Source organism: Cebidichthys violaceus, unplaced genomic scaffold (genome assembly GCF_023349555.1).
Source record: "Cebidichthys violaceus isolate CVI_PGR_0920_01 unplaced genomic scaffold, fCebVio1.0.p SCAF_20, whole genome shotgun sequence".
In the NCBI taxonomy this organism is placed as follows: domain Eukaryota; kingdom Metazoa; phylum Chordata; class Actinopteri; order Perciformes; family Stichaeidae; genus Cebidichthys; species Cebidichthys violaceus.
Window position 1 is genome coordinate 11,734,731 of NW_027176373.1, and position 72,089 is coordinate 11,806,819.

At 39.5% G+C, this 72,089-nt stretch overlaps 4 protein-coding genes across 5 annotated transcripts; 1 reads left to right on the forward strand and 3 right to left on the reverse strand.

The window, feature by feature from the left end:
• Positions 1-10,199: 10,199 nt before the first annotated feature.
• Positions 10,200-14,163, forward strand: LOC137876641 (claudin-7-A-like). The gene is made up of 4 exons (XM_068716395.1): positions 10,200-10,524; positions 12,680-12,844; positions 12,944-13,028; positions 13,371-14,163. Exons 1-4 carry the CDS (start codon positions 10,302-10,304, stop codon positions 13,519-13,521), a joined length of 624 nt encoding a protein of 207 aa, XP_068572496.1. The 5' UTR covers positions 10,200-10,301; the 3' UTR covers positions 13,522-14,163.
• Positions 14,164-16,151: 1,988 nt separating this feature from the next.
• Positions 16,152-21,425, reverse strand: npm1a (nucleophosmin 1a). Its single transcript, XM_068716396.1, has 11 exons — positions 21,288-21,425; positions 19,768-19,847; positions 18,978-19,097; positions 18,719-18,812; positions 18,431-18,543; positions 18,293-18,348; positions 18,052-18,115; positions 17,885-17,965; positions 17,639-17,749; positions 17,444-17,518; positions 16,152-17,254 (listed from the first exon to the last, which is right to left on the reverse strand). The coding sequence occupies exons 1-11, from the start codon at positions 21,334-21,336 to the stop codon at positions 17,204-17,206; spliced, it is 894 nt and encodes a 297-aa protein (XP_068572497.1). The 5' UTR covers positions 21,337-21,425; the 3' UTR covers positions 16,152-17,203.
• Positions 21,426-22,790: 1,365 nt separating this feature from the next.
• Positions 22,791-41,754, reverse strand: kcnip1b (Kv channel interacting protein 1 b). 2 transcript variants are annotated; one of them, XM_068716397.1, is made up of 8 exons: positions 40,893-41,754; positions 27,165-27,289; positions 25,906-25,975; positions 25,751-25,821; positions 25,540-25,647; positions 25,345-25,449; positions 24,855-24,917; positions 22,791-24,411 (listed from the first exon to the last, which is right to left on the reverse strand). In XM_068716397.1, the coding sequence occupies exons 1-8, from the start codon at positions 40,978-40,980 to the stop codon at positions 24,364-24,366; spliced, it is 678 nt and encodes a 225-aa protein (XP_068572498.1). In that variant the 5' UTR covers positions 40,981-41,754; the 3' UTR covers positions 22,791-24,363. The 2 variants fall into 2 exon arrangements, with proteins under 2 accessions (XP_068572498.1, XP_068572499.1); XM_068716398.1 differs by lacking the exon at positions 40,893-41,754 and adding an exon at positions 31,148-31,562.
• Positions 41,755-54,384: 12,630 nt separating this feature from the next.
• LOC137876783 (histamine H2 receptor-like) lies at positions 54,385-55,789 on the reverse strand. The gene is made up of 2 exons (XM_068716586.1): positions 55,169-55,789; positions 54,385-54,905 (listed from the first exon to the last, which is right to left on the reverse strand). Exons 1-2 carry the CDS (start codon positions 55,787-55,789, stop codon positions 54,426-54,428), a joined length of 1,101 nt encoding a protein of 366 aa, XP_068572687.1. The 3' UTR covers positions 54,385-54,425.
• Positions 55,790-72,089: the final 16,300 nt, after the last annotated feature.

A 72,089-nucleotide genomic window follows, 5' to 3' on the forward strand; every position in this document is an offset into this window, starting at 1 on the left:
GAAAGTATGAGGAAGTAGAATGATCTGAAAGTTGAACAAGTTTAAGAGGATTTGAAAAGTTTCTCCATAGACATCCCATTCAAAAAAAAATTGCAAAAAGCTTAATAATTAAAAAAGTTGAAAGATTAGAAACATAAAAAGACATAGCACCCCTCTCCTGAAAAAGCTGAACATTTTCATGTTTGAACGGTTTCTGTAACTGAAAAGATGCTGAAGTTATTAAGTGCCAAAATACGTACGGAAGAAATAGTTGAAGAATAAAGACTAGAAAATGCATTTCCTGCTGAAAATGCGTTGGAATGCTGAAAGCTGAAAGCTGAAATGAATTGCAAAAACATTGCTGAAAATACAGAAATGAGAGAGTACCTGTCTGAAAAATGTTGAAGCCCAAAAGCATTTAAACTGCACTGCTGAAAACCCTTCTAGTTGACACGTCTAACTATGGTGTCAGTAGCTGAAAATATGAGAAAGAAGAAGGCTTTGAAAGTTGAAGAAGTTTAACAGGATTTGAAGATTTTCTCCATAGATATCTTATTCAAAACAAATTGCAAAAAGCTTAATAATTCAAAAATGTAAAGATTATAAATATGAAAAGTCATATCACCCTCTCCTGAAAGAGCTGAAAATTTTGATATTTGAATGGTTTCTGTGGCTTAAACAATGTGTAGTAGTAGTGATATTTGTAGTAGTAGTAGAAGTTGTATTTGTAGTAGAAGTATTGTTTGAAGTAGAAGTATTAGTAGCAATAGAGCTATTTAAAGTAGTAGTAGAAGTTGTAGTTGTAGTAGAAGTATTATTAGTAGTAGAAGTATTAGTAATTCGAAGAAGTAGTAGAAGTAGTCGTAGTAATAGCTGTAGTATTGGTTGTTGTATTTAATATAACAGTAGTAGTAGTAGAAGAAGTAGTAGTATGAGTAACAGTAATGGCAGTATTTGAAGTAGTAGTAATAGCAGTAGTATTAGTACTAGTAGCAATCGTACTAATAGCTGAAGTAGTATTGGTACTGGTAGTAGCATGAATAGCAGCAGTAGTGGTAGCAGAGAGAGAGCCAGAGGGAGAGAGGGAGAGACAGAAAGAAAGACAGAGAGAGAAACACAGAATGACAGGAAGACAGAGATAGAGAGACTGAATGAATGAGTGTGAGAGAGTGAGAAAGACAGACAGTTATTTGTACTGAGTGAGTGAGACAGGCAGACAGACAGTTATTTGTACTGAGTGAGTGTGTGAGACAGGCAGACAGACAGTTATATGTACTGAGTGAGTGAGGGAGACAGGAGGACAGACAGTCATCTGGATTGAGTGAGAAGAGCAGACAGACAGTTATATGTACTGAGTGAGTGGGAGAGAGAGACAGGCAGACATACAGTTAGATGGACTGAGTGTGTGGGAGAGAGAGACAGACAGACAGACAGACAGTCAGATGGACTGAGTGTGTGGGAGAGAGAGAGACAAGCAGACAGACAGTTATATGAACTGAGTGAGTGAGTGAGACAGGCAAACAGACAGTTATATGAACTGAGTGAGTGAGTGAGTGAGTGAGTGAGTGAGTGAGTGAGTGAGTGAGACAGGCAGACAGACAGTTATATGTATTGAGTGAGTGAGTGAGACAGGTGGACAGACAGTCATCTGGATTGAGTGAAAAGAGCAGACAGTTATTTGTACTGAGTGAGTGGGAGAGAGAGAAAGGCAGACAGACAGTCAGATGGACTGTGTGTGTGGGAGAGAGAGACAGGCAGACAGACAGTTATATTAACTGAGTGAGTGAGTGAGAAAGGGAAACAGACAGTTATATGAACTGAGTGAGTGAGTGAGACAGGCAGACAGACAGTTATATGTACTGAGTGAGTGAGTGAAACAGGTGGACAGTCATCTGGATTGAGTGAGAAGAGCAGACAGACAGTTATATGTACAGAGTGAGTGGGAGAGAGAGACAGGCAGACAGACAGACAGATGGATTGAGTGTGTGGGAGAGAGAGACAGGCAGACAGACAGTTATATGAACTGAGTGAGTGAGTGAGACAGGCAAACAGACAGTTATATGAACTGAGTGAGTGAGACAGGCAGACAGTTATATGTACTGAGTGAGTGAGACAGGTGGACAGACAGTCATCTGGATTGAGTGAGAAGAGCAGACAGACAGTTATATGTACTGAGTGAGTGGGAGAGAGAGACAGGCAGACAGACAGTTACATTGACTGAGTGATTTGGAGAGAGAGACAGGCAGACAGACAGTCAGATGGACTGAGTGTTTGGGAGAAAGAGACAGGCAGGCAGACAGACAGTTATATAAACTGAGTGAGTGAGTGAGTGAGTGAGTGAGAAAGGTAAACAGACAGTTATATGAACTGAGTGAGTGAGTGAGTGAGTGAGACAGGCAGACAGACAGTTATATGTACTGAGTGAGTGAGACAGGTTGACAGACAGTCATCTGGATTGAGTGAGAAGAGCAGACAGACAGTTATATGTACTGAGTGAGTGGGAGAGAGAGACAGGCAGACAGACAGACAGATGGACTGACTGTGTAGGAGAGAGAAACAGGCAGACAGACAGTTACATTGACTGAGTGATTTGGAGAGAGAGACAGGCAGACAGACAGTTATATGGAGTGAGTGAGTGAGACAGGCAGACACAGTTATATGTACTGAGTGAGTGAGTGAGGCAGACAGACAGTTATATGTACTGAGTGTGTAGAGAGAGACAGACACACAGAGAAAGAGAGAGAGAGTGTGTGTGTGTGTGTGTGTGTGTGTGTGTGTGTGTGTGTGTGTGTGTGTGTGTGTGTGTGTGTCATTGGTTCCCATGGTGATGACGCAGCAGTTGGAGAGTCTGTGAGTCTGTGTGTTTATAAACATTAGTAATTAGCTCAAGCACGAACACCTGTGAGCCTGCCGCCTTTTCATGAGAAAAAAACTGGAAAACACCTGTCAAACAAAACCACAAAACCCCCATAACCATAGCCCCTATTGCTCCGATATTAAAACTGAAGTGCAAGGATGACTTGAAGAACAGATCATGCGAATATTGGATCTGTAGTGTAAAAAAAAGTGGCTTCAATGGCGATTTAGAAATGGGGTACGTTTGTCTGTGCAAGACTTTTTTGAAGTATGTTTTAACATTGGGGTCTATGGAGGAGAAAGTTGGTTTTCCTCTCAAGTAAAGGCTCTTGTGCCAAATGTGTAAACCTGTGGGATTCCAAAGTCAAGATTAGCTACGTTTCCATCCAAAAATTATGCATGTAGAGTGAAAATTGAGGAGTCAGTCGCAAAAGACAAATATTTTTTTCACAGGAATCTCAGGCTTCTCTTCACTCTAGCGATGACATCACGCACTCTAAGCTGCGCAATACACACCCATTATAAAAGCAGAAAAGGACTGAAAAACACATGAAAGCAAAAATGCTACTATTCAAAAAGTGTAAAAGATATCAAAATGATTATAACATACAGTCATTGGTCAGGGTTTTCTCAACATTTGAAAGTTTAAATGGTGTCTGTAGCTGAAAGTATGAGGAAGTAGAAGGATCTGAAAGTTGAACAAATTTAAGAGGATTTAAAAATATTCTCCATAGACATCCCATTCAAAAAATAAGTTGCAAAAAGCTTAATAATTCAAAAAGTTGAAAGATTAGAAAAATTATGAGAAATAGCACCCCTCTCCTGAAAAAGCTGAACATTTATATAGTTGAATGGTTTCTGTAGCTTAAGAAATGTGGAAGTTATTAAGTGCCAAAATACGTACGGAAGAAATAGTTGAATAAAGATTCGAAGAACAATACTTGGAATGCTGAATCAGCATTCCAACAATAAAGATTCGAAGAACAATACTTGGAATGCTGAATCAGCATTCCAACAATTAGGATAACAATACTTGGAATGCTGAATCAGCATTCCAACAATAAAGATTCAAAGAACAATACTTGGAATGCTGAATCAGCATTCCAACAATAAAGATTAGGATAACAATACTTGGAATGCTGAATCAGCATTCCAACAATAAAGATTCGAAGAACAATACTTGGAATGCTGAATCAGCATTCCAACAATTAGGATAACAATACTTGGAATGCTGAATCAGCATTCCAACAATAAAGATTCAAAGAACAATACTTGGAATGCTGAATCAGCATTCCAACAATAAAGATTAGGATAACAATACTTGGAATGCTGAATCAGCATTCCAACAATAAAGATTCGAAGAACAATACTTGGAATGCTGAATCAGCATTCCAACAATTAGGATAACAATACTTGGAATGCTGAATCAGCATTCCAACAATAAGCCCGCAGGATTACAGTCAGTGTGCTTTGGCACAGGCAGTATTACTGCCTTGTGCCACAAAGCCACACTGAATAAAGATTTGAAGAACAATACTTGGAATGCTGAATCAGCATTCCAACAATAAAGATTTGAAGAACAACACTTGGAATGCTGAATCAGCATTCCAACAAAAAGCAATCAAAGGCCTTATGTCACAGCAGCCATACTAGAAATTACAGTACTGTATGTAATGTATGTATTGCCTGATCGCCTAAAAAACATTAATTTGCATAGTTGAAATATTTTAGCCTGTTTTGAATGTCAACTTGTTTGAAAAATGTAAAAATCTGTATCATGAAACGGAGAACGAAACAGGTTTCGACGATGGAATTCTGAAAGTTGATTTTAGGAAATACTTTAAAATACATACAAATGTGTTGAAATATTCTTCCCACACTGGCAGATTTAGTTTTCACCTTTTTTATAGTAAAATACAATCTTGAACTCAATTCCAGACTCAAGAGGTAGATTTCTCTGAGCAATACATCATGTTTTATGTTTAGTATAAAGAATAATCTGCAGAATAACGAGTGTCTGTAGTCGTCAGGTAAATGTAGTGGAGATAAAAGCATAATATTCCTCTCTGAAATGCAGCAGATGTCCAATTCCACCGATTTAAAAAGCTTATGGCTTATTTGTTTCAGCAAATACAGGAAAGAGAGCAATGGCATTTGTGAGGACTACACTCTGCGCTGCCTTCATGGTGACTGTGGTGATGTCTAAACCGGTGAGTAGCTCTCATGTTGTGCAACAACCACGGTCAAGCAATCTAAGAGAACTTGTGACGAATGTAAAGAACGTTTATTGTTGGAATGCTGATTCAGCATGACTGTCTGTCTGCCTGTCTCTCTCTCCCAATCACTCAGTCCATCTGTCTGTCTGCCTGTCTCTCTCTCCCACACACTCAGTGCTCTTCTCACTCAATCCAGATGACTGTCTGTCTGCCTGTCTCACTCACTCACTCACTCACTCAGTACATATAACTGTCTGTCTGCCTGTCTCACTCACTCACTCAGTTCATATAACTGTCTGTCTGCCTGTCTCACTCACTCACTCAGTTCATATAACTGTCTGTCTGCCTGTCTCACTCACTCAGTCCATCTAACTGTCTGTCTCTCTCACTCACTCAGTCCATCTGTCTGTCTGCCTGTCTCTCTCACTCACTCAGTCCATCTAACTGTCTGTCTGTCTGTCTCTCTCACTCACTCAGTCCATCTAACTGTCTGTCTGTCTGTCTCTCTCACTCACTCAGTCCATCTAACCGTCTGTCTGCCTTTCTCACTCTCTCACACTCATTCACTCAGTCTCTCTGTCTTTCTGTCATTCTGTGTTTCTCTCTCTCTCTATCTCTGTCTTCCTGTCTATCTGTGTCTCTCCCTCTGTCTTTCTTTCTGTCTCTCCGTCTCTCCCTCTGGCTACTACTACTACTACTGCTATTCATGCTACTACCAGTACTAATACAGCTATTAGTACGATTGCTACTAGTACTACTACTACTGCTATTACTTCAAATACTGCCATTACTATTACTACTACTACTACTACTTCTTCTTCTACTACTACTACTGTTATATTAAGTATTACCACCACTACTACAGCTATTACTACGACCACTGATACTACTACTTATATTATTTCGTCTAATTACTAACTTCTAATTACTAACTAATAATACTTCTACTACAACTACAACTTCTACTACTACTACTACTACTACAACAAATATCACTACTGATACTACTAGTACTTATTCTAATGCTACTAATACTTCTACTACTAAAAATACTTCTACTACAACTACAACTTCTACTACTACTACTATTACTACAAATATCACTACTGCTGACATTTTTTAAGCCACAGAAACCATTCAAATATCAAAATGTTCCGCTCTTTCAGGAGAGGGGTGATATGACTTTTCATATTTGTAATCTTTAAACTTTTTGAATTATTAAGCTAATTATTAAGCAAGTTTTTTTCAAAGGGATATCTATGGAGAAAATCTTCAAATCCTGCTAAACTTCTTCGACTTTCAAAGCCTTCTTCTTTCTCATACTTTCAGCTACAGACACCATAGTTAGACGTTTCAACTAGAAGGGTTTTCAGCAGTGCAGTTTAAATGCTTTCAGGCTTCAACATTTTTCAGACAGGTAGTCTCTCATTTCTGTATTTTCAGCAATGTTTTTGCAATTCATTTCAGCTTTCAGCTTTCAGCATTCCAACGCATTTTTAGCAGGAAATGCATTTTCTAGTTCTAGTTAAGGGACACTGTTAAATACATGCACATCTGGATGTAATTCAAATGCCTCTGTCTGATCATTGTTGATTATGTTACATAGCTTACAGTTTACATTTGTAGTTTGGTTTTTTTTACAGGTGATAACAGTTTGTATTGAGATTGCTGATTAGAGGAAAACATTTGTTTGCTCTTTTCACAATATTCACAAGTCCATCACATTTTCAAAATAGTAAACATTACTTAAACACAGATATAAATGGTTCAAAATGAAACAGAAAAGTACATTGGCATTAAAGAAACAACCTCCATTGTTTTTTCTGCAGGAGCATTATTTTTGTACATCATGCGTGGCCCAATAACCCTTGTGGTTTGTATTGCTGCTTCTTGTGGCTTGAAATTGATTGTGTAGCTCCTGTACAAACAAACCAATCGTTACTCAATATACGATTCATGTTAAATTGATGGAGTTGATTTCTGGTTTTAAATGATCTTTTATCTTGTTTTTCAAGGTTGAACATGGAGGCTGTAATTATCCAGACTTGTTCCCAATGCATTGACATGATGTCCAGTTATATCTTTATTCTATTCTTTATATTTCAACCGTACAATAATTATGCACTTTTATAAGAGTCTACTTTAAAAGTTGGATTTAAGGGTTGAATATATTATTTTAGAAATCCACCTGAAATGTTCCTTGAACGTGGTTGCCTGTTCCATTTGTATAGAATGAGTAAACAGCATGGTGCTTTAATTGTTAGGCCTAAGAGCTAAAATGGCAGTTTATATCTTTGTTTTATAGTCACAGTATCCACCAGATGGCAGCATTGCTCTTCACCTTTTGTCCTACAGCCTACTTCCTAGAATCATGATACAACGTGCACACTCATCAATACTCAAGAGTCAGACAGAGGTTGAATCCTGATTGGAAAACATTAAATACATTTTTGAAGAGGACTGTCTGAGTCCTCTTCAAAAATGTATTTAATGTTTTCACAGAGCTGACACACCCTGTGAAGCAGAATAAACACATGTGCATTGTTCCATTCAGTGTCATCTGTTTTCTATTTAGATGAGTCATCTGACGAGTCAAGAAACTTGTGACAAGTAAATAATATTTACGTCTTACTTCCTGTGTCTCTCCTACAGTATCTGATGACTCAGCGAGCGACTGCGGGTATCAATCTGAGAAGTCTCAATGTTGCGCAAGTATCATAGTAATTTCTGAACCTGACTATCACTGTATATGTTTAGATGTTATGATGCAATCGAGTAAAAGTGTGTGAGAAACTCACATGCTTGTGCTTGTTAGGCTCCCTTGTGCGTGGAGATTATGTTTTTTACGGCACATTCTAGTTTCTAATAACTGCATAGAGATCAGCTGGTGCTCAATAACACCTGTTTGTCACACATGTATATGCACAATTTAAAAATATCATAATTACACCGTCACAGATTTAAGTTCGAACATCCAGTTCTCAGAAAAAACAAAACAAAACAGAGAAACAATAGGACATGGTGAACAACACTTTATCTCTAACCGGTTGAAAACTGGGAGTCCTGTGATTTCCTCTCATGTTGTCATAGTGAACTGGTGAGAACAAACTGTGACCTGAAAGCGATTCTCCCTCAGGGTGCTGTGTTCCTGAAAATAAAACTCCCAGCCTCTTAGATCTCCACCTTGTGCTAGTGTGTGCCAGGGGGAAGGTGTTTACTTTAATGAAGGATTCTACTGAAAGGTTTTCTTTTGCCTATAAATCCTGACGTGATCAGAAATAAGTAAAGACAGAATTCTATCTGATGGAGAATAATGGTTACAAAACAGACAGTAAAACACACTAACGAATGATTAACAGGAAAAGCAAAAGAACTTTTTTTCCTTCTTTCTTTTTACCACACTAGTCCAGATGAGTACCTGAGGGGGAAGTGAGAGTTACTCATAATAAACCCAGTCAGAGGAGCTGGCTGGTACAAACACATTATATTGACCAGTGAGTAGGTGTAGGAAAAGTCTTTCTCATCCCCTTTGACAAGGAACGTTTCAGTCAAACATTCGTTTTCATTCTATTAACACTTGAGTCAATACAGGATCAGGGATCAGCTAAACCAGACTCAGGAAGCCCTGACTCACACTCTGATTTCCAAGTAACCTGTGATAATGTCGTTCAAAGTATGCAGTACATCTGATGTGCTGGTTAAATAAAATGCACTATATGTTGTCATAACAACAGGAAGCATCGATGCACGGTACTCATGCTTATAACTGTTAACCAAACTCACCGTCTCAGACGCCTGCTGTCGTATGTGGACTTTTCTTGGGTTCAAAATGTACCTCCTCCACGGCAGAGTGCAGTTCAGTTCAACTCTGCTGAACTATGGCAGATAAAGCTTCTGTCAGAGCAGGATACAGAGGGCCATTTAATCTGTCCTATAACTCAAGCACATGACAGTTGCACACACACACACACACACACACACACACACACACACACACACACACACACACACACACACACACACACACATAAAAATGACAAAGCCAACAAAATAACATGTGTGAAAAAATCATCTTTAAAAATAATATTTGCTGGCAGTGGATACCCCAGCTTTTGGCACCCAACCGTTAAGATATTGATTGCTTAATGTGTGTTTAATTAATTAATATATTAATTAAAAACTATCAATTATGGTTCAGGTTAAATCTCTCTGAAGTTAACAGCTGAAATGAGTACAACAAACACATAGTTACTTTAGTTGACTGCTTACTTACAGAAAATGTTCCTATTCATATAGTCTGTTGGGAAATGGCTTGTGATCATATTACACAATAAAATATCTTATTTGACTCTTGCGTGATTGAATGGAACTTAATGTTTCCACTCAACTTCCACTTACCAGAATGCAACTTCCCATTTTGGACAATTTAGAATTAGGCACCCATGGAGCCGATATCGTTAAGCCAACTATTGGTGCTATTCTATGCATGCATATATAATAAAAGCCCGGTTCTCTCCTTGGTGCCTTACTTGTTAAAAAAAGATGTGTACAAACTTCCCCATTTTATGAGGCTGACCAAATACATATGCTTACAATTTCCTGTGTGTAGTACTGTGTCACAGCCATATTTAAGATGTAATTGCTCTAATGGATTGTAAATTTAAATATTATTATAGTATTTATTTTGGTAATATCAAACAGCATGACATTTTAAAATATGTATTATTATGAATTTAGCATTTGCAACATTAACTTCAGATGAGTTACTGTGTCATCATATTATAAATTTAGCATAAACCAGATAATCATAACCCAAATATACATTCTTTCATGTGGTGTCTGTCTGTGAGCGTGGGGGTTTGTTTCAGGAAGCGCTTACATCATGAAACTTCAAGTGTCCGCCGCTACGACTGATGAGTCGAAACTACGTGCGCGTCCCCGCCCACCTGTGACAGAAACCGCCTAAAAAAAGTTCGCTCCCGCGACTCCCTCCCCATTCAAGGTGCGGCAGAGGAACAGGTGCGTGACGAATCTCCGAGAGACTACAAATTGAGTCTTCTGCTAACTTCACTTCAGAAAGCTGAGGAATACGTGAAACAGATAATAACGGAAGAGTTAACTTTGTCAGAAGCAAAGCAGACTTCGTTAAACACCGTCGGTTTGTAGAGTGGGGGATTTGTACCTTCGCAGCAGGTGGACGTCGTCTTTTGTTGATTCGCCGTTAAGTCGAAGAAGTAGTGAAAAGAAAAAATGGCCAACTCGGGTCTGCAGATTTTGGGTTTCGCCCTGGCCCTTATCGGCTTAATTGGACTGATAATTGGCACAATTCTGCCCCAGTGGAAGATGTCCTCTTACGCCGGGGACAACATCATCACGGCGATAGCCATGTACGAAGGACTGTGGATGTCCTGCGCCTTCCAGAGTACAGGCCAAATCCAGTGCAAAGTGTACGACTCAATCCTGCAGCTCAACAGTAAGTAACCGGTTATTGGAGACCAAGTTTTTTTTCGTTTCTTTTGTTGTAAGTTTTAAAATTATTATAAGATACAAAAATGTGTCATATTCAGGTAGGCCTGTTGGCTTGAAAACCCTTGAAGGTTCAGTCTTCCTTTGAGCTTAAAGCTTTCTTTTTCGTGTTCATAAAAAGTACCTTTTTAAGAAAAAGTAATTTATCATTCGAAACTTATCTTGGTGGCTGAACTGGGTTTAAAGTAAATTGTACTGACCGTTTAATACAAAAGCGGTAATTAACGTGTACCAGGAAACTGACATGCACCTGTTGGAATATACAAGCTTCTTCTTTTTTTTTCTTTTCTCTCAGCCATTTTCTGCAATTACTTCTGAGTCGTCTTTTACAACTCTCCAGATTCCTGAGGCTAGGGCAAACCGGTTTAGTCACTTATTAACTGAACTTTTATTCACTCCGAATGTCGTCTTTTTGTTCAAACCTCACTATGAGGCCTCACCTGCACTGCGCAATACAGGCCACATGTTTATAATTCTTTTACATTCTTTCCACTTGGTAGGCTGTGTGCAGCACTTTTACACCTAACGTTAGGCAATGATTATCCTGCAGGCCATTGTCCTCCTCCTCCTGCATGTGTGAAACCCCTGTAGTGTAGTGTAGGCCTTGCATTACGCAGCACAGCCACCGGTTAAACAACACCTGTATGAGCCACTGTTTAGTCAACAGGTCTGCATACCAGCCCCCACAAATGGCGGCTTTGTCTTTGGCCCACGGGGGCATCGAACTAACACAAAGCCAGTATTTTGCTGTGTTGGTGCCCAACATTTTTGAGTCTTTCCTTCATTCATATACATAATCTGAAAAGATAAATGCAGCATTTAGTTTCAGTTTGAGCACCAACAATTGCATAAGAATACCAAAGGTCCAGTTTCTGGCTGTGTGGTATGTGACTGGCAGTGTTGGTGCTTCAGAGAAACAGAATTAAAAGGGAACCGGTTATTCATTGGTAATCATGAAGGCCATCAGTAAAAGATAAACATCTAAAGCTAAAGGGAGAAGTTGTAACAATTGTTACATTTCCTTAAAGTCCATGTGCTGCATCTGTCTTTATGACTCTGTTATGTTAAAGCACTAGATGGGTCAATGGCGGCATGGCAGTTAGATTCGTCATTGTACATGTTTAAAATTGAACTAGTTGACAGATTGCCCTCAGGTGTAAACTGCCTGAATGTCACAGTGAAACCTTGTGTACAGTTTTGTGCATCTGCCCCTCCCTGTGTGTTCATCGTGGCTCAACGGATTCACTGAAACACACTCGCATCTGTATCTTACTCATTAGAGAGAAGTTCACCAACTGGCCATATAATGCATGTTGGCATTTATTTATCAAAACATTTGATTAAAATATCTGCAGCTCAATGTTTCTTATCGGCCTCTTCAAACATGAACACAAACCAACTTTGATAAACATTGTGTGCTTACAGCTGCGGTGGTTAGATATGGAGCAAGTGAACAAATAATGGCGGTATTCAGAAAATACCCGCTCAAATCCCACTAACACAAACCTGACTTTTAGGAACAATTGATATCAAAACGGGGGATAATGTGACAACTAGATTGAGTCTTTTGTTTAAGCCACATTCGGCATTCCTCACATTCTAGTTTTTTTTGGGGGGATCGTAGGTTGAAGCTGCAAAATGTCCACCTGCTGAAAGTACCTGAAATTGGGAGTGTCTTCCTTATAATGAAACCTGAAACCTGGCTAGACCTGTTTCTGACTTGCACGCATACAAGCCCACACACCCACCCCCCCTGTAGTTTCTTTGGGCTTCCGGTTAGAGCCGGTTTCTGTGGTTCGTTGTTATAGGGAGCGGCAATGAGACAGAAGCCGCTCTGTTGTACGTGAACAGTGTTTGTGTACACTGCCTTTTTTTTCCCAAATGGTGGCTTCAAAATGCATAAAAGAAACTATGCAAAAACATAAGTTGAGGCTTTTAGTCACCACACATCAATGCAGAAATTAATTTGAAATTGCTTTTTGTTGTTTTACTCTAGTAAAGCCCAAGTCTTGCCACACCCATGACCCTGTGTAGCGACTATTGACTGTTGAATACTTGTCACAATAACGGCTAGATTAACCCCATCTTGTCCTCTTTTCCAGGTGCCCTCCAGGCAACCCGTGCCCTTATGATCGTGAGTATCATCGTATTGGTGGCTGGCTTGGGTGCAGCCTGCATGGGAATGAAGTGCACCAACTGTGGAGGAGATGACAAAGTGCGCAAATCCCGCATTGCCATGGCTGCTGGCATCATTATCCTGATTGGATGTAAGAAGCCATTTTATCATGACTTTTTTTTTTTTTTTTTTTTGCCTATTCCCTTGACTGTTAACAGTTTAAATGATGTTCTTCTTTTTGTTCCCACAGCTTTGTGTGCCATTGTCGCCTGCTCTTGGTATGCTCATGATATCATCCAAGCCTTCTATAATCCTTTCACTCCTGTCAATACCAAGTAAGTTCATGAGAACTTCAGCTGAAAACCTTTATGCCCCGCTTTCGTCTTCTGCAGAGGCACCTGTGAGAATGAAAACGTAAACATTTGAATGTGTAATTTTCAGTGTGGTGGTTCTGGATTTTGTTTTCTACATTTTCAATGTCCCCGAACATGTTGGACCTGCTGATTTATTTAGGCTTTAAGCTCTCCCTCCTGCCCCTTCTACACTCACACATTTGCATGTGTCCAGCCACTCCTCTCGTGCTGATGAATGTATTGGGCGAGCGTGTTTTGTATCTGTCCGAGCTCTGCTGGCATCAGTTAACCCTTTTGACTTACTCTTAACTTCTCTCCCTGAAGGTACGAGTTTGGTTCTGCCATTTTCATTGCCTGGGCTGGATCGTTCCTGGCTGTAGTGGGAGGAGGCATGCTGGCAGCATCCTGCCCAAGAGAAAAGTCAACACCAAAGTATCCCATGTCCAGACCCCCCAGCAGCAAGGAATACGTTTGAGCCGTTAGAGGCTGAAGGAACATTTTACGATTCGTGCTAGTCCAACTTAGATATTGAAATATTGAACAGATGTATCCCAGGAGCTGATCAGTATCTTTTTTTTAAATTTTATTTTATTTTCTTCAGGGCTTCCCTGTGATGTTACTGTAATATTATTTTAACAAACGCATTCAAGTTTTTAATAATGGCTGATTGGCCTTGCCAATCAGCCATCATTGGAGCTACAGTTAGTGCTTGATTTGTATGCCATGTAGTAACCTATCCACTTAGTTGACACTTGTAAAGCACTAAGTTAAAATTAAGGTGAAACGCACCTGATATTGTACAAGTTATCGGAGGCTACAATGTACAGTGCATTAGAATGTACAGTGTTTTTGGGAAAAATGGTTTGAATGCACTGATGTGAAATCTGATGTGGCAATGGACAACTCTTACACTGTTAATGACTGATGGCCGAACACACAGTAGTTCATAATTTTAGCACCTGAGCAGCAATTTGCTCCCATTATTTCCATTTATTTGTGCTTTTTATTTATATGAAAACTACAAATCCCTCAGTGCCACTGTAGTCCACTTAGATTCAATCAAGTGCCGGAGTAAAATTGTAACTATATATAAAATAAAGAATACTGATTACTTTTACTCAACTTGCCAATGTTTTTGCTGACATACATACAGCATGACAGATGTGAGCTATCCATTTGTTACTGTTTGTGTGAATGTGCCTGGCTTATTGCTAATATTTTTTTTTTTAAGTCACAAAAGCTGTTGCTGCACTCTGAATTCATTTTTTTTTTTTTTTTACTTTTTAAATTGTGATGTCTTGTTTGTTATACATAAAATAAAAACGAAAAATGTAAAGTTTCTGGCCTGTTGAAATGCCTTCACGAAAATGAATAACACACATACAAGGAAGTGCAGCTTAAAATACTTTACTATTTAAACGGTTTAAATTTCTACATTTAAATTAAGTAAAAGTTTTAAAAAATAGCCGAACAAATGGAGGCTCTATGCACCAATAATACAATATGAAACGCATGCTTTGTCTAAGGTAGTGTTAGTAAATGGGTTCACAATCCATGAACACAGCTGATGCATATTGGCATTTAGAAATGTTGGTGAGTAAACAGACTCGGGTTGCAGTTGATCCTCCGACAGAGGCAGGCACCTGAACTCATCGGAGCCATGCTTCACTCTGGCTGGAAGCCATCTTGCTCTGGTTTGATGGGTACTCACCCTCATAATGGCCAACAAAAGGAAAGTTGCTTTGGTTCTATTGCCACCTTGTGGTGTGTATAGGTAACAGATTTTAGTTGGGGGTAGGTGCTATACGAACTACACGGGTGGATGAAAGTACTTTACATTAAAATGTATCATATTTTCAAGGCTCAGTAAAAGTATTATTGTTTAGGCTGGCTCAGATCTGCTTTTTTTTAAATTTATTTTCACCTGAATCCTTATTCCTCCCGTCTTTTTACATCTCCTCTCACATGACATCAATCAGTCCTTCCTGTGATTTATTAGACCCAGCAGTGTCTTGCTCTAGTTCTCCTTTTCCCTCTGTTCTCATTCTCTTATTATTCTTACCTCCCCTCAGGCCAGATCCAGAAAGTAATAATGATCACTCCTAAGTGACCAAACCGTCTGACCCCAGTCTGCCTCTGCCCTATAGACTCAATGCAACCACAGCAGAGAACTCTAGTGGTTTAACTCTATTACCATACTATTATATATCTACGCTGTGCTTTGAGGGAAGAAAGTCCTCCAGAGTAAATCCAGGCCATTACAACATAGTCACTGAATAATAATGAATTACTGTGCATCACCCTTTTATCACATCGACAGTAAATGATGCACTGCTCCATATAATCAGTCATTTATTGGATCATTGAAAGGTAAAAATGAGCAGAAAGGGATGTTGAACTGGCCTTCTCATTGTCTTTGAACTGTTGACACACACACACACACACACACACACACACACACACACACACACACACACACACACACACACACACACACACACACACACACACACACACACACACACACACTTCAATGATTGGAGTCCTAGGTAGGGGACTTGTGTTAAAGCTGCACTGAGCATTTCTTTAAATGTAAATTACTTCAAAAGCCAACAGGCCTAAATCACAAAGAATGACTTAAGAATTAAAATAGGGAGCAATAACTACATAAAACAGTCACAGGGTTGAAGTTGGGCTCAATTCCAAGCTGACAAATTTACTGGGTGAACATGAAAACTACACTTAGAGTAACTGATTCATAATTTAAAGAGAACTCTTAAAGTTAACATACATCTTAATTTTCTCCTTTTTTGGGTCGAGTATCAGCGTAAACCTTGCACTTTTTTTAAACAGTCAACTCTTAACTAAAACCTCTGCCTACATGCGAGAAAGTCAAGCCGTTTGGGAGAACTTTGGGAAAGAGACGTCTGCTCCGTCACTAATGCAACATTCAAAAGATACCCTGGACTCTACATGGGACAGCCAAATAAAGACAATTTTCCGTTCATGAAACTTTAATCAAGTGCATACTCAAATCAAATACCTGCAATCATCTTCAAAATAGGTAAAATTCTATTCTCGTAGCAGAGAAATGGAACAAAGTCATCGCTTAAACAGTATTTTATTTAGTGAATCAATCTTGGTATAGTCCATTCAAACCCACAGCATATTTTAACTCATACAAACACTTAACATGGAATGGAACGGGCCTTTCATCTACATTGACTTTTTAAATGTTACTCTAACTGGTCACATGAGCACAGAAGCTGATGCCTCGTCAAACTTCAGTACAGGTAGACAGTTTTTAAGAACATAACATCTGCACATCCTTGTTTGTAAACGGGTTAAGTAAAAAATAAAAAAAATGAACTCATTTGCAAATTCCTTCATGCATCATATACCTTTAGCCTATTGGCTAGTAGTCATGGCAATGCAAAGAACCGAAACAGACCAATCACGTGAGTGACATTACCCCCAAAGGGTTAACGCAGCTCGCGGCTCTATACTAATGTGTGATTACCTACGGACGGTTAAATACATGAAGAATTACATGCACCCATTATGTTCCGTGGACAATTTGTAGTCGTGGGATCTTGACCTCAGGAATCTCTCAATAGCATACACATTCAAAACATTTCAAAAAGTGCAATTATTTATGTTCATGGTGGACAACACCAGAAAAATGAATACTGCCCAATCAGTATCACTGCTGAGGTCAGCCAAAAGGTTCTGCTTTAAATGCTGTCGCCATGTCCAGCTCTAGCTGAAAGCTTCTGTGTTTGCTTCGTTAACAGTCCTGTATGTTGGTTTTTAACTGACTGATGCATTTGTATAGTTCCGAATTAATTTTATTGTATATTAAAAAAAACAAATGAACATGTCCTCCATACTCAGGTGCCAAAAATCTAGCGAGAATTTTATTTACACATTTACAAAAAGGATGCAAATCTGTAAACTGGTTCATTCAACAAACAAATGATTCGTCTTTCCCAGTGAGAGGGTGACGGAGGAGGAAAGACAGCGCCTCACTCTCTAGTCTCTGGACTAGATGTAGAATTATTGACACGTGGGAGGCACCGACTTTGGTTTCAGAGGGTTTGAGAGGCGCTATGGGTAGAAACAAGTCATAAAAAGAGATAATAAAACTACAGAGACTGTTATTTAGCATCCTTCATGGCCTGTCTCCACTTCCACAGCTCCGCAACAATCTGAAGAAAAACAAAACACAACTGTTAACACGTTGGAAAAGCATGTGGCAGACATTTAAAATGTCTCATTAGCAAAGGGAGAATCCAAACCAAATGAGTACTTTACAAATAGTTTTGTGTAGATGAGCTTTTCTGATCTGCTCTGTACAAATACAAATCTACTGCGTGTATGATAAACTTGCACTGTACCTTGGAATCAGAGACGTTGTGACCGTTCTTCACAAAGTTTTCAAACTTGGGCTGGCTTTTAGGTAATACTCCTCCCTGTAAAATGGAAAGAATTATAACTAATGTAAATATCTGCCGTCATGCGACATATCACCGTTTCAGGTAATGAAAAAAGCATAGTGATAAAACAATACACTGATGCATTGGGACACCAACCTTTGACATTGCCTCTGTGATCTTGGCTTTAAGCTCAGGAAGCGTTAGAGTCGCTTTGGGAGTGGTGGGGGTCCTAGGTGTCCTTCCATCCTTCCCTTTAGGGGTCCTCTCCTGTAATGAACACCACATTAAGATATTCAGAGAGAGAAGACTCTCTTACCATTTGGAGATATTACATTGGATAGGATAAAGCATATTTTCGCAACATACTGGCTACAGCCAATGGTTATGAAGTCTAATAGTTACCTGCTTCTTGGATGGAGTGTTGGGATTGGGGCTCTTGCCATTCTGAGCTGGGGCTTGTTTTTTGGTCGGCGTTGCCTTGGCCTGTAACAAACAAAGAGATGCTGTAAGAAAACAAACTGCACGCTCATTCAGCTGGAAATGACAACTGTTTGAAAATTGATGCTTGCCTTAACAGGTGACTCTTCTCCCTCACTCTCCTCGTCGTCCTCGTCTTCATCATCATCATCATCCCTAAACAAAATGAAAGACTTCCTTTAAAAACAAACATTATGCCACGACGATCTTCAAATACAATACGACTGGTTCAGTCTTTTACCCAAAAATATATACAGATAGTTTTTGGATTTTAGTGTTTGGAGCCCACCGAGGAACTCAATGTAATGTTAATGTGTGTGAAGCATAACTCACTCATCATCATCATCCTCGTCGTCTTCGTCCTCCTCCATCTCCATTTTAATCTTTTTCTGTAAAGGAGGTATGAAGTGGGTTACGGTCATATACATTTTGACAAATGTGAGACTGAAACAGCAAGGGTGTAAAACAAACCTGAGGCTTGAGGGCAGGGGAGGAGGCAGATCTTTTTTTTGATGTTGGACAACATTCGTCCTCTTCTTCTTCATCGTCGTCATCTTCATCAAAGGACTGATCGGCATCCATCACTTTAAAAAAAGGAAATAAACAGTTTTAGACGCGATTTAAACACTACCGTCAAAAATAAAATAAATAAATCTGTTTATTCAAACTTTTAAAAAGTGTTTTGCTAATGAAAACCCCACCACAATAAACCACGCTGACCCCGTAAAACATCTGCATACTCTGGGGACAAATACTCACTGACTAGGTGTTGTCCACTGATGTGGATTGGACCAGCGCCGGCCTTCAGACGGAAAACTGCCGGGGGTGTGATAGTGAAACCACCGAGACACACCTGCAAGAAACAATTTAAAATCACTTTCTGATTTGATGTTGGTGACGAGTAGCATCATTCAACCATTACAGCTTTAAACTTGTGTGGGTGGCCGAGGGGACACTAACTTTAAAAACTCAATGAGAAGAAACTGTTACCGAAACGGCACGTGAGAAGTGTACTTACACTCGGCAGGTTAGAGGGCTTCAGAGACACCAAGACAGCTTTGATTTTCTGACCCTCTGCGTCTTGTCCTTCCATCTCCACCATGTGAAGCTCATCTTTTGTACTGGGGTCCACGCAGGCCTAGAGGGGGAGAGCTGGACTGTAATGCTGCGTCAACGTTCATACCCAACCCGTCTAGATCTGTACAAACGAACTCTGGCACAAAGCAACAACGTGAACGATGCGCATCCTATTCTGATGTTCACTGTAAATGAAGACATTTGTACCCCAAGACTACGGTGGGGGGGGAACGACGACGGTGACTTTAGTTAAGACTCGCATTGCGTTTGGGGCCCAAAGAAAATGAGAGTTCAACTTTAACACGAAGCAAGACGGTGGAACCGTATGATTATTAACGGGATGCTACTTTGAACTAACTAAATTACATAAGCTGCTACCATTACATTTAAACTACAAGTTACCAATACCATATTCAGCTTATTGTGCCACATTCAGGAATCTTCCCCTCCATAACTTTAAGCAAGGAACTCCGTTTATTAAATCAAATGTCAATCTCTGCATAGTGGATACAAAGGCAATGTAATACGAGGGCATTTTTGAACGACAAAAACTGTTTTATAGATATATTTTTTTTGTTTAAAAGGCATAATCCATACAGAGCGGTTATTAAATTCAACGGTGGTGTCATAGACAGCTAAAATGGTGGTCAGCAGAGGAATTTTGAACATTTGACAAGTTATTAGAAATGACGTGTTGTAAAGCCTCTTTAATTAGAGCTCCTGGTTCTCACCATCCTTAGATCCAGCTGATGCTCAAAGTCATCATCCTCGGGATTGAACACCACCTCCTTTCCAGCTTCCAGCACACACCCTGATAAAAAAAAAAAAACATTAAAAAATGAATACAAAAATGTACACAAGGTACTCCAACAACAACAATTTAAAAGCATATAAATACTGAGATTTTAAATCTTTGACAGATGAGTAATTTGCTTTAAAAAAATAAATTATTGAAATATATGTGAGGGACATGACCTCATTGCAGGGAGCACTGTGGTATATTATAAATGTGCACAGGGGGAGCCATACAGACTACTGATCAGAATACTTCCACATGGTCTTGGCACAGAGGATCCGCTCAGTTAGGAGATATAACTATTAAATCAATTTAGAATAATTTCATGAAAACTATGTTGTTAAAAACAACAGAACTAATGACCGTCTTATGCTTAGTTATCAACAAAGCTGTTGACTGTTGGCATAAAGGCAGATTATTTTACTATACTTCCTAAGTAGTTAACAAATATTGATTTTCAATAAATGATAGACAGCTAAGCAGAAACGGTGGTGAATTAACTCATTTTTTATCTCCCGTCTGTAACAGTTTTCAAAGTGATAAGATAGTCTTTATTGACCAATTACTTTGATAAAAAAAAATCCGCATATCACACGTGTAATGTATAAACAATACTTCACTCATTTTCCTTTTGTCTGAATCAACCCAGAATTTGCGACTATCAATTCGTCCAGTCTCCGTCAAGCTCAGCGGCACGAGAGATTATTATCCATCTGCGGCTACACTTTAAATACCTCACAATGTCCAAATATAGTTTGCGTCCCACGATGAGACCTCGAAAGGTTAAACGAGGTGACGGGACGGAGAGATGCAGAACATGCAAAGAAAAGTCTTAAAATGAGACTTTAAATGTGAGCCATTTCAGTCACAACGACACTATCTCACGGTAGAAAACCCCATTATGAAGTGTTTGCTTAGATAGCGCCAAACTAACGAAGTTACCAAATTACAAAGTAAGAGGTCTACTTTATTTCGCAGGGTCCGCGTGTGTTTGAAACCACGTTGAGACGGCTTTTCCTCACGAGCTAAAATCTCTCGTGTTAAAATTAACCTCACAGTGTTCGGTTGACAAAAATAATGTGTCAATGAATTGTAACGCTGTCCCAACGTTTAGAGGACAGATAAATAGTGAAATATTAACATGTTAACAAAACATGGGCGCCGCCATGTTGACAGTCAAACACGTGTAACGCTATCACGTAGGACTGAAAGTGAAGGCGCGCTTTTTACAAGACTCATTCAACCTCGTGCTACAATACTGGAATGCTTTATAACGTAACACATTACACATCAAGTGTTTTAATGTGACAACAGTAATGTTACCTAAATATTATAAGAGCACCAAACAGATAAACACGCATTTCATCGGTTTCTCATATGAGCACACGTGAAGACACGTCAAATTCATGATTAACAAATTAAAACCACACGCGACATGCAGAAGTGATCTATTACCGTATAGAAACGTTTGTGGAGTCATTGATTCGTCTTCAATCCCGTTCATTTTCTTTTCGTTTAAAACGCTGATGACCTGCTTGTATACGGTGGTACAACAGCCAACTACTGCTAGCAAAGCGCCTCTGCTGGTAACCAACGTGTTACTCCGCCTCCTTTCTTCTTCTCTGTTTCACGCAGAAAGAAAGAAAGCAAGAAACAGCGCTACCAGGTGTAACACAATGAACACTGCACACTGCAAATCATGATGATAGATAGATAGATAGATAGATAGATAGATAGATAGATAGATAGATAGATAGATAGATAGATAGATAGATAGATAGATAGATAGATAGATAGACGGATAAATGGATAGATGGATAGATGGTTAGATGGATAGAAGGATATATGGATAAATGGATATATGGATAGAAGGGTAGATGGATAGAAGGATAGATGGATAGATGGATAGATGAATAGATGGATAGATAGATAGAAGGATAGAACTCTCTCCCCAAACACATCCGAGACTGCTCTGAACTTTCCATATTCAAATCGAAAATCAAAACCCACCTTTTCAAAACTGCTTTTAATGTGTGACCATTATTGTGTGTTTTATGTTTTTATAGTGTATAGCTTTTATATATGATGATTTTAATGTAAAGTGTCTTTGAGTACTATGAAAAGCGCTCGATAAATAAAATGTATTATTATTATTATTATTATTATTATTATTATTATAAATAAATAGACGGATGGATAGATGGATAGATAGAGAGATAGATGGATAGATGGATAGATGGATAGATAGATAGATGATAGAAGGATAGATAGATGGATAGAGAGATAGATGGATGGATAGAATGATAGATGGATAGATAAATCCAACACTGATCCACTTAAACTGGACAAACAGAATTACTGATCCCAACAAAAAAGTAAATTTTACGTCAACATCAATGCCACTATATTCTGTACATGTGGGGTGCTTCATGCTCATATTTGTGGTACTGTACACTTATCTTAAGGGAAAATTGCATTTTTTGTCTTTGGAACAATGTGACTCCGGTGTGTTGTTTATGAATGTATTAAATTTTAACGTCAAATTAACTTTATTTTGGTGATCTGTGTCCATTTTAAATAGATCAGTGTAGGATGTTGTTCAGGCCAGTAGAGGGCAGTAACGTGGTTGACGTCGCGGATGTGGCTTGTAATCCGTGATTTGCCTTCATAGGGTACATCCCAAGTCTCTTGTTTGTCATTTCCTCGCTCCTCTATTCTCGCAAGGAAAGGACGCAAGTGAAGGAAACGGGGATGCAATTAAGAGACTTGGGATGTACCCATAGTGGTGTAAGACGCCATGGCCTTCCAAAACTAAATAGGACCCAGTTCCCTCATGCTTCTAACCTCCACACTCTCATAATAGATGCGGTGTCTCACACACACACACACACACACACACACACACACACACACACACACACTTAAGAAAGAACAACTCCAAAGTAAAACACCACTCAATTTAATAATTTACATTTTTTATTCTTATGGCTTAGAATTAATGTTCTGATTGTGAGATTCAATAACTGTTCCAAACCAAGATAGCAGAGGCCAGAGGCTGTGATGTCAAACTGATGTAACCTTTAGCAAAGAGCTGCTCCACTAACAGCAAAAGGAACGGTGATGAATATTTTAGTGCATGAACTACAACTGGTATAATATAATGACTTTTCTATTATATGGGGTGCTTTCAAACACACCCTGCCTCACAGAAAATAAAATCTGCAGGCAACTGCAGGAGTCCCCCTGTCCTGTCTGTACCTGTACCTGTCAGTGTTACATCACAGATTTGGCTTGGAGGGAGGAGTCAGTGACAAATGTTCAATAATACAGGTGGAGCTGTCTTGGGTGTCATCACATATCATATTCCAAAGATGACATTCAGTGTTATTTTCCTGCAAGATTATCAGAAAGTTCATTTTTTATTAAAATGGCCCACTATCTGATTGTTTATCAGAATCAGCTTTATTGGCCAAGTACGTATACACATACATGGTATTTGACCACGCTCGCTCAGAGGTATATCATTTAATCTACATATTTACGTAGCTATGAGGAAGATCAATAAGTTTGTACCATAGAAATATTTTACCGTTATCATTGTTGCCACCTCAGTTACAACTTGATCACCTGTTAAAATAAAGATATTGGTTTGATGATTACAAGCATCTTCCTGATTATTATTCATCCTCTCTTTTTTGCCGGCACTTCCAAAATGTATGCACATTTTTAACAATATTCTTTTTTACATTTTTGACAACACCAATTTGACCACAAAAAGCAAAGCAGCAGGTGAAAAGAACGAAGAATAAAAGAATGATTGGATTTCTTCTTTCTTTTCACTCAAACCTTAGTTCCAACATAGACAGATAGACGGGCACACTCACGCACCATATCAGACCCTTGAAATGTAACGTTTCTGAATTCTTTGACATTCTACTGTACGTTTTAGACAGACTCTTAACGACAAGCATCACACAGACTTAGCAGGCAAGCGACAGCCGGGTCAACACAAAAGTAAAGGGGTCACTGCAACAGTGATGCTCGAGATAAATACAAAAGTCCTTATGGCCAGATTCCCATAACAAACCTGACAAATGTTTAGAGATAAATCAAAACCTCTTGCAAAAGCATGCAATTATATTTTGCCAGAAAAAGGAACGTCTTTTGGTGAGAAAACCCCCCCAAACTTCTGCTGGTTGGACAATAGCTCTTTGCTGGTCGGGAGCAGCCTTGCAAATGTAGGAGCATCTTAATCTTTAACAAGCTTTAAGACAAGACTGAGAGCGATGTCTTATACGTCCAAGTCCGTCACATCAGTCACTCTGCAGAAAAAAGGCTGAAAGCATCCCAGCCCAGTCCTTTCTTTCATTGTCATTGTGGGGGAATCTGACTGTATCCCGACCACAGCTGGATTAAGATGGGGAGAGGAGGAGAGACTGGATGTATTGCACATGCATGCATCCACACACACTCACTCACACCAAGAACTCTCATTTCTTCCGTGTCTTTGTCTCCATCATCTCCTCTTGTCCTACATCACGTTCTCAAACAGCTGCATGGATCTCATCATGGTCTCGTCCTGCAGAGAGAGAACAAAACTAATCAGGGCAGAATGATGCAATTAATCAGCAATGAACTGAAAACCCCTATATATAGTAATGTATGGGCTGTATAGACCTCATGAAGAAAGCAGCATCCAGATATAACATCATCATTCTTTGCACATTAAAAGAGACATCAGTTTTTAAGTGTTTCCATGCTGATGTTTGGATGCTTCTATATTCTTTGTGATGTTTAAGTCTATGTTCTCTGCATGCGTATGTCCCCATTTAGATATGCCAAAATGAAACAATGCACATTCATGTATTAATGAGTACTATTCTGAACATGTAGTGAATCTACATGTCTAAGTAACTGTAGGTACATTCATGCACTTTATTTATTAAATCTACATTTCATACACATATATGTTTCTATTATTACATATAGAAATAAGTAACTCAGATCATGGGCAATACATACCTCCTGGCAGGCAATAATAAACTCCTCTAAAGTCACCACTCCATCTTTGTTTTTATCCATTTTCTGTAGAAAAACATAATGCGAATCAGTATCAAATAGAAGTAAATATTTGATAATTATGTTATGGAAACGTGTTCATTGTGAGCTCCTGTTGCAACAAACTAAGCATACAGAAACTGTAGAAAACTGTTCACACTATAGAACACCATATGAAGAATTTTTTTAATAAGTTTAAAAAATACTGACTGCAAAGTTGCTTTATGGACTGCAGGGACTGGGATTACTAATGATATAAAATCGTATAGGCCTCATCAAAAACTTGTAGCACAGGTACATGCAAAGTGTCTCCATAAAACAGGAGAGATTAACTTAGAGACATTAAGAGTCACATTGTTTTTCCTCAAAGCACAGAAAAGAGGTTTAAAATCACCTATCACTGTTAACAAAAATATTGACTTTAGACTCTTAATCTTATATTTGAGAAATTAACCTGGAAAAAGGCATCCACATGCTGCTGCGGGACGTCCCCTTTTAGTGCGGGGTAGGTATACTTGCCCATCATGTCATAAATGGCCCTCACAATCTCAGTCATTTCCTGAAAAAAGAGAAGATTTCCATTGTGATGCGACATCGACTTTAAGATGACACACAAAAACACTGTTCACATAGTGCAGCACGGTCCCACCTCTCTGTTTATGTAGCCATCTCTGTTAATGTCATAAAGGTGAAACGTCCACTCAAGCTTTTCTCGCAGTGTTCCTCGCAGCAGTATAGACAAACCCATTACAAAGTCCTGATGGCGATGGGACAGAAGTAAAAACTTAAGATTCTGACATGGAAGTAAAGAAATGCTTCATATTTAACACAAGATGCAATGACAAAGCAAGATGTCTGACCTTAAACTTAATGGAGCCATTGTTCGTAGTGTCAAATGCATTGAAAAGATAATGTGCGTACATGCTTGCATCTGCAACACAAAACAATAAATGTGTAAGGTCTCTGGTTCTCAAAAAGTTTCACAGAGCAATTGAAGAGATTCAAAAGCGTTTACCTCCATGAGGGAAGAACTGTGCGTAAATGTGTTTAAATGTCTCCTCGTTTACAACACCACTTGGACATTCCTGGGAAAAGAAAAGATCAATTATGATTAGAATACTCTACTCAATGACATCCTGTTTATTGGAAGAACTCACCAGAACTGTGCGGTCTTGTGACATACTGTATATGTCCCCATAGCATTATTAGCATGCTAACATTTGTTTCATACATAGACTGCAAAGAAGAATTGGACGTAGTTTCAGTGAAAGCTGAACATTTTTAGGTAACCGAAATTATACAATCAACTTTCATGGACTGAAAACACACAGTGAAAGGGTTAAAGTTCTAAGACATAGAATACATAGATTATCTATTTTAATCTAAATGGGACCATAAGCTACTAAATGAACATCATGCTGTATTGAAGAAGACGTGGAACTAGCGATTGAGACCATAAACTCATGTCTACAATGTTTACTAAGGTAATAAATCGAGTGAGAAGTAATACTTTTCTCATAGACTTCTATAGGACTTCTATTTGCAACCAGAGGAGTCGCCCCTCTGCCGGTAATTAGAAAGATTGCAAGTTTTAGCCATTTCCGCAATGGCTTCACTTTTCAGACCCGTGGGTTACGACCTGGGTTTCATAATACAACTGACAAAATTAAGACTTTGTTTAGGAGGCCTACAGTTCACAATGTTTTCATTAACCTACAGCAGAAAATAAATAGTTCTCTGGAAAGTAGCACAGCTGCTGAAATTCTGGCTATGCTAGCATTAGCTTATTGTTCTGTGCATGAATGTGGGTTTGTCAATCCGTCTGTCCACCACCATTATTGGATGGATGTTTCTATCTCCACCAGCAGGTCAACGTTTTAATTTGTCCAATACACCAAATCCCAGCAAAAAAATAACAACATTCACATAGCCTCAGCTGTTCTTTGTGTTTTGTGCTAACTAGCAAATGTTAGCATGCTAATACACTAAACTAAGATGGTAAACATGACCCTATACCTGCTAAACGGTCACTGCGAGAATGTTGACATGCTAACTTTAGCATTTAACTCACAGCACTGCTTTGCCTATACCGCCTCATTAAGCAAAGCAGGGCTGTAGACTCTTAGTCTTGTTCAAAAAGAAACAATTTGCATGCTAGATACCATTAAAAAAATCTTTATTTTATAATTAGGGTGATCTTTATCTTTACTGTTTTAAGTATCTGTAATACATACCAAAGTAATCTAATAATAAAATGAGAAAGTGTGTGGTTACATTCTTGAATCCACGATAGAGGATCTGCAGCTCCTGTTTGCTGAAGTTAGTTTGGGCTTCCAATTGGTCAAGACCCTCTGGCCTGTGACACACCGTCGTCATCTCAAGCTCATCGTCTAATTTGTCTACAGGAAAAAAGAAGCGATAGATAAAAAGAAATGTGTTAATTACTCAGAACCATGTCACAAGACTTACAATCCCTGTTAAACATAATGCTCCTCCCAGTTTTTAGAATTGCAAAAAACTGTAATACACAGGAAAGAGACAGCGCAGTCAGCGTAGCTTGAGAATGTTAAGTCGGAAAGAAAGATATAAAAAAATTGCAGAGAAGAGCGCCCAACACGGGAAGCAAGTTCATCAAGATAACACAGACGTAAAAAGGGAGAAAGGGTGAATTTGAGAAGTACTACATGTACTTGATGAATAGATTTCCCCTTAGGACTTGAGGGATGTTATTAATGGCAACATGGTGCTCAGTATCAGGTGCTGTGGAGATGGATGGTGGTTAATGATGTGAAGTGTTGTGGTTCTGCTGTGGGCAAGTATTTGTCACTACGACTGTCTCCTGCCACAGGGCAATACTAACGTCTCGGCATCCAGCAGTGGACCCAATCCACACACCAATGAGTTCTCAAACATGAGCAAACATCTGAGACAAAACCGCCACATGAAGTTCTCTCTGGAATACTTTATTGCATTCACTGCCAGCATATTTACACATGGTGCTCTCTGGAATTGGGGACTTTTATATCCCAACTGGTCCCTGTGATGTAAGCAATATATTTCGCCTGCATGGAGACCAAGTGATATTAAATGCTTTATCCTCGTTTGAATTGTTTACTTAATTAATTATTAAAGTCCCATTAAATTTAGCCAAATCCCACAATGAGAGCTGACCAAACTAACGGCTTGCTCACACGTATGCGTCCAGAAACAAGCTTCGTTGCTGCAGCATCAGTTGGCTCATCCAGCCTTTAGAAAAGGAGATTAAGATGAATACAGTACGTCTGCTTTTTGGATGGTGGCGATGACTCATTCATTTCAACCTCCCTGGCAGCGGTGTCAAGATTAATCCTCAACGCTGAAACCGTATCTAGTGTCATGCATCCCCTGCCAGAGGCAATCTTAATTCGAATTTGATATCAAATACCCTGCTGGTCATGTGCTTTGCCAAGATGATTCAACTGCATGTCTAATTAGTTGCATGTGTTTTAATTTTGATCCTGTTTGTTATTAGATTTCAGTTTCAATCTTTTTCAAAATGGTTTAAACTATCAGTGTGTTTATTGAGCTCGAACAACTTATACAAATATATGCTAGGTATGAGGATATAGGTTATGAAGCATCTCTATCAGCTAACTTATAGATTTATTGCTCCTTTATATAGATCGGCCCCATTTGAGCCCTTTATCCTCAAATTTTTGTGAATGCTGAACTGGTGTAGAATATGTACTGTCAGTCATCAGCTGAACATACAGCATGTGGTTACATATGCGTTGCTTTCTCTCCATCTTCCTCTCAGCTCTTGTTACGATCTCCCTGGCTCTTGTTGTCATGGGGATAGCAGGAAAGGACGAATGTGAACAATGGTACCAACAATGGATCAATTGATTAAAAAAAAGAAAAGAAAAGTGTGAAAAACACTTTGTGCTATTTATCTTGCCTGTGAGTAAAAGCCTCTCATCCCACAACAACAAAACACAAAACAACAAAGGTGTTGCTTCGCTGCACTTGTGCGCGTGTGTTCTTTCTGCCGGGTGACAGTGTGATCAGAAACAGATGAAATGAAATGAGGGTGAGCGAAGAAAACAGGCAAAGGTGTTGATTGGGGGGGGGGGGGGGGAAGAAAAAGGGAGAGAGAGAGAACATATGGCAGAATAGGATCACACAATATGTTTCGGAGGACATAAAAAAAAAGACAAATGGGATTTTATGAAAGACTGATTTCAACTACACACCTGTAAAGTTTTATGACATCATCTCGCACGATAATAATCTAATCTCACCAGATACATTTAGTTATAAATAAGGAACATGAAATGCTGCAGACTCACGGCCAACATTTTCAGCATTGATGCTTGTAGGCAAGGCAGGAGTCTTGCTGTAAATTGCGCAACAGCTGTTCTGCACATAAACTGGGAGGGACGTTTTACATGATGAAGTGATGGAGACGATTATAGATGTGTGTCAGATTGTGATGTTAAAGACAAACTGTTGTACTGTTGACGCCAACTGCTGCAGCAGCTTCAGGCCAGTCACACATAAACAATATGAGTGACTGGTTGTTCAGCTGGTCCAAGTGTTGCTGTACACAACAGGTTGGATTCAGTAGGCTTTTCTAGTTTGTATTGTGAGGGCCTGAGCATCAACAAAGTCCAACTGTTTCACCAGAAAGTATGTCACGTTTCTCCACTGAATGAAAAATACGCTACACTTGTTTGCTTTCTTCTCACGTCTCTGCAGTAAATATAATGCTCCAGCCAGCAGCTGGTTATCTTAGCTTAACATAAACACTGGAAACAGCCTGGCTCGGTCGAAAGGGAACAAAAATCCACCTACTAGCGCCTCTAAAACTCACTGATTAACAGGTTTTTTATCTTGTTTGTTTAATCCAGCAACTTCCTGGAGTCCTTGCTTGTTGCCTTGCAACCTCACAATGACGAAAACGCCAGGAAGTTACTGCACCCTGCCAAGAATTAGACAGGCATATCACTGTCTTGTGTTTTTGAAAAAACGATTGGAGCTGCTTTTGCACACAGCACATTTACTGCATGCTCTGTGGTCTACAATATCGTGATGTATATACTCAGCTCTCTGACTCAGACTTATTTCTATTTGTACACTGCTTTGACCTACCTGTTTCTTGTTCTACTGATATACTTATTTTCCCTCCTGGGGATCAATAAAGTATTGTCTTGTCTCACCACATCCCATAAACCTCTGCACAGCCAAACTTTAATGGAGCTTTGAAAAATCTGGGTGACCTCTGTGCAACCCCCCCCCCCATTTTGTTGAAAGGCTTTTATTGGCACAAGGACGAATGATTCCATCTCATCAGTGTAAAACCAAACACCACCTTTTGTCTTGTGGGGTGCTGTGCGTCTACTGTCAGAGAGTAAGCGCTTCGTTTGCTGGTTCATCTATTTTATCTCTTGTTTCATGCTGCTATAAATTCCTCATTCATCCTGGCTGAGCATCATTCTCCTCTTACACCCCTACAACCCAGTCTCCATGACAACGAGGATCTCAAGCATAAGGCCAGGGAGATGTATGATATGTGAGCTGCCTGTTAATTCACATGCTCTTGCCTGAACCCTCTCCCCATCTCTCTTTCACTCACCCACACATTCGACGGTCGTCCGCACCGAACACACGTACAGTCGCAGAGTCAGTGGCAGTGATTCTGCTCCCTGGTTGTTTTTCCAAGGACATCCTATACTTCATGGCGTACTGTAATCTCGCCATCATGACCACGGTGTTATGGCTCTCACCTCTTAACGCTTTATCCCTCACAATTTCGCTGCCACTTCCATGAGTGAATATTTCTAACATTTCATTTAAAGAAAGAGATATTCTTTTTACTGTTTTTCCATATTTTTGTATATTGAAAACAAATGCACCAATGCTATTGGTTAATGTACTTTACATGTATAGTCATTTGGTTGCATGTAAGTAACATCTGGTTAAATGCATTAGGTGGTCTATTTTTTGCTGTTTACTGACTTCTCTCTTCAATTATTCATAGTCACTCAAAAGAAATATGGCAACCATGTTATTGTTTATGTTAAATGTACGAGTGTGCAACACGTAGAAATGAACACGGAACACATTGTGAATTACAATTGGTCTAAATTATAACCTGAAGGCTTCCTTTTGGCGTGTTTTTGTTTTGCTCTGCTCACTCTCTCAATTTAGTCTAGCTTTCTGTTGCTCTTTTGCCTTCTCTCCATCTTTTTTTTTTTCCCAGACTAATGTTGACGTACCTCTGGATGGTCTCCTCTGCTTGGTTTGCATGGTCAAAGTGCCCACCACTGCACCCATGTTGTCACTGTGGAGACCGGCCTGGTCAAACAACACAGAGAGTAATAGTCCTCTATTTCTTTCACGATTTTGTCAGCCGGTTGTTCAGATTTGCCTCCACAGCTCTGTATCTTGAAGGTTAGCCCCTGTTGGTTCCTCTCACTGGTTTTCAGATCTGTTACTGAGGGACGAGTCTCTTCTCTGAGCCGATTCTCTTGGATTTCTGATTCCTCTTGCCAAACACACGCACACTCAAGCTGCTCCTGCCTCCCTGCGCCACTCCCTCCGCTCTGTGCCTGATTCTACTCATCTGTCAGCCTTTCCCCCTATTTCTAGCTCCCTGCGTCCTCGTGCCCTCCTGCTGTTGTGGAGTGCTGGCAACCGATGCAGTAATCAGTAATAACTCTACTGACAAGGGAATGGTAGCAGGTGAGGAACATGCATTTCAAGGTTGACAGATCCCTGTTCTTCACAGGCGTTGCACTTATGATTTTATCTATTATATTCTCATCTTTTTATTCATTACTTAATTTTCCCAACACACACACACACACACACACACACACACACACACACACACACACACACACACACACACACATACACGCACACAGAAATACCCTGAATTAGTGCTCTGCTTCCTGGCGCCTTGCTCGTACCATATTGAGCATGTAGATATGTGTTAGCTGTGAAGACTGCAACACTTGTGTGTCTGTTAGTGTGTTAATTCACAACTGTAACCTTTCCTCCCCCCCACTCTCTCTCTCTCTCTCTCTCTCTCTCTCTCTCTCTCTCTCGCTCTCTCTCTCTCTCTCTTACTCTAATGTAGAGGGCAACAGATAGTTAGTGATTTTCTTTACTGCGGTACAAACAAGAACATTAGAGTGTTTAATGGTTGCCAATTAATATTCATGGTGCGGTTCCAATTTAAGAAAATGAGACTGTGTGCATTGGGGGAAGGAAAGCGGAGTGAGTTATGTTTATTTCCCTACAAGTGCTGAGCATTAAAAATCTAACAGGCTTGTTGGGAGCAGAAGTAAACGTTTATTGTATTATAAGTGCTGATACTACTTAAACAACATAATTCACTGTGGTAAAAGCAGCTAGTATATGTAAAAACAGTCTCAGATAGGATATTCATTTAGACCGTTTTAAGATTTTATACATTATTTGACAAATATAGGGGCAGTAATTCTCAGCTCGACTCGGCTAAAAAAACAAAATTTTATTCTAAAGACAAGGCGTTTAAAAAGCATTTGCGTTGGTATATGTGTGATCCATGTATGGGAAAGGCACAGAGTGAAGCACAGAAAATGTGAACATCTTCTGCAGAACAGAAATATTAATGCTTTCTTTGCTACACTCTTGCGAATGTGTGTGTGTGCTTCAGGAAACCTCTCTTGGTTTAAAAAATTCATGGAATGTCCTTTTTTCAATGACGTTTGAGCTTTCTTTTTTCTTGAAAATAGGGTTCCACCTCCTTTGTTAGAGCTGTAAAAACTGCAAAATCCACGTGAAAGGAGTACGGCGGCAGATCTACGATGTATTACATCATGACTTTAAAAAGCCTAAACTCTGTAGTCTTTCATAAATGTAACATTCATTCCCTAAAAGTTATGTAAGCCTCAGAAACTTGCCCCATCACTGCTCTGTGCTTGTCCACGCTGTTTGAATAGCAGAGGACTGCACATAACTAAGCAAGCAGGTCCATGACTGTCAAATTAAGTTGTGTACGTGTATGTGTGTGTGTGTGTGTGTGTGTGTGTGTGTGTGTGTGTGTGTGTGTGTGCGTGCTGCTTGCTGATGAAGCTGAGGTAAGAACTTAACATGCACTGATTAATTAAACATTAAGTCATGCATAATTCTGATGAATTTTCACCTCTCACTCTGGGTGTCCCACAGCCCTTTTGACTCCGTTCCAATACTGTCACCCTAAAATAAAAAGTTACATCTTCACCTTTGTAGATCATGTGACACTAATGCATTTCATAGAGCAATTTCTCTGCATTTGTCTATAAAATATTCATTACTTTTACTTCCTGGAAAAATCTGCATAGCTCATCTAAGGCCGTGAAGCATAAATGAAAATCCAAAGCGATATCACGGTTGTTTGAACAATCTTTCCCCTCCACTTCGTAAACAGAAAGGAGGCCCCTGACACACATGCAAACACATGCAGATGGAGAACTAAGTATTCAGAAAACTATAAGTAAACCGCTGGGATCCCCATGACAGATGTTTGCCATCTGGAACTTCCTTTCTGCACCGTATCATCCGGCACGGTGACACTACACTGCAGCAGCCTGACCTCATAATCTCCTCATTATCCTTTAAGCGGTTCATGATCTGCACAAGTCAGCTCACCATCACCAACAGGCGGGACTCACCAGTCACAGCTGTGTTAAAGGTACTGTTGAAAAGGTGAAAGATCAATACAACACAAACCATATTTTATCAAGATTTATCAGGTGTTACTCACTTTGTTCTTTGTATATCAATACGCCAATTCACATCCATAACAAACAATGCACGTTTGCAGGACTTATTTTATTATATTTCAGGACCCTTTCAATCTCCCACTGCATTCATCTTTCATGTGATTTTGAAGAACATGTAGCAAACAGTCATAACAAGTCATGTAACTTAATCATCACGTAACTTTAAGACACCTGTGTCCTCAGTTAGATTTCCCCTTCTCCAACTGAAAAGGTTCTTTATGTGACGCAGTAACAAAGCATTTCTCTTCAAGGAGCAACACATTACATTTGGAGGTAGGAAAAGCTACGTTTTGAGGGTATCTCTGCAATATCTATGTGGGCATGAACTGGCAGCTTCATACCTGGTTCTCTGGTCTCATTATTAAATAATTTGGTTTCTACTGCTCTCCTCTTCACCTCAACGTTTCTCTTTCACCTGCATAGAACATATTAGAACCGGATGTGCTTTCGGAAATGACAAGTCAGCACTGTCACAAACAGATTAACGTAAATAGCTTTAGGTAATAAGATGTGATGGTGTTGTATCTGTCAGCTCAAGCCACACGGACAGCCACAACGTAGCAGAGAGCTCAGTGTTCCCTCCTTTTTTTGTTTTGTTGTGGTATTACTCTTTGAACAACAGGTGGCAGCAGTGTACAGTATTTTCTGATACAATCAGCAGCTTGGGTTACTATTCAAAGCTCTCATTGATCTTGACTAAATATAATAATATAAAAATAAACAATAATATTTAAGCATGTATGCAATACCTATAGCATCCTACTACAACTCTAAATGTCATCCAATTGTCATCAGACTGTTGACTGCACCAAATACTTGTCCATTAAAAGGTGATTCTATGAAAATATATCAGATTGTAAAAAACATTGAGGATGTAAAGCATTAATGTGGAGAATGAAACACACGGTGGGGGCACAAGATAAAAATAAATCTAGAAGAAGACGGTTACATAAAAGTGCGTAGTGAGGTGATGTAAAAAATTAAAAGCAGAGACACACACTGTCAGCTCCAATCCACTGCTTTCTCCAGCCACAGAAAAATTAAAGAGCATAAGAGGAGACGGAAGAGACGGAGTTTTGGGGGAGAACGGGTCACAAATGCAGAGTAATGCTGGGCAATTTTACCATTGTGTTTACGCTCATTGTAGAGCTATGGTCGAGGTACAACACGGGCCGCAGATCTGAATCAGTCTCCGCAGTGGGGCATGATGTGACTCTTGCTGCAAGGTTATGCACTTAGAGGACACATGTGACTTGTAATAGCGAGAGACAGGTGCAGCATGGGGCCGGATGAAGGGGTTTCTGTCTTCAACTACACTCCTGCTCTTACCAATAGGACCTCAGTCCAAACGAAATATAACGTTTTTACTCCAGTAAAAGGCAAACTCACTTTAAAATAATCACCATTTTGTCTCAGCATGATTCTTTAAACCAAGACTTTGTACCTGAACAGTGGCTGCTCTGGTCACATTTGACAAATATGGGATAATACTAAATGCTAAACTGCTTTTTAGCATTGAACTAAAATTCAAACTGTGTACAACAGTAGCACAAGTAGAGGACAGTCAAACGGTCAGTGAGCGGACTGTGCACAGTCTGTGACGTAACAATATTTACCTCAAGGTTGCAATGATTGGCCAGCTTAAGCTACACTGGTCATAGTGTTATTAACAAAAGTTCCTGTTTTAACAGATGTTATCAATGTTGTCAAGGGAGGCATAACATTTTATGTTCATTCAATGAATCTATTAAAACAATATTCAATCCAGGATCAATGGGTTTAACTACAACGTTTACATTTTAGTATTGAGTTATCACTTTTTGTTAGTTTTGTCAGACACATCACATATCTAAATATTAATTCTTGGGTTAGGGGTATAAGTGTTGAAGCTAGTTCCTCAATGGCTCACATTGCTGCCAATGCTAATTATTCTGTTTTCTAATCTACAATTCAAATACACCTGTCCACTTATAAACCAGACACATTAACAGTCACATCTCCATGTAACCAGGAGCATTGCATGCATGGACACGTGGTCAATATAAAAAAAATTAAGCAGCATTGTTTTGTTTTATGTTTTGGAAAAAAACAGAACAAGTTTGCCTCATATAACAGCTTTCAGAATCCTCATTTTGTTGTAGTCTTACAGATGACAATAGATCCATTTTTTAAAAGCAGAACTACGTGAAACAAGAGTATGAAGGTCAGTATTCAAATACATTCGCCACTGGAGACCTAACAAAAAGAGCTCTTTAGCTTAAGGCCCAAAGCATATCACCACCCAACCCCAACTCTGGCCCTCCAGCTTGCAATGTTTAAAGGTCTGAAGATGAATATACATGCTGCTGCATTAGTAAGTAGAGCATCTTAAAGGTGAGCAGGCAGTTTTATGCTTCGTGTCACTAGCTGTATCGGATTGTGGAGGCAAAAGTGCTTAACAAACCAAACTACTGGAGATACGTGTGTGCTGGAGATGAGGGACTTTCATTTTCTAGTCTACCTAACATGCTTGCATGTGTGAAACTGAACATGCATGTGTGTGCATATTTTCATGCCTTCTTCCATGCATATGATAGCATGCAGGTCCTCTGAAGATCCTCTGAGTGATCTGTGCAAAGAAAATGTTTCAATCAAAAATAACAATTTTCTCACGGGCGAAAAATCTAGCAAGATCAACTCTTTACGCTTGAACATGTCTTAGTATGTTATGCTCAAATATTATGTATTTTTGTATGTACTGCACACCTCTGTTTCAAGTGGCCACTAAATTTAAATTACATTTATAACCTGGCATGAGATAAATGGAGCTCTCTTGGTTAAGAATATACTCATGATGTATATTTTGGACAGATTAAAGGTGCAATCTCTAAATGTAAACAAAAGCTTGTAACCTGGTATTATGCATATTGACTGACAGTTCTTGGAATTACATCTCATTACATCTAAAATCTTTATATGACTTTTGTTTACAGCTGTGTGATTTAGAAAATGTTAAACCCATTGTAAATATTTGATTTATGTTTTTTTAATTATTGATTCAATAACTGGAACATGTGTTCAATATGTGACGTAATGTCTTAGTGTGTCCACCCATTTTACATGTGTGTATAAAAGCTGATATTACAAGCTAATATTGCATAATTCACACTTTGAAACACATATAGAACACCAAGTGTTATTGTGCTATCCATATTTTCTCTCACACTAGCAGGAAAAAAAACATACATTAAATAAATTCCCACTGTTGGCTTTAATTCCCATTTTTTTACGATACGTTTTTCTATACGTTGTCTAGAGGCACCTAATTACCTCAGTGACATTCAATTATGAAGATAAAAGAAGACACAACCCCTTTGCTGCCCTTAAGATGCACAAACATCTCAACTTTAAAGCTAGCGTTGGTAATGTTGACAAACTAGCAAGAGTACGCTAGATCTTAGTGATGACAACTCTTTTCTAATGAAAGTCGCTAGCACCACTAGCTCCATGCTAGCAGAGCCTCCCTCCAAAGCCACTCCTTCACAATTATCACTATGAATGTGTTGGAAAAATCGAATGACTAAGGAATGTTTTTACATTTACAAAGGCTTATGTCCTCATATGAGTGTTTGTGTGAACGTCCTGTGACACTAAGCATCTCAGCTGTTTTTGCTATTAGGTATCAGTTGTCTACTAGAGAAGCACTTCAGCTGTTTGTCCTAGATAAAAGATAATAAACGTCAATGCATACGTAGGTTGATTTGCGACCATGACATCTTCCGATTAGGATAATGTGACCCTTTAACAGAACGAATTGTCCAAAAGTGTGTTATCTGTAAGTGTCCAGAACATATGCAAATTACTCTGTCAGCGCACTTGTGTGTTATCCGCAGTATAAATATCAGAGACTCAGAGACAGACCTCTGGGCAGCCTTGATACATGACCTGTATGTGTTTCAACTCTGTCTCCTTCTTGCAAGAATAAATGCTTAATTAATGATTTTTACATCGGCCTCGAGTGGATTTTTCTAACATAACGTAAACAACACACATGGCTATTCTTAGTACTCACAACTGTCAAACTAACAGCTTGAGGGAGACTTCAAGATTCAATGAATTGCTACAAAAGCATTAGATGTATTGATTGCTGTTCGAATGTAATGAGAATGTAAAGTATTTAAACAAAAACAGAAAATTTCAACAAATAGAACAAAGCATGTTTTTGAACATTACTAACCCTAGCTTTATACATAACATCAATGTCAGGATCTTTTGCTGCAATCAGCAAAGCATATAAGAAGATTTGAGGAGAAGCAGGAAACATTTGCAGAGGCACAATGTCAGCGGGCTAGATGTTCAATAGAATTCACACTCCATTTCATCTATTGCTCATCTTTTGAGGATGCAAGATAACCGACATCCACAAATAATGATAAAAAAACCTGACTCCACGCTCTCAAATTAGTATTTGCACTCCCAATTTAATATTTCCTGCACAGAGATGAATTAATTAGTGTTCTGGATTTAATATTGTTTTTGGCATGAGACAGTCATTTTCAAGCTCCGTCTCTTGCTCTTACATCGTTCCAAACAAAGCCAAAAAGCCACTCCTTAATGCAAAATATACTGTATAGGTTAACGCAGGGCACATGCCAGTGTGTGAACATTAAGACTTTGTTCCCCACGTTATTACTTCACTTTAGTAATTAGTCCGAGCCAGTGAAGATTAGCTCACTATTGTAAAAGTAGGTTTGGAATTGTTCACATATTTCTGTGTAATATAAAAGGCTGAAAAGTCCACAGTCTCTCAGTTTTTAGATACTACGGATATGTGGCCGCATCGCATGACCTAGATTGTCAACCCATGCGGCCATAAGTAGGCTGTATTATTTCTAGAATAGCACAGAACTGACAAAGCCACTAATTTAGAACACATAGTTTCACTTTCAGCAGGTTTCATTAAAGTTGACATTTTTTTTTTGCATTGCAGTATTTGCTAGTTTTCTTAATATCAAATGATTATTTTAACGAATATGCATATACTTTGGGTGTTTTTGAGGTTGATTTTAGTGTCTATTTTTTACTGGACAACCACATCCCAGGTAACAAGGCATGTGTAGTATGTGAGAGTTTAGTCAGTATTTCTGGGATGCTGAGAGAAGCTGTGTTTTTACAAATAGCTTGCCGGTTTTGAAAAGGAAGAAACAAACAAAACAAGACTGTAAGAAATCAATTCCTGGCAATGGATATGCTTGCCAACGATTTAGAGCATGTCGAAATGCTACTGATTAGACAATAGGCTTCTAGAGACTACATTTGTATTGGAGGAGACAAATGAAATATGCATCACAATGACAGTTTAAGCGAAGCATCGCCTGCACCTGCGCAACTATTTTATGTTTATATGTGTGTCGGTTTAGTCTCAATTCGATATCAGACTGGTTGTTTTTTCTGGAAGTGAGAGAAGATCAGTGTGTTTTATCAGTCGTGACTGACTTGCAGCTGCACTCTGACTTAGTGACTCAGCTCTTTTTCTTTTTTTTTTTTGCTGTTAAGGTGAAAAGTAACTTTCAACTATAGGGTGATGGGAGGTCGTGAGGAGAGGGAGAGCCGGGGCTTTTAACACAAAGATGATGAACACGACAAGAGGTTGAGAGTGCATTGCGTCTGTTGCCCTAAGGGGTGTGTACGGGTGACGCGTACGTGACCTCATTATTTGGCTCTTGAAGGTGTACCCAGATCATACAGGAGGGGGCCTCATCCATTGCAGTTAAAAGGTACCCCAAAGGCAAACTCATAAATCCTTTGTAACATCCTTGATGATAGTGTGCTGCAAGCAAATGTGCATTATTAACAAACCAAACCACAACAAAAGGTCTCATTTACCTGCTCGTCAGTACATTTCACAGTGAATAATTGGACGCAAAAAGGTGAACTGGTGGAAGGTAACATTTTTTGGTGGAATGAAATCCTTTTTAAATAAAAGCATAAATAGCAAATAACTGAGAATGCCAATTTGTATCAACTTACATTTTATCTATAAGTCATGTTATAGCTATTTTTGTAGCAGTAATTATTATCGGCTGATCTTCTTAATCAGAGGTTTCCAACCTATTTTCCTTAAAATGAAACAAGGTCTACGTATGACCTCATTACACTTAATAGCCTTAGCGTGTACAGGAATTGTGGCATTGTGAGCAGTTCAACCAAAGAGTAAATATTCCTTCTCTGACTGTTTAATTTGAAGCAGTTTTATAAGACCCAAATATCCAGTATTTCACACAAAAGAAAAGTAATAGAAATACAAATAAGTTTGAAAAAGTAAACAGAATTTAATGTAACAGAGAAATATCGTGTGACCCCTCATATTTATCTTGGGACCTGAGCCACAGTTTGATAATGAATGGCCTCCATGTTAAAGAGCCACAAATGCTCGACCTCCATCTAGCTCATCTGACCTGATGGTTCGATATAGCTGCCATGAGCACAGCACCAGTTACAGTGTGTCATAATATTCCTGTGCCCAAAAATCAAGAAGTGTTTATCCCGATTAGCAGTCCATACAGTTACACAAATCTTCTCTGACTTATAGGCAACGAAATGACGTGGAGTCACCAACTTGGAACATCAGTCTTCTGGGTGAAAGCCACGTATTTTTTGATCCATCCAACACCTAGACCTCTTCCTGAGGCGAGATTCCGCAGACTCATTTGAAAGTCATGATGCGTCAGAAGTAAACGTAATCCTCGCAATCCTTGAAACGTAATTCACAATGCAGTTCTGTTGTATCGGAACATACTTTTTAAGGGAACAGGGTGGCAAATAAGACATTAAGAGCTGAGAGTCTTACAGACTTAGAGCAGGGCTCAGTGTTTGGGTCAAGGACCACTGTGACGGAACACATGGCTGCTGATGAATAGACTTCCCTTTGGCTGATGTGGGAGTTGAATCTTGACCTTGGTCACATGGCTGCTGCAGCTGCATGAAACAGAACTAAACGGTTCCATGCTGGTGGAATCTATTTGAAAACTACAGTATAAGCTTTGAGTGAATGTGTGAGTGAATTTAACTTGGTGGCTTTTGACAGTAAAATTGTGTTTTAATGACAAAAGTACTCTCACAAAACCACACTGTATCCATTCAGGTACACATGAAAACTAGAGACCATCTGGCGATGGGATTGCACCATAATGCCAAATCACGCCAGGCCATATAGTGTGTGTCACAGTACCTTTTGTGAGGGTTCCTGAGACCAATCTCTGCAGGGACTGGATTAGTTTGAGCACTCCTTGTCTGCAGCGGCAGGTACAGCCGGCCATCCTGAGGTTGAGGTGGAGGCAGGGGCAGAAGCTTCACCAGGGAAAACGGTTTCCTCCAATTATATCTCGAAAAAAGCTTTGACCTCGTAAGTGTCTCCACAATGTCCTTTCAGCAGGTGTTTGCTGTGGCGTGGGGAGAGATCCTTATTGCAAAGAAGAATCTGCCTCAGTTGTTTTAGCGATGTGACATCCTAAGGTCCTTTAAGGGGTTCTTTGTGGAACTAATTTATAACGTAACTTAAGTACAATGTATATTCTCCACCACAAAGTTACACCTGCGTACCTGTTAACTCAACCATTATTCATTCAGGTCAGTCATAAAGCGATGCTCACACACTCAAAGACAGAATCACATTTCAGAATCACATTTCCAATCAGCAGAAATGCTGATTGGAAATAAAAAAAAAATCCAGACCGGTGTGTCAAACTTTTAAAAAGCAAAGTTGTGTTCCACAAACCAAAAATGAGGCAGAAGATAAATTATTGAACGGACTCCAAAAGTAGAGCGTAAAGAGCCGTGCGCCATGGAAGTTCTGTTCTTCCAATTTAAAAAACAAAAAAGAAGCAGAGAACCTGGAGGTTCTTCTCACCTCCTCTCCGCATTAGTCTGATTGCTCTTTTCTTCTCCCCCTCTTTGTCCCATCTTCTTCTATCTTGTGGTCTTGTTTTCTCCTCCGGTGTGTTTTCTCTGTGTGAGGTTTTCCTCTGAGCTGCAGTGGGAGCCCTGCGGCTGTGGTCTGTGGAGAAGCTCTGCTCTGGTGCTCTCAGCAGATCTGTACTGCAGAGCGCCGGCAGCCACCACTGTACCCGCCCTCCCTCCTCTGTGCGCCCTCCTCCTGTCTTGCATTTGTGCTTCCTCACTCTCAGTTTGGCTAATGCTCTTTCTTCTTTTCTTTTTTTTCTCCAGAGCCTATATAGTTGGATGATCCATGATGCAGTTAACAGCAAGATGTTAAAAAAAAAAAAAAAAAAGGATTAGAGTTTGGTGCTTCATCATACAGGCGGGGGCTGATCCCAGTGGCAAATACATTTAGTCAAGTTATTATGAACAATGTAAAAATTTTACTGTGATGCTGCAATATATCTTTTTTGCAAGACGTCATCATATCACAGTTTATAGTAAAACATTAGTGATACAGTCTGTATCATATTCGTACATTATTATGTCTGCTTTATTTAGCCTCAAAAGTCACATAAGAGAAGAAAATTGCACCCCAATCTTTTTTGTTTCCCTCTAAGTGCTGTTACCATTTTCAAAAAACATCAGACTGTGCCAATTTTTGCCATATTAAAATGATGTATGATGTAAATTAAATGTACAAAGTGAACTGCTGTGCATCTACACGTGGAAATAAAAAAAGATATGCAAAAGAAACAATATAAACGTAAAAAAAAAAGGATCTAAAAATACATTGTGAAACAGAGGCTATCCAGAAAGAATGACTGCCTACAACAAAACCATTAATCACCATCATCATTAGGGTAAATCCGTAATCCTGGATGCACATTTCGGTCACTATGGTGATCTGGCACCCACCAGAACTGAGAAGCTATCGATGCTGAAACAGAAATAAAAGGTCTGCGCCATATTCACATCTATGAAAGCAATCGCCCATGAACACACAGTCTAGTCTGTCATGAAATGACTCTGGAGCAGGTTATGTAAGCCTGCAGTGTGCTTGTGGAGCTTTTTTTTGTTTTTTTTGTTTCTCACTTCACTGAACTGGGGAAATGCTTGAGGAGAGCATGACGCAGTACTTCCTCCATCTATTCCCCCCCCCCCCCCCCCCCATCCTCTATCTTGTCTATATTTAATGCTTACAGATTCTATTTATCTCCTCATAGTCACCGTTGTATTTTAGGAGGACCCTCTCCTCCACTATCTCCATTCTAATAGTCACACATAATAATTTTTTTTTTACACAGCAAAAAGAAGACCATACAGTCGCTTTTGTGACTTGAGGTGGTTGTTCGCACAATCCTGTTTGGATCCCAGGAGTGGAGCACTTTACTCACAGAGTGGCAGAGTAAAAATAGCAGCACAGTGCAAGTCACAGTGTTAAAATGAGTATATATGTGCCGGATAATAGTAATTACAGTTAATCTATAAACAAAAGGTCAAACAAAGTTCACCAAGACACTCTTTATTGTGAAGGGGTAAAATAAGGTAGTGCAGTATATTGCTGCCAACTATAAAAAGACAGACATGTTGTTATGTATTATTCACTACTTTGATGTATTATTATTGATTAAACTACCCAGCAGTATATAAAGTAATTTAAATGAGCTCCGCCTTTACCAGCTGCAACATTAAAGGGATGAAATGAACACATGAATGCATCAATGATTATCATTGAATAATATATTATTCTGAAATGGGTCATTCTACGTAATGAATACAGTTACTGTTATTTATTTTAAGTATATTATAGTATGCTAATACTTGTATACTTTTTTATGCCGGTATTGCTACTTTTACTTAAAATATCTAAATACTTCGTCCACCACTGCCTTTACTTCAGTAAAAGTACCAACACAACAGTCTTTAGACACTTTACAAGTAAAATCCTTCCATTTAAAATTTTAGGTCCGAAAAAGCACAGAAAAATGATCAGAAACTTGTACTTAAAGTACTCATTTTGAAGTAAAATGGGACTGATATAGTTTTAAATATGGCATTAATAGAGTCCAGTGGTTCCCAACCTAGGGTTGGGCCCCCTCCAATGGGTCACAAGATAAATCTGAGGGGCTGTGAGATGATTAAAGAGAGAGGAAAGAAGAAAAAAACCCATAAATCTGTCATATTCATAGTTTTGACTTGTCTCTAATCTTTTTTTTGTGAAAAATTGGTATTTTGACCTCGAGCAGCTATGTAAATGAAACCACATCAGAGGGACATGTCTTTTTTGCAGAACTGCCAATTTCTTTTAGCCAACTACACATTTGTGACGTCTTCTTTTTAAAAGGTTGCATCCCAAAAGGGTTGGGAAACACTAATTACATTTTTAACAATGCACTGTATTTTATAAGCCTGGATCCTTCGGAAATGTAGTGGAGTAGAAGTATAAAGTTACATAGTGAGTAAAGTACAAGTACCTCAAAACTGAACTGAAATACAGTCCCTGAGTAAATGTATTTGCTTTCCACCGCTTCAGCAAAACACTTTGTCAGTCCAAAAATTAACTGGCTGACATTCTCATTGGCTCATGGATCCACCCACTCATATTCTACTATTCATATAACCATGTCTGCTCCCTGGAGACCATTAGCAGGCATAGCAGAGTGCTGCAGGGATGACGTATCTTTGTAGCCCAACCCGGAAGTTAGTATCGACTGGTTCCCTCGACAAAAAGGCAAAGGGATTCTTCCACTGGACTTTTGGATTAATAAATAAGCTCTGTGGCAAACAAAAGTTTATCATACTTACAGAGAAAGTTGTGAAAGATGACCTCCACAGATGGACACCCACTTTTATGATTTTGAACTGTGAATGCAATCGGTGGACGTAAACGGCTAACGTTAGGCTTTAAACGGACTACACCACGGTTGCATGACTTCACGTCACCAACACAAAGCTATAGGCGTACTACAGTTTGACGTGATGACATTTAGTAGTCTGAGCTTATCCTCGCCTCCATGAACAAATAATGTTATATTTTCTCATGTAGCATGTTGGCAGATACAACCGTGTGATCAGCATCACCAGAAAAGCTAAAAGAAGCTGAAGAGGAAGAGAACATAAAAAATTCTCAGCTACATGAAAAAATGTCAGTGTCCATGGTGATATGAAGGTATTAATAAATAAATTCTCAAAAAATTACCACGGCACTTGTTTGGGGAAGATCTTGTTGCCATAGTGAAGCCAAGTCTTAGAAACAAGAAGGAGTAGACGTGTAAGAGTTCATGAAGAAAATAAGCTAAACCTTTTAATGAAACTGACTTGCTTTGCTCGGTGTACATTCATTTACTCATTTGCATAATCTTAGTGAGTGAAGCCTCTGATTTTCCATTTCCTCGGGGTTGGCTTCTTGGTGCTGACAATCTAAACAGCTGCTGGGTGCAGGCAGCAGATGAACTCTGCAGCAGCGCTGCATCTCCTCCTACACTTTTTTAAGATTTTAGTCTCCCAAGCCCTTCCGCACAGAGCATGCTCAAACAAACCTGCTTCTGAAACTCCAGGAGTTTAGCACTCATCTGCACACAGAAAGGATGGGAAGTGACAAGAACAGTGGGAGGACATGGAGCTGAGATATCTGGCAGTGTGAGGCAAAGCCAACAGCTGCTTTATTACAGGACCCACGCACAAACTCACACCCGCACACAAAAAAACACACATATAGGCCCACAGAAAACATACAATAGGCACGCAAACGTGCCTTGGCTGCAACACAAAAGCTTTTCCACAATACTTAGTAGAGGTAATAGGTTTACGGCTTTGTGGTTGAAAGCTGTTACAAGTGTTGTGGAGAGGCTCATGTTGAAATGACTTAACAAAATTGAGTCGCCACGGTACTGCGAGGCTGAGCTTTGGACACAGTGCTTTGAGCTAAATGCTTTGACTTCAGCATGCTAATATGCTCACAATACTGATGTTTAGCAGGTGTAAGATGCATGTTCACCATCTTTATTAAGAATTCTATTTAGCTAATCGTGAAACACAAATCGCTGATGGGAATGTCATCAGTTTTACAGATTGTATTGGACAAAAATACACATTGCCTTATAGCATTAGCAAAACAAAAGTGATTACGATTCATCCTGTGGGGACCACAATTTGTGTGACTGACAGACAGACAGGAAGCTACACTGCTAGCATGGCCAATAATCACAGCACAAAGCAACCAGCAATAATGACAGTTAATAAAAAATAAAAAAGAGTATGTTTTGTAAAGGTAAAGTTCATCAGTTGAGTTCTTCTACAGCACAACACAGCGAGACGCCACCTCTGCTGCAGCTGGCACAGATGTATGTACAGTACAGAAGTGCTGAGGAAGCACAATCCACATTAAGAAGATCCATTTTACTGATATAGCACACTGTGTTATAGAAGGGTTGAAGGTAAAGCATAATTCATTACAGCCTTCCGGGCACAAACGGAGAGAAGAGAAAAGAAATCTGCAGATTGGAAATGAGAAGTATACATTGGACATTGTGTTTAGTTTAACAAATTGGCAAACCTAAACACAATTCACTCTCAGTGCAACCCGCGGAAGAAATTAGTTTCATCCACGGCAGCTGCTGTCCTGTTCAGGTCCACTGGGGACAATTAGGACGTGTGACTTGACAAACACCGGCCAGCAGTCCAATCAAATACAGTGGCAGTATTTATAACCTCTCAAGGCAGGCTCAAATGATTGGAGAGGAGAAAAAAAAAAAGGAATCGTTTTTTAATACTTTGCACCTCACCACCCACCTTACCTCCTACGCAGTTGCATAATGTATGAGGATATTTAAACACTCTCATCGCATTACTATGACAATAAATAAATAGAAGGAATAAATAAACATACAAATATGGAACGTACAAAAATCCTTAATTTTTTCTTCTTTTCCTTAGATAATGAAGTCATCTCCTTGTTTTCTTTTATCATCTCTTTCTGCTTGATCTTTGTACTGAGCAGAAACCCTGTGGCCTAAAACATCTCAACCTTCACAATGCCTAATTACGTGTAAGGAAATAATTCCTTATTTTTTCACCATTTATCTACTCCCAAATCTCAAAGCTGATTCTCTTAATCCAACAGTAACATGTGTGAAGGCTATTTTTGTATTGAAGGACTTGATGCGTTGCTAATGATACAAATAGATCTCTTCAACCGTCAGTACAACCCTTTTGGTTCATACTGCCACAATGGCACGAGTGCTGTCTTGTACATGATGCCGTCATCAGTGTATGTTTTAGGAACCTTGCAAAAAATGTCCCCAGAGACAATGTTTCCTTCTTCTCTGTGGTATAATTTGATTTTATCATGCACATCACATGGAGACAGACCTTGGGAAACCCACATGTTTTTTCAAGGGGTCAGGTCTGCAGAGTAATAACTGGTTTATTGTGCCATCTGGTGGACATGCATTGAGAGACCAGAGTGATTACTGCCATACCTGCATATCCAAAAGAGACACCACAGACTTAGCAACATATCTTTATGGATACCCATACTGAAAAATTTGTAAATCAGGTTTGAACATATTCAAATCTATGAATAACACCCCTATGAAAAAGGCAGCAGCTGCCCCATGGCCAAATTAACTCATTAAGGGGCTCTGCCGCATAATTTAGTATGAGCCAAGGCTGACCAATGTTTGGGGTAATATGTTAAACATATATTCAAGTAGGAGTGTGTGCGACCTTCTATCTCTTTCTGCTTGCTATCCCAACACATTCCACCCTGGGGCCGGTATAGATGGAGCATTCAGGGTAGTTTATTCACAGTGGGACTCACAGGCAACCACAGATGCACATTAAAGAATGGAAAGTTGGTCAGGTGTTCGCTTTCGCTTTAACGACAGCAAAGGATTCTACTACTGTGCTTGACTATTATATTGTGATTGTGCAGTGAGCAAAATTATAAGCGATAAAATATAAGCAATAAAAACATCCTCTTGGCCATGTATTAAGTATAGTAGTAACCCAAAATATAGGTTTTGCTGCCACCCTGGGGTGATAACGGAGTTTAGCGGACCTGTCGGCAGCCTTCACAGGATAACTGCTGCCAGTTTGACAGTCAATTATCAAACACTGCAGTACTCAATATATAAACATACCTCTAACAGTGGGACACACACACACGACCATGGTTGCTCGGCATGAATGGAAAGTTGGTCAGATATTTGCTGAAGAGAAAGGTTCCCAATTAGTAGACTACTCGGTCATGTTCACCTCAGAGCTCGTTAGGAGCTAACGTTAGCCAAAATGCTAACACGGCTACTCTTTCGCACACATTTAATTTTGCAATATTACTACGAATTCTACTGGTATTTTTCTTTTCACAGCAAAAACCTGCTGATAGTTTTTACGGGTTGTATGAAACATAACCGAAAACATATCTATCCACAGCCTGGGATTCCCACTGTGGGTTACCCATACTGCACAATGTCAACAAACTTGTTTCCTTTTTGAATTTTAATTAACAAAATAAAAGTAGAAGAACCAGGGTTGGCAGTCCCAAGTTTAACAGGAATTTAACCATTAACATATTTCATTTAGTAAGTGCCATAAACATTTTCACACAGAGCTCCATTAAAGGGAGACATTAAAATGAGAGAAGACAGATTTATTTCATACCAATAATCAGCACCCACTGCCTAACAATTCCTGCAAAATTTGAATATTTTGGAAGTAGCCATCATTGCTTGGCTCATTGTTAGTGATCCTTTTGCCCCTGCTCTTTCTCTGAAGGCAGAACATATTGCATTTAAAAGTCATTATACAAATGAAATGGGTCAGGCTATAGAAGACACATGACTGTCTGAGGTGTGGAACGTTTACCTCCTTGTTTCCACAATTTAACAAAGTTTACCATATTAAAAGTACACCCTTCATTCTCCTGGTCTATTGTTCTCGATAGTGTTTCTTGTATGTATGTTGCAGCATTGCGATGCTTTTTCTACTTTCTGGTGTGCAATGTCTCATATTGCAATCACATTGATCACAGTGACAGAATTATCCCTGTTTGTTTTAAAAATGAAGTTCATCTAAAATAGTGTCAGAAAGAGAATTCTCTTTGCAGCCTCAACCGATGCAGAAATAGCCACCCTAAAAGCAGAATTCATCCATACTGTTGGATTATACCCTGAAACACTGTAAACACTGTAATACGTTTATCTGGTTGAATTGTCTGTGCTTCAATGACGCAAATAAATAACTGTTTGCACACAGACACTCACCAAAACAATTAAAATATTGCATTGAGATTAAAAAAAATGCTGCTCCTTGTGCAGCAGGTGGGATTTTATTTATCTTTGTGCAATATAGATAGAGATAGGAAATGATAATGTAAGTGTAAACAGAGATAACCACAATGAAAATGAGAGACTCAACATCTCAGATCACGGTAGATAGAGCGGTCACCAGGCCTTAGGCAAGCACAATATTGAATTAAAACACCTCATTGCAGCGATACATTTTCATAATACACACGATGACGCACACAGAGCCATTGTGAACCTGTAAGTCTCTTAACTCATTCTTAACATGTTAAAAAAGGATTTGGGTCGTGTTATGTATAACAATAATTAAAGTCAGTTCTATCATGTGGCTTCTTGGGATGGTGATAATCAGAGGTGATTTCTTTTATTTCTCACATTATTCCTTTTGTTCTCATTTTTCCTGGGATTCAGTCCAGGTTCATTTGCATCCTCTATTTATCTTCAAACATTTACAGAAGCACAGAAACCAGACTGATAAGGTTTGAGTGCGTAGAGTCTATTCATGAATGGAACTGGCCATTAAATGCATTTTAAACCAGAACTAATGCACAATGTCACATATTTCATACATATGTAATATATATATACATATACATATATATATATACATATATATGTATATACATATACATATATATATATATATATATATATATATATATATATATATATACGTATATATATACATATATATATATACATATACATATATATATGTATATACATATACATATATATATATATATACGTATATGTATATACATATACATATATATATATACGTATATATATATATATTATAGAGCTTAAAGACACAGATTAACACATAATGATATTGTGAAAAACTCTCACTGCAGAGGACAGGTGTTTAAAACTCCAAAACCTTCAGGATGAATTAAAAAGAAAGTTTTTTTTTCACTTGATCCATCTCTTTTTTAATAGTAGAAATAGCATCTCCTCTTAAATGTGAGAAAAACGGAAGAGTTGATACAGGACCCTACGTTATTGGGGGATCATAGTCCAGTGGTTATACATGATGAACTGTTAAACCAGGTCTGCTCCCAGCAGGTCTGCTCCCAGGTCTGCTCCCAAGTAAATGCGAAGTACCTTCGCATTTACTTGGACAACATCTTTAGCTGCAAGATACAGATTGTGTTCTCGTTTACAGCAGAGACTCCATTTTTCACGCAGACTCAGGGTGTATGGGGTTGATCAGAGGCTTGTGTTCTACCAGGCTGTATTATTGAGCACAGTCAGATATGGGATGTCAGCACGGCATGGCAATCTCTCTGTGCAGTTCAAATCTAAGCTTGCTCTTCTGGTACAGACTGCCATTAAGGTTATGGGGAAGAATGAATGAGAGTCTCTCCAGTCAATATATGAGCAGTCTGTTCTCAGGCAAGCACGGGGAGTATTGTCTGATCCATCCCATAGTCTCCACATTAAGTACGAGCTCTTGCCCTCTGGTAGGCGGTGAAGAGTGCCTAGATGTAAACTTAGCTGTTTTAATATGTTATGTGTCATTCGTGTGCAGCATGCTTTTGAGCCAAATACAAATGTCCCTATGGGGACACTGCAGCTTTCTAAAGTCACCAAGAAGCAGCTTCCTTTATCTTACCAGCTGTTCCAGTCACAGACATAAAAATGTTCCTTTTTTGTTGCTTCAACCATTGTTTGACCTTAACCCCTGTGTTGTCTTAGGGGTCAAAAATGACGCGCCACTACGTTTAACAGCATAGGAAACCCCCTTAATGATATTGAAATTCAATACTTTTCCTAGAATGACCCCAACATGAGAAAAGTTAAACATTGCCTTTGTTCATATTTCCATAATAGCCGTACACCAACAGGGTACAAATCTTGTCTTAGGGGTCATTTTTGACCTGGCAGTTATAAAATCATTTTCATACTACAGAAACCATAAAACCACACACACACACACACACACACACACACACACACACACACACACACACACACACACACACACACACACACACACACACACACACACACACACACACAATAAATTGAGATTATGTATGCTACTGATTGAACTCAGGGAAAACAAAAACTTTCTCGCGAATGTGCAGCATCTCCCCTCCACGACCCCACACCTAACTGAAGTTCGCAGACAAAATACAAACAGAATCAGAGAGAATTGTAACGGGTGGTGTATGGACCCAATTGCAGTACAAAGGACTCAGAAGACAGAGGTAGAAAGTTCAACGTTTTACTTAGACTCCGGCAGACAGGCAAACGGTTTAGAAACCGGCAAACAGGAATCAGGAGAGGAGAGGCAAAGTTCTTGGTCAGGGACGGAAGGCTAGGTCGAATAACCAGGAGGCAGATGAAGCAGGGAATCAGGGACAGGCGAGGTCGGTACCGGGAAGACAGGCAGGAGAACGCTGGAAAGACTCGCATGGCAAAGAACAATCTGGCAAAGGAGTGAGTGTGGAGCTGGTGACTATATGCTGGGCTGATTGCATGTGATGAGAGGCAGCTGTGTGCACAGGTGAGTGGAGTGAACTGACGAGGTGGGCGTGGCTGACAGGTTGAGTGGGGCAGAGGCAGGATCAATGGAAAATTACTGATGGCTGGATGACTGAACTGTGACAAGAATAAACATTTCTTGAATGTTTACAATTGGGGAATGCAGTCAGATGCTATAAAGGTGCTGCAGATGACAGTACCCCCAGTACTCTCTTTACTGTAGCCATCAGTGCACGTTTCACTGCCCAGCAGGTCCTAGATCTGATTTATTCAGATGTCCAGGAGGAACAAGAGGACGGTGATTTAGAACAGGAAGAGGTTTCTGAAGAAGAAGATGGGGAAGAATATGACCCAGGGCATGATGAATCATCTTCAGATGAAGAAGAAATCGTCGAATTTGAAAGAGAGACATTTTTGTCAAAGAACGGAAAAATAACATGGTCCTGGTCACCAAATGACAACCAGGGCAGGATGGCAGCACAACATGTCATAAGGATGACCCCAGGGCCCACAACACATACAGTTGCCCATGCCCAGGATATCGTCTCCACACTCAGCATGTTCATCACACCAGCCATAGATTGACCTGCGTGCCTACATCGGGCTGCTAATCTTAGCAGGTGGGTATAGGTCCCGAGGCGAGGCTGCATTTGTGATGCAAAGAGTGGAAAGGCAACTTTCCGTGCAACAATGCCACTGAAAGTCTTTCAAACTTTCTCAAGAACGATAATAATAATCATGAGTCAAGACCTGCAAGGCGTGTGACAGACAAACTTGCGGCCATAAGAGAGGTCTGGGAGAATTGGATTCTACTGATTAAACGCAGTCTTTCTGCACTGTGAAGAGGAAACACCTAGATATTCACAAAGTTTGTGATGAATGACAGGTTGTTTCTTCATGCAAAATAGATTTGGTGTTTAAAATGCTATCACGCTGCTTTATTTTAGGGGTTTAGTGAAGGCAGGTCATTTTTGACCCCTAGGATAAGTAGTGTATACAGAAAGTTAAGACAACACAAGGGTTAATGCAGATAAGGAGAGGTGTGTTCATGTCTTCCAGGGATGAAGAAATTCTTAGGTCAACATGTCCCAGGACTCTGTTTAGTGATTGACTGCGGTTATTCTCTGGTCGTACTTTGCCGCAGAAAATTAAACCATCCCCAACTTTTGGTTAGGCTGCACTTCGCTACAAAGTGAAAAGAGCTCACAGCAGGCTCTGGTGTGTTCTCGGTGTAATAAAGACGTTATATCTTATTTAATCAGTACACAAACAGAAATGAAAACATTTTAAATATCATGGAATTTTCTTGGCTGGGAGCGGAGACTCTCTGGAGTCTTGTTGACACTGTGACAGAGCCAACCAATGGAGACTCCAGGAACTCACTTCTATAACTCAGGTGTTATTTTTAATTGAACAGTAGTTACTCCAGCTTGTAAACAATTAATTTATTTTACCTTGGCTGTCCAAGTCAGACTTGAATCTTGATACATGTAAATAAAGCCATAGAGCCTCCTCTGATGGACTTCAACAAGTTTTATAGAGGAAACTCTTTCACCTTTAAACTCTGAGAGACCTTTACTGTGCATGCGATGAGCCCAATATGAATGGGAACAATATTACAATTTCATCCTCCTCAGTTCAGAGGACTCAGCTGCATTTAATGCCTATTAATGGTCCCGAAACCTACACTCCTCCTCTGCCACTTGACCTGAAAAAGAGTCAATATTTTTTCTCTGCAGCTGCTGGCTTGATCGCTTCCAGGTTCAAACCTTATATTGGTGAGGCGCAATCTAATGTCTCCTCAGCAGCACCCCCTGTTCTGCGAGGTCAAGGTCATCAATTCATCCCAATAGAATGTCATTCCCTTCAACCTACTTCAACCATCATCCACAGCAGCAAGGCCCAAATTAAATTCTCATTAGAATCGTCCTCAGCTTGCCTTGTCTATTCACTGACAGTGCTTGAAAACCATTTCCATCTGCACATAACCATTGAAGATATTATTAAATCATTACAAGGACCAAATAAAGCTGACACAATACCTTTATGTGTACAGTGTGTTCAATATATTGAAAGGCTATTTTCAAGTAAAAAGAGTGAAAGTATATCAATATAAAATTATTTACTGATGTATTTTATTTTATTAAATGGGTTCAGAAGGTAATGAATAAAAGAATATAGAAAAAATAGGTTTGTTAAATACATAAAAATAGAATTTATTATACTTTGAATGAAGAAATTATTTACTTGATTAGTTATGAAATGAAATTAATTAAAAGCCATTTAATATTACTTGGCATCACATCAGTGTGCTTTCTTACCTTAAAGTTATGTCTTTTTTCAATTAAGCTACATTTGCGTTCCTCATCTTTTGTCATACTTTTGTCATCCCACTGAACACAGATGTCAGTGGGTTTGAGTGTCAAAATATTTAAACCGTTGATGTCTATGCACGAGTGAGTCAATGTGAGGCAGTGCTTGTCCAGCTGTCTTCAAAATAAATCAGACCTCTTATGGAGCAGCTTCACTATGAATCATGTGACTTCATTAATGCAACTGGTCCTCCTCATAACTCAGGTGGTTGTGTGTGGCAGTTATGCAAAAGCACTAAAATACACTTGACTTATCCAGTTACATATCAAATAAACATGCTGGTCATTTATTCACGTTCACTGGCAGGGTTGAGGGGAGAGAAAATAAATAATGTGCAAACTTTTAACCACCTTTGTCTCCATGCAGCTTGTTGGTAAACTTACTGAGTCATCTATTCATTCCACTCCGCTTTGCTCTGCCTGCTCTTTATTTTGAATTACACTGCTGTATGCAATACAAACCTGTCTAATAAGCAGACATATGAGTACTGTGAATTGCATTGATTATTATTATTATTATTAACACATGCACATTGGATTACTTCATACACTACTTTTGTGTCTGGTACACTTACAAAAAAGCTTTGTACATTCATCATATTGTGTTTTACAAAAAATGTATTATCTTTGGCGCCGCACATCCATAGCATTTCACCTTGGCACATCAGGGATACCATTTTTCTCGTGTAGAGTGAGACTCTTCCCCTCAGTTTCTTTATTAACCGTGTCTGTGTGTTTCTCAGACTGTTGTGAAACCCTTTGTCCATCAGTAAAGGTCATTTGTTTATGGACGGACAAGCGAGTAAGCTGCAGTTTTCTGTGAGACAGTCCTCTGCAGCGGAGCAGCTCTCCATAGGCCTTGCGGAAATCCCTGTTGAAGGCTGGATACAGGATGGGGTTAAGAGCTGAGTTAAAGTAGCCCAGCCACAGGACCACAGAGTTAAGTGTGTTCGGGGGGTTTGTCTTTCCCTTTATGGCCATGCAGGTGAAGAGGGTGAAGTAGGGGAACCAGCAGATGACAAAGGCCCCCAGCACAGCTGCCAGGCTCATTGTAGCTTTGTGCTCCCGGGCTATGGCTGCAGTTGATGCTGCACGCGCAAATGATGGAGTGGCAGCACGAATACGCCGCACCTTGAAAAGATCAGTTGAGAAAAGGTTAGAGCGATAGAAGATGAGATAAGCTTGCACGCTGATCTGATGATGAAAGGATTTAAGTCAAGTGAATATGACTCTGTGAATGTAATTTGAATGGTTTAATGATTTATATAAAATCCTATTTAGTCTTTATTTCCAAAGCAGCTGCCTCAAACAGATGCAAAAAGCAATGCATGCCTTAAATTATGACCTTTTATGTCCCACCTCTGCATGTTCTGCAAAATGAAACAAACACTGACCTGTTCTCGTGCCACTCTGAATATGCAAAGATACATTCCACACATAAGCAGCAGAGGCAGGTAAAATGAGCCAAAAGCATAAATGAGAACATAGTTGTTATTCCACTCAAACTGGCAGTAGAGTCCCTCCTTGACCTCATCCCCCATGCCCCAGTCCAAGTGCTGCACTCTGTAGTCCGCTGTGTTCCAGCCCAGGTGGATGGGCACGAAGGACACAGCTAGTGACAAGGCCCAGATGGCGATCATGGCCAGTGTCACCCTCAGAGGGGTAACTCTCCGGGAGTAGCTAAGGGGAGCTGAAATGGCTAGGTATCGGTCCACGCTGATGGCCATCAGGGTCAGGATGGAGGAGGCGCACAGCATGACATCCAGTGAGATGTAGATGTTACACAGAGCTCCTCCGAGAGGCCAATTTCCGCTGCGCAGCTCCACGGTGGCAGAAAAGGGCAACACCAACAGGCCTAGCAGGAGATCTGTCACTGCCAGGGACACCACAAAGCAGTTAGTGATGCGCCACAGTCGACGACTGAGCCCCACAGCTAAACACACCAGCACATTCCCAACGATGGTCAGAATAATAAAAGACACCAGAACCAGCCAGCGGAGAGCTATGGAGATCATGGTGACCTGCTCCTCGGGTCACGCACGGAGACTGTGCTGCTGTTGTTATCTCAGGAAAAAATGTTCATCCACTGACAGTTCACTTTCCCGTCAGACAATTCTTAGCATAGCTCCTTTGTATAAAGGTGATCATGTTCAGGTGTAGATCACACACAAAGCATTCCCCAGCCATCTTTATTCCCCCCAGTGCCAGTGCTGTAAACTCTTCCCTGGGAAAGAACAACAACAGTTATTAGTTGAAAATTCAGGTTGCCATATATATATTACATTTGTGTATTTCAAAGTAGTAAAGGAGCAAATTACCGTCTCCCTACTTTGTGTTATCTAATATAGCAAAACACGCATAAAAAAGGCAAAAAAATAGGTTATACAGTATATATTCCATGAGTGACATGGCTTAAATGACAACTCTAAAGTAAGTTCCTCACTCTTAATAAATGTACTTACAGATTTACTTTTCAATGCAAAATGTAACAAAACACACCTACCTCCATTCCATTCATAAAGGAACTATGACAACAATACCAGAGTGCAACTTTAATATATCACCATTTATACTCATATAAATCACAAACTACGCACCACATTCCACTCTCTACGCACTATCCTCTAGGTCTGAACTCCATAAAGTTGCTTAACACCCACAAGTTGTTTATATCAATATCCTCAATACAGCAGTTATGTTCTGTTCTTTTGATTCTGTTTAACAAACCAGCTTTTTACCATTTCCATATAATAAAGAAAGTAAAATCCATTCTCATGTCAGCCACATTATTATCCATTGTTATGCTTAATCAGATACACAACATCCCCATCCCCATGGAATGGCAAGGCTGATTGTATGACATTAGCTGACATTATTCAGCCTACACATTATAGCCCTTACACTAACACAGGGGATAGAACATTACAGATGGAATAGGTTGTGTTCTCTGCAGGGTTAAGGCCGGCCTGCGGGTGCACATGAAACAAGTAATGGACCTGGATGATCAGCAGCACAGAGAGAGATGAAGAGAATGTGCTTTTGTTATTATGTTGAGATCGAGGAGCATTCCCCCTAGAGAAGGGAACATTTAATAAAGAGAGAGAGCATTTGCTAAAGCGTGGGCAGCGCTATATAGTGCATCACTGACAAACTAATATAAGACAAGATCTTAAAAACAATCATAAAACATTCTGCCACACAATCTGAGGAGTAAAGTAAACACATCCAAGCCCAGCCAGTCTAAAAAAGAGAAATTTCTAAGTGCTTTAACACATTTTGCTGGTTACTTTATAGAAGGTTAAAGACACAAATGTTTCTTCACTAATGAGTTTGCATCCATAAATAAAGATATTTTCTCTTTTCACAAGGATAGACGGCTGCATATTAAACTCAAAGTATATGAATGAGTAAAATATGATCCATCTGGATCACAAGACGTGCCTCGTGCCTGCTCTTTACATGGCATCACTTGGGATTTAGAATAAATAAACAGGCCAAAACATGTACAGCCATGTCGTGTTTCTAATGTTTTGTTGTGTTTTACAATTAACAAAAAACTAATGCAGATACCATTGGCCAGAAAAGTAGTCCAGCCCCAACGAGACTGCTGTTTGACAGTGTACACATTCTGCATGTTGTTCTGTTTTTAATTTGCTACCTGCTTCTTTATTATAGTAAGGCCATCTGATGCACTCCCATAAAAAATAGATGACCTTTTGCTTAGACAGATATTTCTCAAATTCTTTAATTAAGGTTTGATGATTATAACACAGACTGATAGTGACATTAGATTGTACTATATTTACAGTTAGAGGCTAAACAATGCAAAGAAGATAATTTACTGCTATCATACTATTTTTATCTTTGTAAATATCTCATCACACTCCACTATACATGCAGCTATGGCTTTAATGTGTTTATTTTATTCTATTCAGTGTATGTTAGTATTTTCAAACTTGAAATCGCATTAACGCATAGAACCGTTAGTGAACAGTTATGAATGTGAGAGTTTTTAGCTCTGATGCAGATACCACATGGCCATCTGGATTGGACCACACCTCAACTAACCTCTCGATCCAAACAGGATCAAAAAAGAATCAAAAAAGAATCACCAAAAAGAATTGGTGCATATCATATGAGTTTATGTGTCAATGCTAAGGTTAGGTCTAAGGGTGTACAAAGGTATAATTTCAACTGGGGATGGAGTGGGCTTCTTTTGCTTTTTGCCTTTCAGGTGACATACAGGCTGCCTTACTTTATTGGTAGAGCTTGTTGTGGCTGTGTGCAGTCTGACAGGAATATCTGCAGAAACTACTCAGGACTGTATCAAGTATGGTGCTGCCAACTATGTTTTATGGTTAATCTTTAATTTTCTCCAGAAAAGATGATAGAATTGAACTTAAGTAAGAGACAAGACAGGAGAGCACGGTGCTCATTTAAAATGCAAATACAACATTTTATAATCGGGTACCTGCAAAGGAAACAACAATACAGAGGTAAGCATTTTCTGTAAGACTACCATTATTATGAAAAGTACAATAACCAATTATACTATATATCAGGACTTTCTAAGATAGCACCTAGACCAAGTGCAAACATACCTGCAAATTTGAATTGACTGTGACGTTCCCAGCCATGTTGCTACACATGAGATATGGCTGCAATGCGAAAGTAATTCATTTAAATAGAAGGTTAATACATTTAATAATCATTTAGGCTGTAGACTGTGCACAACATAGCTCATCTCAATTGGACCTTGTTTCCTCTAGCTATTAGTTAAGTGTTTTAAAGTAGCCATTGTTTCAGCTGTACCTGGCCATTCAGAGAATCCAAGGTCTTAATGTGTTTCAATAATGTCAATAGATTCCCTCCGGGATAAACACTTGTTGTTTCCATGGTGACTTTGTTGGTTCAGCACTGACAGAGTTTAGACTGACCTGTGTCAGCCTGCTGCTCTCATTCGGTGCAAGGTGGACCAGGCTTCACTGGCCAAAAAGAGTCAGCTAGGAATTGACTGTAAGCTTAAATAAAAGCCATATCTGACTCCACTCTCATTGCTGATGTAGCACAAGACTAAGGTAACAAGAGAAAAACAACACCATAGTACCATGATGAGAGCCTGAGATCATTTTACAATTCATTGCATAATTAATCCCCAGACAGTCAAAGAGAAATGGCAAAAAAAATCTGTTCTTCAGGTGAGAGCAATGCACAGTATGTCCCAATACTTAATCTATTGCTTTTCTCAGCAGTAAATACATGAAATCATGTTTCTGTGTGGCAGCTGTGTATATAATAGAAGTAAATGTCAGCTCACAAAGGTCAGAGAACCTAAAAATCCCCTCTCAGGTCAGGGAATAAAAAAAACCCTGCATCATGGAACATATTAAGTCAAGCCGGTGAGGTAGATGAGTCAACAGTGTGAGATAACAATGTGGCAAAACATCCGGCCCAGAACGACACAAGGTGGGCCAACAATATAGATCAGCAATCAGCAAACATGTGAAAAGTGAAACTGCTTAAAGCTTGGTGATACCATTTATTTTTGGCGATTTGCCAAAGTCACGCCCAAGGAGACGTTTATATGATTTGCGTACAGTGCATTTGTATTGTTGCCTTGTCCTCTTGTGTGGAGCTTATTGCATTATTTTCTTCCACAAACATTTTTTGTCCCATTAGCTTATACAGGATGTGCTGTTTACAATAAGCAGACCAGTAACATATTTTCAGAAGCATAAACTTCATTGCTTTGTAGCTGACTGGAACAACTCCCACATTGTTGGTAATCATATCAATGGGTCACATTGTTGTGTTTTTACTGTAAGAAGTTTGCAAGAGTGATGCAATTAAATGACTTATAAAGCATTTAACTTAAATACAGACAGAAAAACAGCTGCGAGTAAAAAGATCAGAATTGGAATTAACACCATAAAAGTGCACACAGGAATACTTAATCAGTCTCTGAGTAATGAATCTTAGACATACTCCACACAAGATCAAAGTGGTTCAAACTGAGTGACAAACTGACTACCAAACATTACCATCCTTGTCCAACATTAAATCCTCCGTCTTATGCAGGGCTAAAACCTACAATATGTAGAACACTTAAACTGAAACCACAAGCCAACTCACATGTGCAATAATTTTCAAAGAACACATCCAAATGATTGAGGAATATGTACATTGGCTCAAGACTTGAGTGAGGAGTAGTAATTCTGCTTGACCAAGAATAATCCTCCACCTAGATGCCCTCTATTATCATCCAAATAACACAGACTCACCTCACATGGTTCGTCTTGAATGTCCGTCTGATCCAAACCTTCTTCCCAGATCATGAATGCTCTCCTCTGCTTCCTTGATCCTGCTTGAGTGTAAACTTATTTCTCCCTCTCTCTCTCTCTTTATCTCCTCCCTCTCTCCCTCTCTCTTTCTCTCTCTCTCTCCCTCTCTCTGGCCTCACAGACATGTGCAGACAGACACATGTACCCCATGTGCACTTTAACTCCCTCTAGTGCATCCATTCATATTTTAGCTTTAAAATGTATTTCCTCTTACAACAAGAGTGTTTTCACATTTCAACGGGTTCAAAAATATTTATTTTTAAGAAACACCCAGTTTTGAGTCATCAAGTCTTTGTTGCGTGTTTTGTGGCCTCTATGTTTTGCTTAGGAAGTACATGGTTAATGTTTCGGTGAGTGTGGCAAAAGTGAGCCACACTTTACTCACTTACGATACACTTCAATGAAGGTACAGTATGTACGTATTCATATTGTAATTGAATTGTGTAGTTTTGAAATTATGACTTGCTTACAAAGTTGCTATCTTTGTAAAAAAATTCCCCACAGAGGTTCAGCATGTGGAGAGGATATGTTGAGCTAAAGCAGCATTCAATTTAAAACATTTTTGGAAGTAAACTTTGGAAGTAAACACAGATGGAATACAAGAAATAAAAAGACAAGCAATCACAAGATAACTACTGAAATGTTAATGATCCCTTAACTCAATAAAACTAAGTGTCTACATGCAAGTGAGTCTGTGAGGCCGTAGTTAGGAACAGTGGTGCTTTGAGCTAAATGCTAACATGAATTACATTGTGCTAGCAAATGTAGTTAAAAATATTTGCTTTGAGAAATAATCTCTCTCACTTGTCTGCTGATCTATGTTATTCCAAATATCCTATTTTATGATTCAGATTAACTGGTCTGCCTGTCCTGGCTCTCTACATTAAGATTTACTTCAACCAAGAGAGTCACTGTCTTCCAAATTCTCCCCTCCAGGCAGCCCAATCGTATATATCCAGCACTGAAAACATAGCAGTCACACTTTTAGATGAGCACACACACACACACACACACACACACACACACACACACACACACACACACACACACACACACATTAATATCAAGCTATATCCATATTTAACAAAAGAAACAATCTTTTACTGTTGCTGTAAGTGCATTATTAAATAAGGGTTGAGAGAGGAAGATTAGCGTGGATGTTGATAGGAATGTTAACATCCTCTGTCCAAGAGGGAGACATAAAATAACATATCCAGGGAGAGGGAGAAGGCCTGAGAATCACAGAGGCTGGCCAGTCTATTTGTTCAACTAGAAATAGCAGAGCGCTACGCTTCAGGAAACTGACCAGGTCAACAGAGTTAGCCGGAACAAACTCAAGTGAAGAGCACATTAAGCATTAAGAGTGTTAAGCAATAAGTGAACTCATTTGGATGCACTGGTCCAGAAACAAACGCTCAACAAGCAAAGCCAGAGCATGGCGAAAATCTTGTTATTTTAATCGATAGATTAAATACAAAAGGAAGAAAAATGGACCACAAATTGTATTATGTCATGTGTCCGTGGCTGAGTCAAAGTGAAGCTTGAATTACTTTATTTTATTTCAGGTGGGTTACCTGAAGCACAACACACCTCACAACCAAAAGAAACAGCAGTTTTTAATTTTAAGATTCAAGCGATAAAAAGATAATAAAAGAATCAACACTGAGATCAGAAATAGATCATTCTAATTACAAATTTTATTACAATTTGACTGTTGATAGTTAAAACAAATTTAAGTTAGCGGTTAGCAGACAGCGTAGCTGCTTCAGTATCTGTGTCACTGTTTCTATTCAGTTTTAACATTCACAATTAGATGCTTTGCAATTATACAATGCACTTGGAAAGTAACAAATATCCAGCATTTCCTTCTTCATTTGTTATGGGTACTTTGGTGACTATATGAAGAAAATAAATGTCCGACTCTTTTCTCCCATCTGCTGGACATAAGAAGGTAGTGAACTGTGGTTAATCTCAAGTACAGAGTAATGAGAGATAGAGTCAGCATTATCAATGTAATCGTATTTTATATAGAAGTATAACATGGGTCATTCTGCATGTTAACATAAAGGATCTGATTACTTACACCACTAGAGTTGGGATAGGGTGTTCACATATTACGTAAATGTGCTGCAAAATAAACTCACATTAGACTCCAATTTTATTTGACAAGTAGTCAAATGACCAAGCACTTATAAGGATAGTGCTGTGAAGTTGCATGCTTGTGTGCAAGTGTTTGTTTACCAGTGATGACTGTGTACGTGAGTACTTCAGGCGAAGCAGGCTTTGTTAGATTTATTCGGCCGCCGAATATGACTCTTCTGGACCAATAACGGGAATTAAAAAAGGCCTTCCAGCTGTGTTGTCTGTCAATCATCCTCATTCACACTGGTGCCCTAACAAGACGTGAGTGAGCCTGAAGAGATGTTTCTGACTAACAAGCTTTTTCTCACTGTTTCAAGGCCCATGGTCTGACCTGCTTCGTGTTGCTACATTGCCAAATACAAGCTTTCTTCTATCATCAAAGCTGTCTTCAAAATCAAATAAAAAACACAAAACCTGGTTGAAATATCTCAGAAAACTGTTAGATGGATCATCGTAATATATCCCACTGATTTTCAGGGTCTCCAGAGGATAAATTCTAATGATTTTGGTAAAAGTCTGACATTTCATCTTCTGTGAAATATCTGTAAGATGGACTGAAATTGGTTCTAACTATCTCAAAAATCATTGGATGGATCATTGATAGCATATGCATTCATATTCCCCACAGGATGAACTGCAATAACTTCCTTAACTTCGAGCACAAAAGGTCAAAATCCCCAAAATAATGACATTCCATCAGCCTCAGCTATACTTTGTGGTTTGTGTTAGTTAGAAAATGTTAGCATGAGCTACGCCTAAAATGAACTAGTTCACGCGATGTGTTGTCCGACATTGATGGTCGACAAATGTGTTCATAGTTGCCGCATTCAAAAGTGGGGTTAAAAACAAGCCATCAGAGAGAGGGGGGATGCAATACGTTTTTAACTGTGGGGAAAACAGTGCACATCATCTGTTTTTGGAAGTTCACCCCTCATTATAGAAGTAACCTGAAATGAGTTCTAGTATTTACAACTTTCTTTCAAATGCCCAATGTGCTGTGTTTACATTTAGAATGCGAACTGTGTCTTAAATGCCTGACAAAAAAGGTTTGGGGCATTTAATGGAGTGTGACTGGGAGCACACAGTAGATGCAATCCAAAAGTCAACAGTCTGGCCTAAACAAACAAGCAACACAAAATAAAAGGTAAAAACTGCCTCACTGCAGCTTTCCTGTGCATGTTTTACATAATTTATTTATCAGAACTTTTTTTGAGTTGCTGATGCAGAACTCATTTGCTTGCATTTTCTGTGTTTGTTTGTGTGTGGTCCCTGTGTGACGTGGTCCCTGCTAGCTAAAGGAATTGCCCCTTGAGGCAATAAGGGAAGTCATTATGAAGTCATTTTTGTTGCTTGTGATTTTTTTCAAAGTTTTAAAGAACATGATACTACATCCAGATCATGACTTTTGTGCCCCATCATTATTTGTTTATTAAAGACAGCAAGATTAAAATGATGTTACATTTAAATACTGTCCTGTTAAAGTGTGATATCTGCCACCATCAATGCTTCCATACACCTTTACTATTCTTATTAATGTGGCTCCAAACAGTGTTCAACGCGATGGAAGCCTGGAAACAGAATATACAGATAAGAATGAAAATTGTAATTTGTGCTATGCAGGATTATTAAGCCAAATTATACCACGTTCAAAGCCATATAAAAGCCCCAGGCAGTTGCCTGCTCTGTCGTAAAGAAATTCAGCCAGTGCTCCCTCCCTCCTCTCCCATTGTGCTCTGTCATATTACATTTCCATCCCAGGGGAAGCCAATCTCTGACATCTCAGTGGATTACTGCTCAGCCCCTCTGGAGGACACTCGACCCTGGGAGGAGGAGTGCTAGTAAACCCCAATCTGCCCTTCTCTGCCCTCTTCTACCTCTCTTTGTCCCCAAGGAAGACTGCCACTGTGTCTCGCCATCAAAATGGCTCATTAGGTCTGTCTGTGAATCAAACTGGCAGCAACGTTACCATATGGAGCAACAGGGAAGAGTCTGTAGTGTTTATATTCGGTGGATAAAATGGTTGTATATTAATAAATAAAAAACACAAATAAGCAGACAAACAAACACTGACATGGGAACTGAAATCGTCTGCTGGAACTTGGCACAGCTTTTTGACTTTTTGTCCACACATAACAAGGTCACAAGGCTACAACTTGCTAATTTGATGCTCAGCAGCCACACCACTGTCTCAGTGCATCAGACCACCCCATGATATCATTTAATTGCATTTTGCCCTCCAAGTTTCTGTAGAACCTGCTCACATCTGCATTGAAGCATAGAGCTCTCTTACTTTTAACATGTTGTTTCCGATTTATAGATTAAAACAATTTTGAGTGAAGGTTAGTCCAATAGTTGACCTATAGCTTAAGCTTTACCATCGTTAAGTTATGAAATTAGATCAAACATAATACTCATTGAACTTTTTGCAACACTAGTGTTTAGGTCTCCATAAAACAGTGCAATCTATTAACTTAATAAGAGTTGCCTCCATATTAAGGTGTCAATATTGTGCCATACAATCTAACTATGAAGCAAGGAATCTGTCTGCCTGTCTGTAGGCCTATGGGTATTTGCTTTGCATATCATGACAGCCATTCGTCGATCTACTTCACACTTGGCAGGTGTGATGGTGGACACCCAAGGAAGTGCTTTGTCGAATCTTTTGCAATTTGGACAAGCGACACGTTCAATATTAATAAACTTTGACTTAAATAAATAGGAGGACGGCACTCTGCAGCAGCGAGGGGCGGGGCGAGTCCAGCATGTCAGTTTCAACGGTCCTGACCGACGTGGGTCTGCCGTACATTCACTGCACTGCCTGCTGACGTCACATGGACGGTGGAAATACTAACGTTACAACCGGACCCTTATTTATTTCCCTGGGGCCAACAGTTGATAGTCAGCTGGAAGCGGAATTTGACCAGAGTGTATTTCACCGGTGTGACGGTGAGTATAAAGAGACTGTTACGTCCGCTATTTAAATCCATGCTCTACCTAAGGTCCGCAGTTAAACAGGAGACTAATTCGTCTTTTTGGAGATTACTTCTGCGAAGTGTATTTCATGTTTCTAACTGCGAGGAACATTTTAGGTCTTGAGACTTAGGTGTGTTTTGCAGGGGTAGATTTAGGGCTTTAGGGGCCTCAGGCAAATACAGTCTTGAGCCTACATTTTACCCAATCTCTAATTGGGAATGTTGGAATCGCCAACTCAAAACTCAAGTAGGCCTACTCAAAACTTTTTTTTTTTCTGAAACTATTACAGCGCAGTAAGTCCTGCATTTCAATTTGTACTTAAAGTGCAGAGGGAAAGAGAGGAATTATCAGCACAATGTTCTTACATTTACTGAATGTAATATTTTGATTGTTATATTTTGTGAGTCTGATTCTGCAACATAACCAGCAACATTTCCCTGTCAGGTAAATGTAGTACTAAACATCATAATAAATCTTTAGTTTCATGGGCCCCAGGGCCAGGGTACCTACCTTGATTAACGGTAAAGTCTGGTGAGTAGCAGCGAAAGTGATCGGGCCCTCGCACGTCGAGGATACCGGCAGGACTCTGGTTGACGCGGTCATGCATTTCTGTGACCATCATACACTGCGTGAGGAGCAGGATGTCAAAGTACAAAACGTACAACTTCCAGTTGCCACTAGGTGGCGCTATTACTATGATTTTAAATTGTCATATACATGTGTTCAGAGTCAGGATGTTATGACATCTGAGAAATTTGGAGCAGATTAGGCAATGTACAGCCGAGTTACAACTTCCTGTTTCATGGCGAATGGTGTTTTTTTGCCGCCACGCCACGGACACATAGTTCAATAACTTTTTGATCTTTGAGTATCGTTTCACTGCCAAGGTCTCAAGAGCATACTGACCAAATCTGAAGGCAATCGGGTTTAATCTCTAGGAGGAGTTCGTTAAAGTACGGCACCTTGAAACGGTCCAAAAACGTCATCAAATTCAAAATGGCCAACTTCCTGTTTGGTTTAGGATATACCTCCTTTTGACGTTTTTGTACATCCCATCACGTTCCACATACCTACCAAATTTCATACAGCTAGGTGAAACCCAAAGTTGGGGCTACTCTGTAAGGGGCGCTATCGAGCCAAAATGTCATGCCGCAACTGGACACCCCGATAATACTGGAATTTTCACAACAAATTAATTTTGTGCCAAATTTCAAAAGATTCCCAGTATCCCAAGCACCTCCTTTTTGCGATGAAACTGGTACGAAAATAATAATAATAATAATAATAATAATTAAAGCTGCAAGCAGCATTGATCGGGCCCTCGCAACTACGCGCACGTCGAGGATACCGGCAGGACTCTGGTTGACGCGGTCATGCATTTCTGTGACCATCATACACTGCGTGCACGAGTTAGATGATATTTCTGCGTCGACCAGCAGCGTAGCAAGATCGATTTGCCAGGCATTGTGCCTCAAATGTTTTGAGTTTACTCCGATGCAATCATAAATGTAAGCCTGTTAAGATCATTAAGAAAATGAATGTGCGTGAATGCGCTTCAGTGTTTGTAACATAACAGACTTGTCAATTTACTGGGTGCAGTGTCCTGCTGATTGTATTTGGACTCACATGAAAGTTAACAGAACAGTAGTGTAATTTGCTTTTACTTGAACACTTTAATTTAACACTGTTTTCATTTTAAGCTCTTCTGTAACTTTAGATTGTAGTGTGAAGCATTCATTGCAACATTTATTCTGATTCTCGAGTAGAAGCTCTGGACTGATCATTTATACTAATGCCCACTGACATGGTTTGAGAACCACTGTTGTCTAACTTTTGCTCTCCAAGCATCTTAGTTTGCACATATTTAGATCAGAGAAGTCTTTTTCTCATGGTGTGTCCACAAACCCTTTTATTAAGTTCAGTGTTCAGGCCGCTGTAATTATAGAATCCTGCTTACGTCCGTGGTTGCCAGTAGGTGGCGCTATGACTATGAGTTAATATCGGCATGCAGATGTCCTAAAATCATGACAGTAATCAAGCATGTCAACTTTGGGACAGTTTTGACAAAGTACAGTTGAGTTACAACAGCTTGATGGATGATGGCGAACCATGTAAAATGGCCGCTACACCAAGTCCATGTTTGATGAATTCTAAACTTTTAATCACAAAGGTCTTTAGATTGTTCTGACCAAATTCTAAGCTGATCTGATTAATTACCTAGGACTAGTTCGTAGTACAGCACATGGAAATGGGAAAAATACACTAGAAATTCATACAAAATTAGAAATGGCTGACTTCCAGTTGGGTTTAGAGCATGGACCCCGACGACTTTTTTTTAAGTCCACATGTGATACATGTGCCTACCAAATTTTGTTAATCTATGTGAAACGTACTGCGAGGGCTGCTTCGTCGAAATTTTGTAGGGGGCGCTATTGAGCCGATTTAACACTCTGATTGAATAAAATCATATTATAGAACTACATTTTGGCCTTGTGATCTGTGTGTCAAGTTTGCTTGTGTTTCAAGCTTTTTTAACCTCTCCAAATGACCATCGTTTTTCACAGCGAAGACTGCGTTACCACGGCAACGGCGTTCGACGAAACATCAAAAGCTTAGAGAACTGGCATTATGAACTTCTTACATTTGTGAGGAACAAATTTGATGTTGATCTGATTTTCCAACTAAGAGAAACAAGCCAAAGTATAAAGACTTTAACTTACTGTTGCCAGTAGGTGGCGCTATGACTATGATTCAAAATTGGCTTGCAGATGTCTTCAGGCCTGGAGTTTAATCAAACATGTGAAATCTGGTAAAGATCTGATGATGCGGAGTCGAGTTACATCAGTTTATTCGTTCATGGCGAAGGATCGAAATTTGCAGAGCCGCCACGTCGCCACGCTTCGACAACTTCCTACAATTTTCACAATGAAGCATTATCAAGGTCTTAAGGCTTTTGTGACAAAATTTGAGAGGGATCCGATTAATCTGTGAGCAGTAGGGTGTCAAAGTACACAATCTATGACTTCCTGTTGCCACTAGGTGGCGCTATTACTATGATTCAAAATGGTCATATACATGTGTTCAGGGTCAGGATGTTATGACATCTGAGAAATTTGGAGCAGATTAGGCAATGTACAGCCGAGTTACAACAACTTCCTGTTTCATGGCGAATGGTGTTTTTTTGCCGCCACGCCACAGACACATAGTTCGATAACTTTTTGATCTTTGAGTATCGTTTCACTGCCAAGGTCTCAAGAGCATACTGACCAAATCTGAAGGCAATCGAGTTTAATCTCTAGGAGGAGTTCGTTAAAGTACGGCGCCTTGAAACGGTCCAAAAACGTCATAAAATTAAAAATGGCCGACTTCCTGTTTGGTTTAGGATATACCTCCTTTTGACTTTTTTGTACGTCCCATCACGTTCCACATACCTACCAAATTTCATACAGCTAGGTGAAGCCCAAAGTTGGGGCTACTCTGTAGGGGGCGCTATCGAGCCAAAATGTCATGCCGCAGCTGGACACCCCAATAATACTGAAATTTTCACCACGATTGAATTTTGTGCCAAATTTCAAAAGATTCCCAGTATCCCAAGCACCTCCTTTTTGCGATGAAACTGGTACGATAATAATAATAATAATAATTAAAGCTGCAAGCAGCATTGATCGGGCCCTCGCAACGTCACACACGTCGAGGGTACTGGCAGGACTCTGGTTGATGCGGCAATGCATTTCTGTGACCATCATACACTGCATGCACAAGTTAGATGATATTTCCTGCGTCGACCAGCAGCATAGCAAGACCATGTTGCCAGGTCTTAAGCCTCAAATGTTTTGAGTGTACCTCCGATACAATCATAAATGTAAGCCTGTTAAGATCATTACGAAAATGAACGTGTGAATGTGCTTCAGTATTTGTAACATAACAGACTGTCAGGTTACTGGGATGGAGTTCAACTCCCTGCAGTGTCCTACTGATTGTATTTGGACTTACATGAAAGTTAACAGAACAGCAGTGTCATTTGTTTTTACTTGAACACTTTAATTTGACACTGTTTTCATTTTAAGCTCTTCTGTAACTTTAGATTGTAGTGTGAAGCATTCATTGTAACATTTAACCTGATTCTCATGTAGAAGCTCTAGACAGATCATTTATACAAATGCCCACTGACATGGTTTGAAAAACACTGTTGATTAACTTTTGTTCTCCAAGCATCTTAGTTTGCACATATTTAGATCAGAGAAGTCTTTTTCTCATGGTGTGCCCACAAACCCTGTTTGGGCCGCTGTTATTATAGAATTCTGTTTACGTCCGTGGTTGCCAGTAGGTGGCGCTATGACTATGAGTTAATATTGGCATGCAGAAGTCCTAAAATCACGACAGCAATCAAGCATGTCAAGTTTGGGGCAGTTTTGACAAAGTAAGGTTGAGTTACAAAAGCTTGATGGATGATGGCGAATCATGTAAAATTGCTGCGACACCAAGTCCATGTTATCCGATGAAACATCAAGCTTTTAGTAACTTTTAATCGTTAAGGTCTTTAGGTTGTTCTGACCAAATTCTAAGCTGATCGGATTATTTCCCTAGGAGGAGTTCGTAGTGCAGCACCTGGAAAAGGAAATAAAACCACAAGAAATTCATACAAAATTCAAATTGGCTGACTTCCGGTTGAGTTTAGAGCATGGACCCCTAAGACTTTTTTTTAAGTCTACATGTGATACACCTGCTTACTTAATTTCATACATCTAGGTGAAACGTACTGCGAGGGCTGCATCGTCGAAATATTGTAGGGGGCGCTATCGAGCCGAGTTGCCACTCTGAAGCATTAAAATCACATCAGATAACTACATTCAGGATTTTAAATGTGTGTGACAAGTTTGATTCTGTTTTGAGTATTTTTAGCCCCTCAAAAACACTTTTGTTTTTCATGGCGAGGAATGCGTCGCCACGGCAACGGCCTTTCACGAAACAACAACCTTTGAGTAACTTTTCATCACAAAGGTCTTTAGATTGTACTGACCAAATTTGAAGTCGATCTGATTAATTCCCTAGGAGGAGTTTGTTAAAGTAGAGCGCCTGGAAATTGAAAAAACGACACTAGAAATTCATACAAATTTCAAAATGGCTGACTTCCGGTTGGGTTTAGGGCATGGCCCCAAGAGACTTTTATTTAAGTCCACATGTGATACATGTGCCTACCAAATTTTGTTAATCTATGTGAAACGTACTGCGAGGGCTGCTTCGTCGAAATTTTGTAGGGGGCGCTATTGAGCCGATTTAACACTCTGATTGAATAAAATCATATTATATAACTACATTTTGGCCTTGTGATCTGTGTGTCAAGTTTGCTTGTGTTTCGAGCTTTTTTAACCTCTCCAAATGACCATCGTTTTTCACGGCGAAGACTGCGTTACCACGGCAACGGCGTTCGACGAAACATCAAAAGCTTAGAGAACTGGCATTATGAACTTCTTACATTTGTGTGGAACAAATTTGATGTTGATCTGATTTTCCAACTTAGAGAAACAAGCCAAAGTATAAAGACTTTAACTTACTGTTGCCAGTAGGTGGCGCTATGACTATGATTCAAAATTGGCTTGCAGATGTCTTCAGGCCTGGAGTTTAATCAAACATGTGAAATCTGGTAAAGATCTGATGATGCGGAGTCGAGTTACATCAGTTTATTCGTTCATGGCGAAGGATCGAAATTCGCAGAGCCGCCACGTCGCCATGCTTCGACAACTTCCTACAATTTTCACAATGAAGCATTATCAAGGTCTTAAGGCTTTTGTGACAAAATTTGAGAGGGATCCGATTAATCTGTGAGCAGTAGGGTGTCAAAGTACACAATCTATGACTTCCTGTTGCCACTAGGTGGCGCTATTACTATGATTCAAAATTGTCATATACATGTGTTCAGGGTCAGGATGTTATGACATATGAGAAATTTGGAGCAGATTAGGCAATGTACAGCCGAGTTACAACAACTTCCTGTTTCATGGCGAATGGTGTTTTTTTGCCGCCACGCCACGGACACATAGTTCGATAACTTTTTGATCTTTGAGTATCTTTTCACTGCCAAGGTCTCAAGAGCATACTGACCAAATCTGAAGGCAATCGGGTTTAATCTCTAGGAGGAGTTCGTTAAAGTACGGCGCCTTGAAACGGTCCAAAAACGTCATAAAATTAAAAATGGCCAACTTCCTGTTTGGTTTAGAATATACCTCCTTTTTGACTTTTTTGTACGTCCCATCACGTTCCACATACCTACCAAATTTCATACAGCTAGGTGAAACCCAAAGTTGGGGCTACTCTGTAGGTGGCGCTATGGAGCCAAAATGTCATGCCGCAGCTGGACACCCCAATAATACTGGAATTTTCACCACGATTGAATTTTGTGCCAAATTTCAAAAGATTCCCAGTATCCCAAGCACCTCCTTTTTGCGATGAAACTGGTACGATAATAATAATAATAATAATAATAATAATAATAATAATAATAATAATAATAATAATAATAATAATAATAATAATAAAAAACATTAGAATAACAATAGGTCCTCCGCTCCGACTACGTCGGTGCTCGGGCCCTAATTAAAGCTGCAAACAGCATTGATCGGACCCTCGCAACGTCACACACGTCGAGGGTACTGGCAGGACTCTGGTTGATGCGGCAATGCATTTCTGTGACCATCATACACTGCATGCACAAGTTAGATGATATTTCCTGCGTCAACCAGCAGCATAGCAAGACCATGTTGCCAGGTCTTAAGCCTCAAATGTTTTGAGTGTACCTCCAATACAATCATAAATGTAAGCCTGTTAAGATCATTAAGAAAATGAACGTGTGAATGTGCTT

Bases quoted from the DNA above. Each gene is read 5' to 3' on its own strand.
- LOC137876783 (XM_068716586.1), bottom strand. From the start codon at position 55,789: ATGATCTCCATAGCTCTCCGCTGGCTGGTTCTGGTGTCTTTTATTATT. The intron at 54,906-55,168 runs GTCAGTGTTTGT...GATCTTTTCAAG, and splicing joins TCAGAGTGGCACGAGAACAG to GTGCGGCGTATTCGTGCTGC.
- LOC137876641 (XM_068716395.1), top strand. From the start codon at position 10,302: ATGGCCAACTCGGGTCTGCAGATTTTGGGTTTCGCCCTGGCCCTTATC. The intron at 10,525-12,679 runs GTAAGTAACCGG...CCTCTTTTCCAG, and splicing joins CTCAATCCTGCAGCTCAACA to GTGCCCTCCAGGCAACCCGT. The intron at 13,029-13,370 runs GTAAGTTCATGA...CTCTCCCTGAAG, and splicing joins TTCACTCCTGTCAATACCAA to GTACGAGTTTGGTTCTGCCA.
- npm1a (XM_068716396.1), bottom strand. From the start codon at position 21,336: ATGAACGGGATTGAAGACGAATCAATGACTCCACAAACGTTTCTATAC. The intron at 18,116-18,292 runs GTGAGTTATGCT...CATTTTGTTTAG, and splicing joins GACGAGGATGATGATGATGA to GGATGATGATGATGATGAAG. The intron at 17,519-17,638 runs GTTGGTGTCCCA...TCCATTTTACAG, and splicing joins TCACAGAGGCAATGTCAAAG to GGAGGAGTATTACCTAAAAG.
- kcnip1b (XM_068716397.1), bottom strand. From the start codon at position 40,980: ATGGCCGGCTGTACCTGCCGCTGCAGACAAGGAGTGCTCAAACTAATC. The intron at 25,450-25,539 runs GTGGGACCGTGC...CTCTTTTTTCAG, and splicing joins ATGGCTACATAAACAGAGAG to GAAATGACTGAGATTGTGAG. The intron at 24,412-24,854 runs GTATGTATTGCC...CTCTCTCTGCAG, and splicing joins TTATTATTGCCTGCCAGGAG to GACGAGACCATGATGAGATC.